Genomic DNA, 60948 nt, shown 5'->3' with positions numbered 1-60948 from the left:
TCCTGAAATGACTGAGGAATATTTACTTTTAATATTCAATATTGAAGGGTTTTGCAGGGAAACATACTGCAGGTTCAGGAAAATGAGCTGCCTTTCACAGTAAGTGCTTGTAGAAGAAGCAAGGTCTACACTCAGTCCCATACTCACAGTACTCAGTGTCCTTCCTGGACATGGTACACAATATTTGATATTAGGGACAAAGAAAGGCTGAAAAAGCACTTCAGTAACTGATATAACTCCTGTATTCATGAAACTAAACCTAGTATCTTCTTAACTCATGAGTGCTCATAAAGAGATTTTAATCTGCTTAAAAAAAGCTGAATAAAGATTTTTTTTTTCCTTGATGAAGTTTTAATAACAACTCTGAATATCTTAACTTCCCACCCATCATTAACAAAAATGCATTCAGTAAACAACAGAAACACAAACTTTCTATTTTTTTAAGCATTTGTTAATTCATACGCTTTGAGCTTAGCCTTACTGAATTTAGACTTTGGCATGATTCACAAATACCTCTCACTCTTTCAAAGAACTTTATTTTAAAAATAATTTTAATTCATTAGACTGTACTTTATAATAGTTACCAATAGGACGGACCTGAACTCAAGCATCAGACATTTGTTGCACTTTCAAGTTTTGTAACAACATAACTTTTCAAAATAAAAATGTACATTTAGATTCACAGGTTAATTTGTTGAAATTTAATAACATTTAAAATCACTGGAATATGAACTGAAAGGGATATATGTGAGGTACACAAATACTGAAAAAGGTCATAACCCCAAAACCCACGTGGAAATGGAATGCAGCCAATTAGTCAGACTGTGGTTTGGGAATTTCACATTTACCAGGGTTAGCACCTTAGTGAACTCAACCACTGAATGTGAGTGCATGAAGTGTGACCACTCAACAGGTACTGTACCATTCCATGAGGAGAGTGTGTCTTCTTGAGCATTTTGTGCTGTATTTCTGAAATCTGGTAATATCTGAGACTTTTCTAAAATGTGTAAATAAACAATGGCTACAGTTAAAGTCTAAACAAAGAAATACTTCCTACTTTCTGTCAGTTGAGATTTTTTAAAGCAATCATTCATAAGGATTGCATCAACATCAGTTAGCAGAGGAAGATCAAACTTTATTGAAACTGCTTGCATACAAAATATATTGCACTATAACCAAACAAATGTCAACATAAAATCCAATCTGTTGTAGCTAATATGTACAGAGAATATTGCCCAAGAGCAGTTACATTACAAGGTCAGTCTACCTTGGTTAATTATCTACAGTATTTTAAACCAAACAGCTTACAGATGATGTGTGCAAGGTACCAATTTCTGTTTTCAAATACTATACATTCCCAAAATAAATAACTAGAAATCAACATTAATGTTTGGCAATACTTTTTAAGACATTTTTATATTTGTTAAATCATGTGCAGTTCGTTGCCAGTTTTAGTATGCTCACCTGTATGCAAGGAAAAAAAAGAATGAAGAAAGCAAAGAAACAAAACTCACAAAATACATCAGAGGCAAGGTCAAGTTTGTACAATTCTGTACATAAACAGTGGCTCTCCTTCTGGAGTAATCTGAACAAAAATGGACTAAAATGAAGGTCCTTATGCAGTTGTGCCCAGTAAGTTTAACGTGTGATCAGAAACGAAAGAAAGCACAGCTCCTCCCACCACTTCCCACCCTTCCCTGGTGTACAGCTGTACTTTGCATCAAATTCTGTGACACCTTCATATTGGCTGGTAATTAGGACCCTGCAGCTCAAAATATGAAGAACTTTTATTTTACCTTCAGTATTTCAACTACTGTATCTGTAGTTGCCAGGGCATAACATGTGGTGACTTTCTTCTTACCTCTCCTGAAATAGCCCCCAAATTAAAATAAGCAATTCAAAAATTTTGGGAGGATGAAAACCATCAATGCTTTAGGCTGGTCATCTGGTCAAACAGCAGGCACCCATTACTAGCCTGTGAACATGTTACACTTGTTCCCTCAGTAACAATGAGTTTTTTAGTTTTCCACAATGGAAAGATTTTTTTTTTAGTTTTTTTTTTTTAAAAAAAAAGCTTCTGTACTGCCTACAAAGAAAAAAATTACACCCCTTTTTCAATAACACTATTTGCCAAATCTTCAGTGCAAAATAAATTTCCTATTCTTATAACTGCCTAACTGAATGTTTATGTAAGGAAAAAATTATGGAAAGCATGCACTTGTCTATAAAGTACTAACGTCTGACAAGGATTGCTACATATATTTTACATTTAGTGTTACCAACTCATCTTCCCTGATTTCTGCATCCAAATATAATATTCCTACCTGCCAAGATATAAAAAAGGCACAGATCATACAACTTTTTTGCTAATGAAAATGACAATTGTTACATCACACAGATTTCAGGGTCCACCAAAATATTGAAAAAGGTGGACCAGAATGTGAACTGACACAGGACATAAAACGACATAGCATTTCATGAAGAACTGGTAAGTTAGATTGAAAACAGAAGCCAATTTGATTACTGCAAACACTATTTATTCTGAAAATTGAAATTGAGCAGTGAATTTGACCCGATGTGTTAAAATGGTACAACTGAACAGAAAGTTTACCAATGCACAGCTCAGTATTTTTAAAACAAACAAAAAAAGAATCTTTCATCTTTTGAACTGCAATATGTACTTGGAAGCGATTTTCAGAAGTTCAGGTATTTTTATGCAAATATTTGAATAACTTCTTATTCTGAAAACAACTGCATACTGTTGATGTTAAAAAAGGCTAACAGAGAACATATGTTCATTTCATGCCCTGCGCCATCTTGCCTACTATTTTGTCTTTGGCCTAACAAGTTTCTCTAACATGGAATAGGAATTACTGAAACAGTATAGGAAGTATGACTTCAGAGTTATGCAGTTTAGGGGACTCCGTTGACCAGCGGCTGCTGAGCGTCCGCGCTGTCCGTCTTCTCCTTCTTGGGGTTCCGCTCCTTGCCCGTGCGCAGCCGGCTGCCTTCGCTCGAGGTATTCTGTAAGGTTTTAGTGTGGACACTCCTTTCATTATTGCAGTCAATTCTGATCTGGAACAATTCACAGTTATACAAAGCATTCTCCTCCTTTCCTCCACCCCTGGGTGCTCTCGGAGCAGCAAACAGTGCCAGCCCCTCATGGCTTTGTTAAATATACGCAGCTGCAGGGGAGGGTGAAAATTGTTTTCTGTTCAAAAATGGCACATACCTGTGAGCCAAAAAATCCTCTGCCATCTACCTAGCCTTTGCAGCTAAGAGAAAAATTTCCAATTTGTGCACAAAAGAGTTGAATTAGTATCAGACGGAGCTCTGAAACATTATTTCAACTTCTAGTAATTCGACTTCCTACTCTTTTATATGCAAAAAGCCCTCAAATGACATAGTGTCATTTCATGGCAGCATCTCTGAATCTCAGAATCTACTCAGACATTTTTTGAATCTGAAAAAATAAGATCAGTTTAATACACCCAAAAAACTTCGGCAGCCTTTTTAAGAGGTCATAAAAAATTTCAAGAGAGCGTGTTGAAAGCATATTTTTATGCTTGCAAAGGAGGCAAATGCTTATTCCTTTATAAGTAACATGATTTTTGCAACTTGCTCAGCCAGATTTGAACAACATGCAAGTACTTATTTCTTGTAACATGTCACTGGAGCAACAGATAAAGCTCCCCATGATTTAAGTGCCTTCTATATTTTTTTCAGCACCACATTTCCTCTCTGCCTACTACAAACTTGGTAAGGTAATTACTAATTAATTATAAAACTCACATGGCCATTATTTATTTTTTGTTTTGCCAAGTTAATTACTTGCATTTCACATGCCTATTAATTACAGCAAGGACAGTTTCCATGTAGGGAAACTTAACATATATACATAAGGTATCAGCTCGATAACTTCATGAAACAAAGCATTTGAAAAAATGTAGAAATATCTTTATAAAAAGCTTAAAAATATTTAAGGTTACAAGATATTTCAAACCCCTTACTTGAAAAGTTTCTTGATGTGAATTTTAAACTTACTTTCTACACTGAATAGCCTTCAATTACAAAGGTTTCATTTAGTAGTGAAGGTAGTTTCTGAAGTTTAAATCTTTCTTACTCTGAGGATTCTGGCTACAACACATTCTCTTTATATAGTGTTAAGGATTTTCTTCCCTCAGGTACATAGAAGATAGACAACAACACACAACACAGCAAGAAATAAAAGCTAAAACCAAAGCACTAGTAAGAACAGAGACTGAAATCAAGCTGGTTAGTACATCCTTGGGACTTGTAATCAGTTTTTCACCAGACAGAGCTCAACAGCATTACAAAATTGCATCTTTACACAGCTTGACATATTTAGAGTCCTGAGCATCTGTGTCATTCTGTAACACAACTTGTGTAGATGTGATTAGGGAGTCAAAGAATATGGAATCACAAGGCTATAGTGTCATTCACAACTCACAACAGAAGACTCTACTGTTACTATAGGACACAAGGCAATTTGAAGAGCACAGAGTTCCCACATGAGAAGAGTTACCTCAAGAGACCCATCCGCTGTCCTCCCTTTCGCCTCTCTTGAGTTACGCTGACGGTTGTCTGTTCGCGACTGTTCCTCATTGCCTGGAAGGACAATTAATCCACCAAGTTGTTTAACAAAGACATCATCTTCTGCCACTTAAATTTTACACAAGCACAGTAGCCAATTCAGAATTTTCTGGCTCATGAACAAGTATTATTACTAACATTTAACAACAGCTCAAACTGTGGGCCAGGAATCACTACAGAAATGTTCTCAGGTGATAAGGCAGACAAAACCTCAGTGTTTTAAACCACCACAGTTTAAAAAAGACAAACTAGTGACTGGAAAAAGAACACTTCTCAAAATGATTAACCATAGAAGAGATGTACACAATCAGCAGTGTTTAATACCTTCACATTTTTCAATGGCTTATAAGCTTCCTAAATTATACATTACCGTCTTATTATGCAGCACCCATATTTTGAAAACAACATTTCAAGAAATAAGCAGAGCTGCAGAATAAGGTATTTTAACCAATAAACATAATATGTTCTTGGATATATATTTAACTTGTTAAAGTTCTCCCATCTTACTTTTGCCTGGTCCCTTCCACTGAACACATAAATTACAATGTTATCCTGTTCCATGAAAATCAAATACAAGAAGATGTGAATATGGACAGCTGAGTATGTAATACAGGTTTTATAAGATTTTTCTGTATCTACTGACAAACTAGAATTTGATTCCTTGATGTCCATGTGTGATGGACAAACCTGAGCCAAGAGGCATTTTAGGAACACAAATGATAGCCAAAACTCCCCCAGAAATAAAGCAGGTCAAAAAGAATTATACCCCTCTGCTCAATGCTCAACACATCCGAAACAAAATACTCCATTTGAAAGACTGACAAAGGGAAGTCAGGAGAGGCCACGAGGTGGGGAGTTGGAGCAGATGAGAACAAGAGCAGCCGGCAGAAGTGAGTTTGCTTTAGGACTCCCCCACTGACAGCCCTTTCAAAGGGAGCCTGGTTTACCTTTGAATCCTCCGCGGCCCCGCCCGCCCTGGCCTCGGGCGCCGCCGCCGCGCCTCCGCCCGTCCCCCCTGCGCAGGTAATTGTCCCGCTCCTCCTCTGCCGGGGCCGCCGACCAATCGCTCAGCTCGTCTCTGTGATCAGACTCTGTTTCAGAAGCATTTGATGCTTCAGAATTAGTTCCTATCAAGAGGATGAAAAAAATCCAAACACGCCAGTGTAGCTTAGCATGAAATTACTATAGTAGAGTGCAAAATGTATATATTTAAATTTTTTCTTTCTTTTTTTTTGTTAATAGACAGTTTTGGGAGGTTTTGGCTCTGTAACATACACAATACAGAAAGGTACATAATATATATTACTTCTTCAAAACTCAAGACAGACTAATAAAAATTAGTTGTGTGTTTAAGGCTAAATAATTAAGTGTGTCACATGCTTAAAATTGGTGTTATCAGTATATCAATAGATTACTGAACATACTACAAAATGTAATAAAAGTCTAATAAAACATAAGTTTAATAGACTAGACTCCTTTGTATTTCTACAACTGAAAGTTGTGAATATAACCTGTCCTGTCTCACCACTGCAATTCATCTATGAAAAGAAAAAAATTCCATCATGAAACAGCCTGTAAACAGACTACAAAAGCAGAGAACAAAATCAAAATTGTAGAAATGTATCAAATCAAATAAATGGCCATTGCAATTTTTCCAATTAACAGATGACCTTTATTGACAAAACTGGTTCTTTCCCCATTTTTTCTTCTCATAACCCATATTATTAGCAAGGTAAGTTCACATCTTCTAAAAATAGTAAACATCACAAAACCATTAATTTTGTATTATGCAGAATGTAGGCTAAGATTTTCTTACAAAGCTCACACTACAGGCCTTTCAGTCAGGACAAACTACCAGCTGACCTACATTATGGATACTGAAGTAATAGATTGCTCTGAAGAAGCACAATCTGGAAAACTATTCATTAATGAATTATCTGAGGTTTTAAAGAGTAACACACTATTTTGGTGACTAAGGTCTTCTATTAAAAACATAAAAGTTCAATTCAATATGAAGAAAATAGCTTTCCTGTAAATTGAGCTACACAGTATTTTCACCTATAAATATTTATATTATGATAGACTCACACAGGCTTAAATGAAAACTGAGACTTCATTGTCAGGAATTGTTCAAAATATAGATAAAATAACAATCCTTGCCCTAAGGAGTTAGAGAATAACTAGATATTCTCCATAATGTAGAAGACAGAAGCATGCTGTAAGAAGCAGGAACTGCATGGAAATCACTGTAAACTACAGGAAAGCACTACACTTGGAAGTACTTTCTTACAGCATAAAGCTCTGTATCATCTTCAAATATTAACACTCAGTATTAACTGCACTTTAAACAGCTCTCAGTCCAGTCTTTTCCAAGCAGTCACAAGAGCAGGAGGCCTCCCTGAGCAGTGCAGGTGTCCCTGGAGGCACCTACCTGAAGCGTAGCCTGGCCCACGCCGGCTGTGGCCGCGGTTCCGGTAGGGGCGGCTGCCGCGGCCGAGGCCGGGCCCGTCGTCGGTCATGTACCCTTTGTCCTTGTCTGGGCGGTTCGAGGGGGGCCTGGAAGTGGCTCCGATCTGTCGCAGTTGCTCATCAATTTGCAATCTTTCCAAACGCAGCTGGTCCACTTCCTGTGCAAACACAGGCCCAACAAGTCATGTACCACCACTGTGTAACCATCTGCATGTGCACACAGGCAGGTCAGAAAGAAAAGCCACTGAAATATTCCAGCTGATCATCTGTTTAATACTCAAACAGCAACTCAGCTTTGAGAATAACTCATCTAACAGAAAGACTTTCAAATGTTCAAATCCATGTGCTACCAACACAATTCTTCCTGTGCCACAGTTGCCAAGTTTAGGTTTTTATCAAGAAAAAGCACTCAGATCAGAACACAAGCTCTTTACACTGCTGCACATAACAACTAAAAGTTATTAAACAACTCTAATGTAACAGTATTGTTCCATAAAAAGACACTCTGCTGTTAAACCCTACACAATGATAATGAACAGTATGAGAAAGCATAAAAGCATAGAGAGAAAAGTGCTGTAACAGGCACAGAGGCATCAGCACACAGCACCCTCACCATGTACAATTAGGTAAAAGAGATACAGCAGCACATATTCATGAAGTACCTTTGCCAGTTTCAGATATTACCTAGCTCACATCAGAGTGGCAATCCCCTTTTTCTTTAATTAGGGATAAATCTATTGACAGAAGTTTCATTCTGACCCTACATCCTCTGCAGGTCACCTAGTCCAGCCAGGACTTTGCTAAGATGCTCTGGTACTCAGGAATGCACTCCATCAGTGACTTGGTGTATAGCATCTCTCCCCCTTAAGATGTTCTCTAACTCAGTCTTCCTTTAGCAAGACTAAGACTTCTTGCTCCAGACTGTCCCACTGGTATCAGGGGCTGATGTTCCTCAGGACAAATCTTATAAATAAAAAAACCAAAACTGAAGATGACATTCAGTACCTCATCCTTCCTGTTTGTGAGCAAGTTTCCTCCTCCATCCAGCAGCAGGCCTGTATTTTCTCTGGCATTCATTTTGCTGCCAGTATCTCTGCAGAAGCTCTTACTGCTCCCCTTCACAACCCTTGCCATATTCAACTCCTGATGGACTTCAGCTTTCCAAACTCATCCCTGCCCACACAAACTGTGGTTTTATACTCCATCTGATTCACCTGTCTTTACTTTACTCCTTGTATCCTCATTTCTTCTACACTAACTTAGCCACAGGTTTCTTGTTGATCCCTGCAGGCCTACTGTTACTTTTGTGTGACCACCTGCATATCAAGATGGACTATTCTTGAGCTCAGGGAAGGTGATGCTTTTAAGAGCCAGCTCTTCCAGACCTTATTTCCTTCCGGGAATGTATCCTATGGGATTCTTCCAAGCAGATCCCTGAACAGGCCAAAGTCCACCTTCCTGCAGTCTGGGGCTGTGAATCCTGGTCTAAGTCTTTCCTCTCAAGATCCTGAAAATTCACTACAGTCATTCCAGCCAAGTCTACTTCTTTTTACAAAGAAATCCATGACTCTGAGCTGATACAGTACATTTGATGTTGATGCACTATTATGTATCTTTTACAAAAAGTTTCCTTAATAATCTTTGCCTGGAGGCATAAAAACATGAAAATCTTAGAGGAACAGGTCTGTCCCACTTCTTGTCAGTGAATTGGAGGACATTATTCTGAATCATAAGGCAACAGGCCACTAAGAAAACAACATTTTGTGAGTTTATGTTTAATGGGATGAGAAGGCCAAGATAAAACCTTAGAGATAAGAATCTATCCAGTAGTTATCACAGACTGATGAACACTTACTTGTGACCTTTGGTTCAGGAAGGTTTAAGAGCACTAAGACAAAGTGACAATGAACTGACCAATTTAAAACAAAGTTGCTGAGGCATTAAACACTTCCCACTACCATGTCAGTGCCCATTCAAGTACTGACTCACATGCAAGTATGTACTTTAGGCAGCCAAAGAAGTTTAAACCAGAAATATCTTTTCCAATCATAGCAAGCATGCAAGAAATGAACTTGATTTTTAGTATTAGTTTTGATCTGGTTCTTCTCTGCCTCTGCCTTGTGACAGCTGCAGAGCTGCTGTACCTCTGCTCCAGAACACTGACAAAAGCAGGGTTAAAAGGTAAAGTGACTGACTCGGTAAGAAAACAAAAGTTGTTTCTTCTCCTGACTTTTGATTATCTGTATTGAAAAGTTGAACAATGTATAGAAATTTTAGCATTCTAAAAGATTCACCGATGGCTACTGCACTGACTGGACATAAATCATGAATGAGCTGAAGGCTTCAAAACAGATGCAAGACTTTATTTAATTAAATGAACTCAAAGCTGTCACTACTGTTACATCTGGCCTTGCCATTGAAGATTGGGCACCTGGCCACAACCACCACAGGCAAAAGGAACTATAAGCAACAAAATGGGATATTTTTTGCTTCCTATACAACACACCACTTATCACAGACTACTGGGGAAGTTATGGAGCCAAGAGGCAAACACAACATGTGAAGCTGAGTTGCCTACAAAAGATACTCAGGTATGAAATGTCAATTCATTACAGAAAAAGTAGTTTAGCATTTCTGCATTACAACAAAGGCCCACTCCATACAAGATTCTGCATGGAAGGCTGTTTGCTCTGCAGTTGCATGAAGGACTGACTACTCTCTCATATATAAAGCTGGCAGCACATTTTGGCAGATTTTTTAATTTTCTTACTTTTCTATAATTTGCATCTTGAAAAAAGTTGTCATCCCATCCTTCAGACAAATTATTTTAAAAACTTTTCATTTTCAGATAGAGAACCTGTTATAATACTAATTGTTCAGCAATCTCAGGACCTGAACAGTTTATCATCATCACACTGTTACCATCCTAAGTATTGATAGAAAAAAAAAGTGGTAAAGCAGCATCATTATCCTCACCTTCAAATAATTAAGATGATAATCCAGAAGAACAGTTGCATTAGTGATGCTATCCTTGGTTCCTACAAACACAAATGGTACCATGCCCTAAAACACAGAAACAATAGGCTTTGATTATTGATAATATTGAATTCTGAATTGGGTATTGAATTCAAACTACTGTAAAACCTGAAAACAATTCTTACACCATGAACAGGCAAAAATGAAAAAGTGAGACAACAGTATATTTTAATTCTGATATTGACTACACCATGTACTCCAATTCCCTTTATGCAAAGAGCTTTTTTCAATAGGCAGATTTAGGTCATTTGCATCACAATGTAAATATTTATTTTTCTGAACAAGTGAAAAAGAGTCAATTTACAACACTTTATGTTTTCCCCTTCAAACTAATACCACCTTTGCTGACTGCATCCATTCTCTCACACCAGCTCCTTTTGGTCTACCTTTGATCTTTTTTAAAAGGAAATAAAATTAACATTCTGTCACAAAACAAAACCTGATCCTTCTTGAAGATCTGTATAGCTGTAAAAAAAAAAAAAAGCCAAAAAATATTCAAGGAAGAGTTAGTACTTCAGGTGATGATGTCTAACTTACAGTTCTTCTACCCTTCAAGCACGTGAAGTGATTCAATAAATACATGGAAAATATAAATCTGGAAATTCTGAAGTCTGAAATTATGATGCTGGGAGACAAAACACCTAAAGATTAACTTAGGCAGCCAAAGCAGGTGAAAAAAACCCACCTATCTAAAAGGTTCCATTGAGTGTGGAAAACAAAGTAAACCTTAGCAGCAGAAAGACAATTTCTACACCAAAACTTCTAACAGTCAGCCAGGCCCCTGCAGCATTTCAGAGGTGTGAGTGCAGCCCACCCAGGCCCAAGGAGTGAACCTGACTGTTCCAGCAGCTGCAGCACCTGGGCAGGAGAAGCTTCACTGTGGACTGCAGAGGTAAAGCTGAGCATCTCCAACACTCAGCTGCTGAAGCCCATGCCACTGCACACCAGAGCCTGGCACACCGGCTGATTATCTCAAAGACTGTTCTGCTATCTCATCATGACCTCTAAAGAAGCCTTTAATTTTCACTGTACACACATCCTTTACAGAACTGCATTCCAAAGGAAGGCTGGCTGCAGAAGTGAAATGATTTGAGACACTAATGTCTTAAAAATTAAAAGCACACTATGCTGAGATTGCCCAGGAGTGGCCAGTCTATAATTGGTCTCCCCTTTTAAGGTTGCGTTTGGTTTTCTTCCCCCATCCCTTTCTTTTACAGGCAAAACCCTTATATAAGACCTTACACATCTATATTAAGTAACCAGGAAAAAATAATATATACACAGTCCTATAGTCCTAAGGAACCTCAACATTAACACTGACTTTCATGAGCATTAAAAATTCTTTAGCCACAGGCATTGTTGACTGAAATGTTTTATTATCTGGGGTATTTTAAGTTTCATAAATATTTTATAGAACCTGATAAAGAGCAGTGAAATTTCTACTAAACTGGCATTAACTAGCTCACAGTATCAATTATTAAATGATGACAAGACAAATGATTTAAGAGGGCATTTAAGGAAACTGCTTCTGCTGCTTCTGGCAGTGGATTCAAGGTATAACAATGCCAGCTATTAAGAATACGAGCTGGTAACCATGTCAAGCAATTTCAGCCATACAAAAGCAGAAAAGTGCTTATTTATTGAACCTTATTTTTGCCTTCAAAGCAAAAGTACCTATGTTCAACTTGGTTGCAGTGGGGGAAACTGAGCAGACCTTACGTGCATACTAAATTCAGAGATAAAAGTAATACATATTACTGTAACAAACAGTACCTATCTCATTTAAAATATGAAAAGCCTGAAGATAGCCTGTTATAAAATAATGGGATGTATAAAACTGCACTTGAAACTAATGGGCAGTATTCTAACATCTCAGTCACATAAAAAGAACCAAGTGCTGTATTAAAATTTAATTGAACTACTGTTCTACTAGAAGAAGAAGGGCTGCAATATCCAAATTTACATATGGAGAGATTATTTGGATTTTATAGTTGAAATAAAGCTGCATTCAATTTACAAGCACCAACTCTTATCTATTAAAGTCTGATCTCAGGTTTCTGTATTGCACCTGGCATGACACAACTAACACACGAAGCAGTGCAAGCAATGCCAGGGGTTAGAAATGTCATTAACAGGTAAAACAGAAGTATGGATGCAGAGCTTGACAGGTAAAAAAGATCTTTCAAGATAATCCTTAAAAGCTGCATTTTGGACAGAAAAATGTAAGCAAATCAGCTTTTTCAAGTAAGAATTAAAAAAAAAAAGCCAGACATACTCCCTGCAGCCATGAGTACTGGCTCTTTTACCCTTCTGTGATTCTCTAGCCTGCAGCAATAGCAGCACCCTCTTGCTTATTAAACTAATTCCATTTTATGCTGCAGGAATTCTTCTTTAGAAATTAAATACGACAGACCAGTGAAACCTTTAAGTCTAAATATTGACCGTTTACCTTTTCAGACAGATGTAAAACTAGTAGAATAGTAAAGAAAACCTTTAGATAATTGCTTAGCCATTCTGTACAGAAAGATGGAAATTGGATTGTGGATTTCCACTAAGTCCTACAGTGATAGAACAGCAGAGGAAATAACTACTCAAGCAAGAACATAAGAAACCACATTTCATAGCTTATCCAAAGTGCAAAGGTTCTCAGCTGGTACGTATTTGGATTTTGAGGTAAATGAAAGGCAGTTCAGTTTTCTTTAAGCACATTTCACACCTGAAACTACAGGGAGTCTTTTTGCACTGAGATGTCAAGACCTTCATGCTGTAAGATTTTTTGCATACCACAACCTTGCCCCTCAATGCAGCCCCACACAGAAGTGCCTCAAATGACAACTATTGAGACTTCCTTCAGGTTCTTTACAAGGCTGACAGCCTTCCTGTGCAAACCTGGGCTTTCACAGTGTTCATGCTTGGTTTTTCTATAGGTTATAATTTACAAGCTCTTGTGAACCTAGGTAGTATTTTTAAAACAGAGATTTAATATAAAGCACAAATATTTCATTTCCACAGAAGAAATTGCTAATGAAAAATTAAACCAGGTAAAAACCTAAGAAATCAAACTCCAAGAAGATCAATGAATGAAACCAGCAAGTTCATATATATGGATTTATAGCCTAACAGATGCTGGGAAATGTCATTGCTTCCAACAGGAACAACATGAAATCTCTAAGAAGGTGCACCACCAATAAATTTCACAAAGCATTTTTCTAAAACAGAGAAGCCAAATTTATATAAAAATGTCCCTCAGCATTAATAGAAAAGATAGAATACGTCAGAAAACGCATTAATCAACACTTCATCTTACCACTACAAAGATACAAGGAAGAATTTATTTTATCACTGGGTAGAATATAACCCATTAACAAAAAGAAAAATTACATTAACTGAACACATACCTCTTCTTGTGGAATATTTTTATCATTTTCAGCCTCAATTCTCACTCTTACAACGCCGGATTTATCCACTATCTCCTGAATCAGTTTTCCATTTTTTCCTATTACTTTTCCTACAGAAAGAACATACAGAACATTCAACCTGAGAGTATTGCTGTACTCTAATTAGACAAGCCTATTTAAGTACCAGGGCAAGAACTTGATCCTCTACAACAAAGATTTAGCTAACAAGCCACAAACCAAAATGTCCACATAAGCTTGTGGTGTAAACTTATAAAACACATTGATCACAGAAATACTCAGTACCTTGAATGTTTATTTGGCTTTGCTTTGGTAGGTTTAAAATAACTTCAGAAAATTACAAACATTTCTGTTTGCATTTAAAATATCCAATCAAAACAAACAGAAATCATTTTACAGTGCCTGAACATTTGCTGCAACTACTTCTTGTGTAAGCAAAACTTAGCCCATTTACAAAACCTTAGTTGATCAAATACTACCAAAGATGCTGTTTGAGGCAGATGTAAAATTCTCTAAAACTGAGGCTTTCAGACATTTTTGCCAGTAGTTTATAACTCACTAAAAAGTCCAAGATAAAAATGGAAATAAATTATACTCCAATGCCAGTAATGCAGACATGTATCTTCTGAAGCAGACATTCTACTGTGAGACAAGGAAAATGAAAATTTAGTTCTCTCCCATCTCAGCAAAACAACATGCTGCAAACTGGCAGGAAAACTAAGCTGCTTGGGATGTGATGAGGGAGGACACATCCTTCAATCACAGCTTTCAAGAAAAGCTTTAAAGAACGATGTCAAAGATGTTTTCTGGAACAAAAAAAAAAGTATTTTTATTTAACAAACTGCTGGAAATCTTAAAACATGATCTTTTTCATTGGCACATCACTAAATTAGAGGTAAAAAACCCCAAGTGCATAACAGCTACTGTTTGACTGATACAATTAATCCATGAAGAATTCAAACATCACTTTTAGTCACAACAGACTCCTATTGCTCTCCTATCATTCAAAGCTAAATAAAGTTTCATTTTTGTGTCTCAACTTTTCTGACATGAGTATTTGCAGAAATTATGACAAAATATGCCCAGTAAGTTCCTCCTCAATGACAAAGGCTGTTTTGAGTGTCAAAAACTACTTCTGAGTATTTATCTGAGTACTTTATTTCATTATATATTACTGGCAAATGGAACAGCACCTTACTAATAAATGTAAAAAAGCCTCGGTAATGATTTAAAAAATAAATCACTCAAAACCTTCCCAACTTACATCAGTTACTCCAATCAAAGCTTTTGTGAGGATTTGGCAACACACACAAATATTTTCAAATAAAAATGTCCATACAGTCTTTAAAAAGTAAGTAACATCTTGGGTGGGTTTTTTCTTTTTTTTTTGCATTTTTTCAGTTTGAATTTTTAAAAATATAATTAAATAGAAAAAGGTGGTTCTTTGCATTTTCTTTAGATGAAAAAGTATCAGTGTGTATATATATATCTATCTAAAAAAGCCTTCTGCATTTTTAAAGCAAATTACTAGGAATTTTAAAAGCCAAATTATTAAACATAGCTTATTTCAGACATAACATAGGGTTCAGCCAAAGTTATATTCTAAGAATCCATGTCAAGAATTAAGAGTAGAAATGAAAACCTGCCAAAAAATATAATTGCTAAGTTCTAAAGAGAAACAGACTTTAAGACCTCATATTAAAATAATGATGGCAGCTTATCATTTTCACTTATCACCAGTAAAAACAGGGGGGAATAAGGAAGGGAAAACTGCTTTTAATCAATTCCAGAGCTGAGCTGCCACATTCCTTAGTACTTGTCCTGCTGCAGAATTTCACACTGCTTCAACACCAGCTTTCATACACTCCCTGACAACCTATTAAAGCATTTGCTTTCAGGGCTATGTTTTACCATAAAGTGTTTTCTCTGCTCTTTTCTAATCTACTGAATGAAATAATGTATTTTTATTTTGCTTTGTAGCATCAAAAGCTCATTAGAAGACTTCTCCACATATACAAGGGCTGCATGTGTTTTTAAGGACCTTTTTAATTGTTTAGCAATGGAAGTAATTTAAATTTTCTTCATCACTGATATCTAGTTCAACTCACAGTGCTCCTTCTAAACATCTCTAAAAGGACAAGGGAAAAAAGACAAATATAAGTCAAAGAAATTATTCAAAATATACTAGGAAAATTTGAGACTGTAGATTCATCTCTTCTATAGCTGAACTACTCTCTGGATTTGCTTGGGGGAAGTAAATAATTCTCCAGCTCAATCCAGAAATTATTCTACCTTGTACTTTAACATCAGCACGTTGCTTCCAGTTCAGTGCAGCTCCCAGAAGGCATTTTCCCTTACTTTCACAGAAGCAGCCTCCAGAAATGACTTACCTACTAAATTCCTTGGGACTTGTATGACATCTTCAGCAAATTCAAGGTAACTTCTTGCCTTTTTCACCGCATCTTGATCCTACAATAGAAAGGAGTGTAAGAAACAAGACATTTCCCCAAGGTTTTTGTTTGCTTCTTTCTTTCAGGTATTTTCTGAAATGATAAAGAAGGGAACTCACCTCTCCATAAATATGGAATGTACAAGTATCTTCATCAAGATCAATGGCAGTCACTCCAGGGACTTTCCTGGCTTGCTGAATATTAGCACCATGAGTGCCAATGGCCAAACCCATTAGGTCTTCACGTACTACAAACTGTTCATGGAACCGGGATGCAAGTTGCCTAGAACTCTGAAGAAAAATCTAATGTCAGCTCATTTTGATTGTCTCTCCAGCACACTGGAGAGAGAAATCAACATAAATTTCAAGCCTATTTTTCAATCAGCTTAGCCTACTTTTTATTTACTCAATCCGTTTACTGCAGTTATTTTAGCTTCAAAAGCACCAAGGAGTCTCCTTCAGAAATGTTTCAAATATTAACATAAGGCTGGCCTCTAGCTGTGTTGACACCTCAATTTTCAATTACCCTTTAATAGCTACAGCTATCAGGTGTTACAAGGTAAGAAAGCACTCATAAGATAGTGAAACAGTAACTGTGGTGATTATTAAAGCAAACCTTACAATCTGAGAAAAAAACTGCACCAATTTCAACAGGTGGGTTAAACTGTAATAACTCAACAACTGACACAATTATATAGAAAACAGAGCAGCTGTGGAGATCTACTGCACTTTAAAAAAAAATGAAGAATCTGTGCCTATGCATGACAACACAAAAACTGTTTGAATCCAGAGAACAAATATGTTCAGATTTCATTCAGGAATCACACATCTACCCAGACAGAAGGGTCATACTGAGCATTCACAAGCGTGAGCGTAACAGAACACAGGAAAGGAACAATTGTTTAATGCATTGTGGGAAGATAGAGAATTTCCAACTGTGATTATCTATTAAGGAAGGAGTGTTTTGCAAGGAAGAAACAAGATAAAAGCAAAGATATACAATCCTGTCCATGTTTCTGCATTGAATTGAAGCTGTAACTACTGTCAGGACATACATAAGCACACTTCAAATTAGCAGTTTAATGTCAGCAAAATGAGACCCTACAGATGTTGAGCAAACATCAAGGAATTGCCCACAACAAGCCCTATACTGTTCCAGCTGAACTGGTACTGCTTTCTGAACTGCTCCTGCTTAAAGCTGTTGGTAAATATCCTGTGCTAAATCACAGTTTCAAAGAACTGGTTACAGTAGATAATGGTGGAAGTATCCAAGTGGTATGAAATACTTCAGATACTCTGAGGGCACGGTCAAGTCCTTCAGTAGCTACATTACAGACAATTTGGAAAGCAAAAGTTAATTCTTAATTGCTCACATTTCCACTTCTAACAGATAATCCAAATGCTTATTCACTAGCTGACATCTTTCATAGACAACCAAATAAGAGGAGAGAACCAGATGACCAAGACAATGATCCATTGTTAACTATCTATGACATGTGGAAAAGATGAAGCTACATCATCACTGAGGACCTTGGCTTTGACAGTCAAACCAGAGTTTTACTGCCTGCAATAAAATATCATCAGCTTTTCTGCAAATTATTATTAAGTGTGTTCTATTTAAACATCAGAAATTCTGTATTCTACTTCCCTATACATTAAGAAGAAACATCCATGCAAATAATACATTAATACCTACACAGCAGCCAGAACTGAGTTCTACTTAGATACTGTAAAATACAAACCAGAACACAAAACACTTGTCAATTCAGGCTTTTTAGCATGTGAAAGACACCCAAAACAGCTAAATCACACCCACTGGGAAAGAATGTAAACAAAAAAAAAAATATGTTATTTTACTTGATGCTCTAAAAGCCATGTTTGAGAAGTAGAGCCATGAAAGTCAAGAAGATAATATGCAAAAAAAAAAGGTACAACAAATGGGAAGAAAAAAACTCCACTGAACAAAAGAAGCTGGTCTAGTGATAATGACTCAGGAAACAAAATAGGTAAAACTGCTAGAAGAAAAGAAGGGGCAGACTTTGAAAGTTCAAATGACTATGAGACACATAAAAAGGTTTACTTGATGAAAACAGTGAGCTGCCATTAATAATGCAGTAAAGCCCAAAGTGTTCACTAAATATTTTTCCTGCAGATGGACATGTGCAGTCTGTTGGTATGTTAGTGTCTCAACAATAATCATGGGTATGATTTTTATTATCTGAAGCTCTTCTTTCAACTTTGGATGAAACTGATTTTATATTTACTCTAACTACAAGAAACACAAATGCCAAAATGAAAAATACCAGCCAACTTCTGTCACACAAATTTTAACTGTATATATTTATCTCACAACCTTTATTTAAGTACTTAGGTAGAAAGTCAAGTTCAACAATGGTTTTCTAGTGAGAACCAAATCAAGTTTGAGACTTTCACAGCAGCAAAAAGACTCAGTGTTACAATGACAAGAAGAATCCAAGATTAGTTTGGGAAAGGAATCAATGACAACAGTTGTTGGTGCATGCATCTGTGGGGGCATGTAAAGAGAATTAGCTCTAAAGAGGCTGTTGTTCTTCCCACCTCCAAAATAATACTTTGCACTTCAAGAGGTAAACTGCCCACACAACTGTCAGTTCTACAGGATAAAGAAGAATGATTACTGAAGAGCTGCAATGGGGTGCTGAGTAAGGAACACCGATGAGGAAAAACTGGTCCATCCTTCATCTTGAGAAAAATCAAAACCCAAACAAACTTGGATTTCAGCTCTCAAACACAGAAATCAAGATATGAAAGAGGGAACAACAGAAGTGAGAACCTCTTGTAACAGTGAGTATACCCACTGGATACACGAGGCCTGAGCATGACACCCCACTTCAAACAGATGTAACCCCTGGGAAGGGGGAATGAAACCTGGCTCTGCAGAAACACTGCTGGTATACACCTGCGTCAAACTGAGTTACAGGAGTTTAAGTGGTACCTCTGGTTCTTGACAGCAAATCTAAAAAGTTTTCATAAATATTGCCATTTTTTCTAATTTGTAGATAGGAGAAAAACCATGAAGAAATGTTAATTCTAGTGTATAAAAACCCCCTTATTTCCTTGCCTACTCTTTTTCTTATTTTTTTTCTTTTATCCATGGACAAGTATGACTCAAGCTTCTTGCCAGTCAACACCCACTCACCAGTCACAGGAGTATCAGAAGCTGTATCTGCTGTAAGATTATTTCCTAACATTTTATCTATAGACAAACCTATCCCTTCATACATTCTACCAGCATGAGTTTTCACCCCTTTCATCTCATTTTCACTGTATTATTTTGCTAGATCCAGTTCTAGTCCTATCAGGATCATAGCATAGTCACTCCCATCTATTTTTAAAGCTACCAAATACGTGGTATTATTTGTGCAATGACGGCTATTTTATGCTTCAAAATATGAAAGAAATACATCTGTATGTGTGTCTACATAGCTGTGTTCAATCCCCCACAAAATCCTGCTGATAAAAATGGGTCTCTGAAAAAACAGGCCCTATAACTGTAAACATCTCTGTTGGATGACACATCCACCTGCCTTTTTCACCACCTAGGTTATTATCAATACATCATTACTTTCACCCCAATGCAAGTTCCACCAGCTAAGGAACACACCAGGGATTTTTTTATTATCTGTTTCACTCAAATTACTTCAGGGCAAACAACCAACATACCTCCAGCTGTTTGCTGGCCTCTTCATTCCTCAGGATCAGGGATAACTTGGTGCGCAGGCTCCGGAAGTGCATATCAATCAGCATGTTGGCCCGCTTCGTGGTCACATCGTTGATTGACTGCATGGTTAATAAACACAACAGAGCCTTACACATGCACTCTTGAAACAAACCACTGCCAACGGTACAGTAAAACATTTGTACTTACCAAAATAATAAGCTGGTGGTTTTCAGAATCATATGTTACAGAAAAAGCTCCAACTGCCTTTTTGAAGTCCTTATGTGCAGATTCTTTGGCACACCTAGGAATAAAAATATAACAAAGTTAAAAATAGTAACCACTGCATTTATGGTTAACAGCCAAAAAGAGTAATTCCTTAATACAAAGAATGTAAATAAAGATTTCCAAGCTCTTCCTTTCAAAGCAGGTGTTATTTTATTCTGTTATAATTTATTTTACTCATTTTCCTTTCATTTGTTTTCACATAAGTAGGATTAGAAATATTTCAGAAATTTTCTGTATGTAAATCTGTGGAATGGCAAGTTAAACAAAACTACATTAAAAACTATAATCACTATGATCAGCAAGTTCAAGATTTCAAACACATCATGAACCATTAAAATGTGTGATTTCATTTTAACCCCTGCAGCATTCTAAGGACCATATGCTCATCTCATGCTGTGCTTGGCTTCTCCAGGTTTCCTGTGTCCACTTGTGTATGCTGTAATACTAACTTCAGGAAGTTTTAGTCTAACCTGAATTTATAACTCATTCCACACTGAGGCAATAACATAACATCTCAAGGAAAGCAGAAAGTGACCTGAAGGTAAACAAGGGGAGTAGGTATTAATCTGACTTTTAGAGCTGTAACTATATGACAACAACAGGTCCATGGCCTAGCAGAAAGCTGGCTGGCTTTGTATCATACTCTGGGAGGTTTCATTATTATTCAACTATTCCCAGAGCCATTACCAAATAATAAAAGTTGACCAAGAATGGATTCCAGTTAACCTGTGCACAGAGTGAAAAAATCTTAATCTGTATCACACATAAACCTTAAAGTTTTGAAGAAAGTGTTTCTTTCTCCAGGAATAAACCACAATTCAAAAAATCATGAAGTATGACCACATCAATATTTGTATTTTTTACACTTTTACATTTCAATAAGTTAATTTAGAGTGGTAAAAAGCATTTTTATTCCTCTTGTCTCAGGCTTAAGAAGTTACCCACATTCTGAAACAAGTTATAAAGAAACGCTTGTACTTACATTTGCCTTAAATCTTCAGGAACTGCCAGTTTGATTTTATGAAAAGTATCTTTTGTTGCGGGTTTATTGGGGTTCACAGATCTCAAACGCTCAATTGTGACAATTTCGTTGTATGTAGCATCACAGGCTGCATATTCTATTACGTAGAACTGATATAAAAATAATAAAATCATCCAAGCCACATATTTTATGACATGAGTGAGCATTACACTATTAAGGAAAAGGTACTTTGGTTAACTGTAAAAGTCAAATTTGACTTCTCAGGTTGAGGTTAATGGTAATTGCAACTGTCCTAATCAAGAAACTTTTAAAAAATGAACAGAGATTAGTTCAAACCATAGTGTACATCAATATATAAAGAGAAAAGAAAGAAAAAAGTATAAGTCAATATAAAATATATATATGTATATATGCATACTCCTACCTCACCCTTTATCATTCTCACTTTAGCCAACCACCAACAGCAGGGTTCTTTTTCATTTGCCCTGGAATAAACCTGAACAAAATACATACATTATATCCTTAAAAGACATCACAAAAGCTGACACTAATATGATCAGGAACTCCATAGGAACAAAATCCAGCAAAACATCTTAGTACATAAAGTCTCTGAGCACAACACAGAAAGCACATAACAGCAAGACTGTATAGACAAATAATAATAAATAATACAGTGCCCAATCTACTGGCATTAGCTGCCTCAGTCTTGCATGCAGTCAAAAGAGAGATAATTCAGATTTTTACATCTGTTAACATTTAATCAACAGTATTTCTAGTTGTGTGTAGGTCTGATGAAGTCCTACCAGAGGGTGAGAGGGAAGTCACACATCTACACTTCTTTAGCACATATATGCTATCAGCCACACCCACATTAAAGTTTTCCCATTTTCTTATCTTTCAAATTAAAAACCTACAGAGCATGCAAGCAGAATGCAAATCTTGCAAGTCCTCTTTCTTTAAATTAATTATAATTATATAATATAAAAATAAATATATAATAAAAATAAATGTTCAAATTTCATAAAATAAGGATGTTTTAGAAATATGCTGTTTAAAATCAATCTCTTTGCATATACACATAAGTATTTACATATACACATATATTTTTATGTTTTTATATATACACACATATAATGCAAATTATCTGATTCAGCTTGAAGCTTTGGTGATAGAGACATTATAACCTTACAGCTTAATAACTACAGTTCATCACCTATTTCTGAATTAATCCAGTCCTAAAAAGGACTGATTTGTAATCAATGCAACACTGATCATGTTTGTAAATCAGCATATTTGTAACTCAGCATGGAGGTCGTGGCACATGGAATTTTACATGGCCTGTTGTGGTACATGGAATTTGCATGGTTTATTACTGTCAAACTGGGTTTGGAGATGTGCCTGACACTGTGCTTTCTGCAGTACTTGGAATCAAAGGAGGTGACATCACCTAACATGGAAGCAAACCTTCCAGTGGCTTGGCTGACATTTTTCACAGCAAGTTCTCTCACTTCTCAAGACAAGAGCTGTTAATGGAGCATACACACCTCTACTTCATCACTTTCATTTATGTCTTTATTATAGCCTGCAGGTGGTGGGAACCTCACATCATGGAATGGGATTTGTCTCTCTGGTTGCCAGCTGCAAACAAAAATCACAGTGAATGGTCTAAATATTTTCATCTTCTTTGTAAACAAAATCAAACATTTTTAATCCATTAATTTTACAGGTTCAAATTCAGTGGAGCTTTTGTGCATATATGTATTAAAGGTAATGTGATCCAATGTATACATAGTAAGAAAAAACACATCCAAATGACCATTAAGCATCTTAAATGAAACCCTGATGCCTCCTGCAGTCTTTTGAATCTTCTAGAAGAAGATTCTTCCTCCATTTACAGGTATGGTTTTTAACCCCCAACATTAGAAACACTGATTAAAAAACATTCCATAACACATTTGGACACTTCCTTCAAAACAAGCCTGTATCTTCTTTTTCTTTGGTTCTACTACAGGTTATGAAAATTTGATCAGGATCCAGTCTGAATACCATTTTAATTTTCAGTTTCTTTAATGGAGACGGGATAATTTTAGGTTTTAGATCAGAAAATTGGTATTCATCATTTATCTATAGAACAAATTTTGTAATAATGGAATCTTCTAAAACCAAGGCAAGACATTCACATGAGAAAGAGTCAGTAATGGTACAACTGCTGACTTACTCAAACATGGGTTGTCATCACGCAAATTCAGTAAGAACATGATTATCTTCCCAGCAAAACACATGTTACTATGGCTTTGCACTTGAAAGTATTTAAACCATTAAAAGCATATATATAGAAATATCACAAAATAGTAGATATGTAAATATATATTATAAATATAATTTTAAAACATGCCAGCAGCAAGTTTAGTGTATCTAATATACACTCCTCTGCACTAAGCCATATTTAGGTCAATCAAATGCAAGGTTGATACTCTGTCATTTACAGGTACAACACCAGCAATACACTTACTTGTTTTCAAATGAAACTGTTATTGAATCTTCATGCACATCCTTTACAAATGCCTGTGGAGGAAACAAAGTATAATTATAGTATGCTTATGGACACTTTTAAAAGTAATTATAAACCTGTAAAACACCTCCTTTTCACAAATATTGATGAATCTCACAATGAAAGTATGTTTTAAAGTCAGCCTTTTTAATTTTGCAACAGATTTCTATAAAGCACAGACTGAAAGCTGATAACCTCCTTGGGTTCATGATTGCCAGCACACTGATACACAAACAGAATGCCTCAGCTATGAAGACATTGTTTCTACTGTTTAGCAGCAACAGGAATGATTAGTAGGAAATGACAAGATAGTTCAAGAGTTTTAAACAGTTGATTTTATAATCACATTTAATGTATAGACAGGCATAGAAATTAAACATCAGTATTCCTCAAAAACCAAATGAAACCAAAGCCCACAAAACCTCCAAGTGCTCTTCTTTCTTTACCTCAAAGTACATTTGAAAGTTGCACTAGCAAAACTCATCTATATCAATTTCAGCAGGATCTTCCCCATATTTACTTCATCACACTAAGTCTGTAGAGCACCAACTTTAGATAAATGCCCTGGGGCCTGCCTTCCCTTTTTTCCTGGTGGATGGACAGCAGTTGTGCTCTCCATGCCACAGAGGGCTCCTCCTGCCTTAAGCACTCAACTGATTGAATTGGATTTGTCAATATTTAAAGCCCCAAATGCTTCCCCCATTCCCCATCTACAGAACAGCAAGACCAGCGTACTCAAAGAACTTTGGGATTTACCAATGAAAATATTTTTCTTAGCCTGAAACAATGGAGGTCACAGGTTAACCAGGGATGCAAAGATCATCATGGTGGCAGTTTTATTCTTTATTTTTAAAGAACCTATATGAACTTCTGAAACAAGTTGCTGAAGTGCTGAGTATACCACTAACATTAGTCCACACATAGTATCATTGCAAGGTAGGTAAATAAAAGCCCATAAGCAAGAAAGAATAGAAAAGTTTTTTCTACTAATGGAGATCCACTTTAGTGGATAAAAAATTTCTCAGTAAATTGAAAATAATTTAGCGGCAGCTACCACTTATAGAAGTGGTAGAAGAATTAGTTAATGAAGTATGGAACATTTTATTATATTCTCCATTTTATTATTCCTGCCCTTGCAAGTTTCCAAGACAAGATCTCATCTCTTACAAGAAGGTAAGAGTTTCTCTTACATGGAACCTAAATGATTTTTAAAAAAATTATTTTGCTATTTTTGCTTTACAAAATATGCCAAAATATTTCCTGGGTTGCAGCAGTATCTTAGTATCAAAGAAGAGCAACACCTGACCTGACCCGATACAGAGCTCCAAGAACTGGCTAAAATGCAGTGGTAATGCATGTGAATGTCATCACCCAGAGTCATTCACTACAAGGAAGAAACCATCCAGGTTGAGAACTGAAACATAACCAATGCCACTGTGAATAGAAGTCGAAGGAAAGCCACAGTGACAACAGCAAAAAATTATTTTACACCTTACTTGTCTCTCAATACTCTTAAGAACAAGACTTTATTATTGCCAGCAAGCCAAGGAGACTTAAAAAAGTCTCCAAATGTATTAGCATAATTATGAATTTCAAAATTCCATATTCCTTCCAAGGGGATTACAAGCACAGCTGATGTTTTTCAATGACATGGTATAAAGAAGACTTAAGACCACATCTCAAGATCATGTTCATAGGAGCACAGAAAAGGTATTTACATGAAGAGGCAACAGAGCTCTCAGCTGATTATTATTGATACATTTAGCTCATGTTTCATATTGTGGTATATTCTGTAGATTCCAGAACTGGAGATGCATTTCAACAATACAGTGGCAGTCCTGATTCATTTCACATTACACAGATCACCTTCAAATGCTTCACCACGTGTCTTCCAATGGTAGTACTGTACCACTTATTCTTACAGATGCAGCTGAAATGGATGCCTTTAACTCCTGAAAACCACTATGATCACTACCAGACACTAGGCATGGCTCCTTTGTGCCACAGACTGGACAAGGATTAATAGTAGTGCTCGAGTATGTAAAAGCAGAGATTATTTTACAAAGCAAATTCAACAGAATTGATACCAGCAACACTTAATAGCCTTCAGGAGAACAGGTAAGAGTAACACAACTCATGCCCTGAGAAACAACCTGTTCATACCTAATTTTCTCATATTTATAAAATGTCAAAAAAATCACCTTTCCTTGTATGAAAGATACTTTGGGAGAAGTCATCACCTCTGTGGTGATGAAAACACCAAAAGGTGTCCTCATCAGCACTCTGAAAAAGTGACAGAAAATGGCAGAAAAATTCACAAGCACAGCAGCAAAGAGCAAGACTACATCTCACATCCAGAGAGAAATGGAAGAAAGCTCCTGACATCCAACACACCTTGAGCACAATCCTAGGGGCTACAGCAATATACCTCATTAGGGGTGATAATGCTAACACTTACCATTAATAAGTAAACCAGGATGTGCAACAAATAAATCTAAGTTAAGCTGAAGACTAGCCTGGACCTTCAAAGAGTTTGGCAACTGTATTATCTGGAAACAGTAAAACTTGAGAGACACAGCTGGCTGAAAGAGGAATGAACTACACTGTCCTGTTTGAGCTCTCCTTAAACAGCTCTTGCACATGGCTTTGGTCACAATCCAGAAACCAGAGGAAACCTGAACCAGGAGCACTGGTTAAACTGCAGACCTAACACAGGTAGCATCAATACAGACACTGCCAGGGAAAAATCACAATCTGAAGTTCTTTAGCTTACACCAAGTTCAGAATAGTCAACCACAGAAACAGATGAATACCTGGTTTTCACTTCAGTCTGGCCAAAACCACTGATGTCATAACTCTGTGGTTTGTCTTTTAATTAATAGTCTTGCAAGATTACAAGAGTTCATTGGAATAAATTTATAATTAATTACAAAGTGAACAATGCCTTGCCAAATACCTAATTTCAAGTATGCAATATATGAAACACATCTGCACACCTCTCTCTGTGATCTTTATGCTTAAAACCAGCAGGCAAAATATTTTAATGATTATTAATACAGTCCTTAATATTTGGTTGTCTAATCCTGTCTATCCAGAGAAAGGGGGTTTTCCTTATTTTTCAGTTTCTTGTGACACACAAAAATGTCAGATACTTATCACATCAGTTTACCACTGTCTGGACCACAGCATCATGTCAATTTTCCTCCAATATGAATATTTAAACAGATCTGCAGGACAAAAATGTATCTGGACTCTTCAGCGTTGTATATTTCAACCTGTACACTTTCAAGTACAAACAGAAAAGGTCTGAAACATTTCTAAGTTTTCCTTTAAAAAGCTAATATTTAAGCAGCAATGCCTTTGGGAAACCAAAATTAATACTTATCCAAACTGTTTGGAAGTCTTGTTTTTGTAATACTTGTGAAATTACACACAATGCTAAAAAGAAATGAAGCCTTCAAGACCATAAGCCAAATTCACAGACACAGGACAAGCCAGCCCCAGATGTCAGTAAAGGCAGAGAAGAGGCTCTGATCTCACATGAGTATCAGGAGAAATACAATAACCATTCATCAGCCTTTTTAGATAAAGAGTGTAAGTAGGCATGGAAATTCAAACATAACAGTGCAGATATATGAGCTTAAAATACACCCCCATGAAGGGACAGAACAGTGGCTCTGATGAATTTGGACACAAAGATGAAATGCCTTAAACACAAAGTGAAACTGGACAGAAGCAAAATGAGGTAACAGGACAGTGAAAGACTGAAGCAGCTGACATACCATTATTGCTAACCGCAGAAATACCAAGAAAGAGTACACAAAAATTGTGAACAGAAGCACATTTTGTAATGGCAAAGGTTGATTCTTCTTCTCTAACGTGGAAAAAAAAATCAAATGTGGTAAGTTTTCTACACCAAATTTGGTTCTGAGTCACATAAACTATTTCATTTCTCTCCATGCTTCAGATATAATTAAGCAAAAAAGTTTAAAGCATGGCATTTCTCAAACACATAAGCATTCACATTCTAAGAATGGCTATATGCTGAATATATGGTTTAAGTTTTACAAATTATTTGTTAAAAAAATAAGAATTATTGGAAACATCAGCATGTTTTTATTTTTATGCTAAATGGAATGATGGACACTTCAAAGGAAAAAATAAAGGCTTCAGCTGCCATGAAATTTTGCTGTTTTAAAGTCTGCTCACATCATCAGATGTGAGCATTGTCAACCATTTTAATAAAGGAGGATAATTAACTGTAAGAAGGGAAAGTAGGGAAAATATGCTTTTTAACATAAAGAAGGCTATGTTGATAACAAACGTGCATCTACTGTTAGTGTAACCATTCTGTAACATTTCATACCTGTTGGAAGGAGAATGTCAAAAGGGAACTCGGTGTATAATCAAGTCTGAGAAAGGCTGGACATACAAAGGAACAGAATAGGGAGAAGAAAAATAGTCACAGAAATGGTCAGCAGACGAAGGAAAAGCGTACAGGCGGTCATCCTCAGAGGGACTGAGCAGACAGGCTCATGAATGTACAAAGAGACTGGAGATACTGGCTGAGGTGTCTGGATGGAACAGTGAAAGAGAAAAACGGATACAGAGGGCCACAGGAACAGCTGCTAATAGTGAGACCTGGAGTAATAAAGTAGTAAGAAAGATGAATTATTTTATCAGCTGTAGCTTCAATGAAGTTATCTATAAAACCAAGCAAACAACAGCAAGGTGCTGAAACTACTGGGATAAAAAGTGGAAGATTTTCACAAGGTTATAGAGCAAGAAGTGGCAAAAATTGGGTTACAGACAACACAGAGATATTAACAACAAACACCGTCACAAAACTGCCTGCCTCATAAACAGGATGCTTTCCATCTTTAGCAAAGGACACAAGAGAGAATCACTCCCAAACTCAAAAAGAAAAATCAATCCCATGTTGGAAAGGCATCCAGCATGTCCCCGTTTAGAGAGAAACACCTAAAGCTAATCCCAAAAAGATTAGGCAAAAGCTGTCTATTAGTCCTCTGTGAATAAGAACTTCAAAACCCAACTTACTACTCCTATACAAGAAAAGATCAGAGAAGATATGTCCTCATACTGCACACCTTCAAGATTCAGTTACCTGGCTGTGAGCTGCAAAAGGCAGTTTCCTCCCCTTGGATTCACAGTCCTGGTGGTCGTTGGACCAGTCTTCATAAAATAAGTTTTATTTTATTAACATTATGTTTTATTAACATTTTCTTTCCAAGGATTCTGGGCCCAACCACACAGCAAGTCATGACTAAGCATCTCTAGGTACCAGACTGTCAATTATCCCTGAATCATGCCCACTTACTGCACTGTGCTTTCCATGGAATCATTCATCTTAGGCAAGGAGGAAAAAAAAATCATCAAAGTACACAGTATGCACTAAGCAGTACTTGAATTCCATTCAGAAAGAACTAGCCTGCACTACAGCAGTCACATCAACACACTCCAGTATTCCAGTGCACCTGACCAGAATGAAATTTGAATTCAAATCTTACAGCTGGCTACGAAGGCATCCTCAAACCATCTCCTGTGCTTTGTGTGGGACATGAATCCTCTGGCTATATCTCAAAGCACTGGTTTGTTACTTTCAGGAGGGTTTAGGTGGGCAGTTTTGTACTGTTAAGATGCAGATGCTGGTGGGTACACTCAAAAATGTTCAGGTCCTCAGAGAGACCTACAAGGAGGATATGAAAAGCTGAAGCCACAACTGGGTGCCTACTTGAGCTACTTCATCACATCCTGACTGTAGCAGCCTCATACTCCTCCCTCTTCCATGTCTTAGCAATAGGAGAGGTGTATTTTTCCGAAAAATTTACATATTCTTGTTAATTCAGAATTATTCAAAGCCAAATAAATCTTCACCTGTTATCAGTAAAACACGAGATTGAATAAAAGAATTGTTTTGCTTTTGGTTTGTTTGAAACATTGCTGCTGTAAATCACTTCTCAGGAGGCTGCCTAAAGAAACTTCTAAAATGAAAAAATAAAATCATCCTGCAATTAAGTTCACACTTGACATCACTGCACACTTCTTGCTATGCTGGGTCAACATTCATTTTTTACAAATGAATTGCCAATCTCTAAGATGGGCACAAAACTCACAAGAAAAAAATTAGATCTATTACTTTGTAACAGAGTGATAGTCAGACATCATGATGAAAGAAAAATCTGTAATTACAATTCAAGTAATTCAAATTTGGAGAAACCAGAGGAAAATTGCTGGTTTATAGTGAACATTATTGCATGAGAGTGTAAAACAACTCCTACTTTTTTATTCTTAAAAAAAAAAAAAATGCTGCATTTATTTTAAGTGTGATGCTCCATCTCAAGAGGCAATTCAGGTGAAGACAGATAAATCCATATGCCCATTTTTACCTTTAGACAATTTAACCAAAGCTGTTTGGTTAGTGATAAAGAGGAAACTAAAAAAATCCTGTCAAAATTTCTAAAAGTTAAAAGACAAACATAATCATACTGCTTGGGGCAATGTCTGGTGAGAACTTGGGTACACTAAATCATGAATAAGCTTCCATGAACATATGCTCAAATTAAGCTTTCACCTACACACAAGGGGTACAGGGCCCCATGGTGTCAAACCTGAACATAAACAATAAAAGTTTCAGAAGCTTTCAATTCTCCCAGGTTTATTCAATATTTGGCACTAAAGAATGTACCATGTCATTATTGCCATCATCTCCTTCACATCATTGTGTAACTACTATAATTTGATGAAAGCCTCATTAAAAGTTCTAATGTGCAATGCATTTACTCTTTCTGCTTCTTTCTGACCAAATACTCTACCTTTAAAAACCTAAAACTGATTTTTAAAAGTGCTAGATTATTTAGCTCCAAGAAGGAACATACAGATCTAGAACTTTGACTACAGCACTGTGAGCTCACAGGATGCCTTTTTACCACTCATTTGTATCTCATGCCTTTTTTTTTTTTTGAAAAAAAAAAATTCAGATTAGGACACTAGCACACATATTTTAAAAATAAGCTCTTAAATATTATATAAAGAGGTCTTTTTTTCTTAGAAAACCTCAGAGGTGTTGGAACTACATCATTTGGATATCTACCTGGCTTACCACAGGAACACGTGAGTGTGAAACTCTACCCGGTCCTTCAATGCTAACATAAATATTGGATGTCGCACTATAACTAGGCCCAATATTTAAAGTCCTAGGATCATTTAAACCATGGGAAACTTGCAGGAACTAATCCATGGCTGTTCCTGGTACGTTGATAACAGGTCAATGAGAGTAGGCCCAAACCAACCATATCCGAATTTTATTTTCTGTAAAACTACGAATTATACCCTATTAATAAGCTGATTAATACAACCCAACTCATGCAAAGCCACACAATACTACACGGTATTAATAAAACATATTCAGCGCTCATATGTTCAAGGCTCAGGGCTGGCTTTATTAAGCACAAGAGCTTGGAAACAAACATGCAATGCCACTAAATAATTTCAATAAGAAGAGGTCGATTTGGTACCTATATGTATTCAGGGCCTCAGCACAGATAGATTTGGCCAAGCAATGCTGTCTTTAATATCACTAGGCAGCTTCCCCTGCCATGGCATTAGGAGCAGGAATCCACCACAGCATTTCATCAGGAATGTGCATTAACGAGGGCCCCCCTCCTCCCCGCCTTGCAGGCCGTGCTCATGCAGTGCAGCTCTCCTGGAAACCCGGACGGCGAGAGAGACTTTCCTTAAGTAGCGACAAAAGCTGAGGATTTAGCAATTAATGCCCCATCCCAGGGCTGATCCTCGCTCAGCGCCGGGACGAGGCGGCCCCGGGCGCCCCTTCCCACAAAGGGGGAAGGCCCGAGGCCTCCCCGCTCTCGCTCCTCATCGGGCCTCGAGTCCGCTCAGCGCCGGCGGCCCCCGGCTCGCTCTCCGCGGCCACCGCGAGGGACCCGCCGCGGCCTCCACCCCTGCCTGCTTCTCCCTCCTCCTTCCTGCCCCAGGGCCTCCGCTCTCCCTCAGCGCGGGGAGGAGGAGCCGCCGCCGCCTCCTCCTCCTCCCGTTGCCGTGCCCGCTCCCTCCCCTGGGGCCCGGCCCGGCCGCGAGCACCCGGTACCTTGTAGAAGGCCCCGTTGGAGCCCCGCACCTCCACCACCAGCTCCTCCATGTTGTGCGCGGTGCGGGAGACCCGGGCCCGGCGCCGCCTCCCTTCCCTTTCTCTGTGCCGGCGCAGGCGGGGGAGGAGCGGTGTGTGTGTGCGGGGCGGGGGCGCTCGGTTCACGCCGAGCCCGGGGGTGTGGCCACCCTGGGCGGGAGCGGGGGGCAGCGCCGGGGGCTCAACTCGGCGCCGCCGCTCCGGGCCCGGGGCCGCCGGAAATGAAACCGAAACGGCGGCGGGCGGCGCGCGGGGGGCGCGCGCAGGGCGCCCGGTTCGCACGCGAGCGCTCGGAGCCTGCGTCACGTGACCGCGGGAGGGGCGGGGCGGGAGCGGGCCCGGGGCCGGCGCGCGCCGCTCGCTCGCCCACCCGCCGCCGCCGCCTCTGTAACGGCCCCGCGCGCGCGCAGCCGCAGTGGCGCGGGGCGCGCGCGAACCCGGCAGTTGCGGGGCCGAGGTCCCGCCTCTCTCCCCCCCCCGACCTCGCCCGTCGCGCGCCGGAGTGACCGCCCTTGCGGCCAATCGGGTCGCGCGGTGCCGCGCCGCGTGCCTGAGTGACCGGCACTGCCGGCCAATCAGATCGCGCGGCCTGAGCGGCGCTGGTCGCGGCTCGCGGCACCCTCAGCCAGGCCCGTATGGCGGGGGGCGTGTGTCCGTGTGGGGCCGCGGCCCCGTGTCCGTGTGCCCGGCTCGGCCCGGGCCGCGCTCAGGCGGGGGCGGTGCGGGCGGTGCTGAGGCCTGAAACGGCGCCGAGTAACGGCCCCGGGGGGAGCGATGGCCTTGCGGGGCCCTGGGCGAGGCGAAGGGAATGACGGTCCGAGCAGCGCGGGGGCTGCTGGGATGGAGGGGGACATGGCGGTCGGGCCCGTGGGGTTCGGGCCCGTGGGGTTCGGGCTCGGTCCCTGAGGGGCTGCCCTGTGGGGGGAGAAAGCTCAGCCGTGCAATGGGCTCTGCCTGCTTGTCCATGGGCAGGAGTTAAGAATAAATGTAAATTGAGTACACACCTTGAGTTCTTTGTGCAGTTTTGGGCACCACGGTATAAGAAAGAGCTAAAGCTCCTGTCCAAAAGAGGCCACGAGCATGGTGAAGGCCCTTGGAGGGAAGCCGTGTGAGGAGCAGCTGAGGGCACTTAGTCTGCTCAGCCTGGAGGAGACTGCAGGGAGACCCCATGGCAGTCTGCAGCTTCCTCCTGAGAGACAGACACAGAGGGCATGGCCTGAGGCTGCATCAGGGCAGGTCCGGGTTGGATATAGGAACAGGTTCTGCACCCAGAGGATGGTCGAGCACAGAACAGGCTCTGCAGGGCAGTGGTCACAGCCCTAAGGCTGCCAGAGCTCAAGAAGTGTTTGTACAACGCTCAGACACAGGGTGGGGTTCTTGGGGCTGTCCTGTGCAGGGCCAGGAGTTTGATGATCCTTGCGAGTCCCTTCCAACTGAGGGCATTCTGTGATTCTGAGAATCGTGACTCTGCAGCAGGAATGCTCCTGCTCCTGCAGGGATGTTTCTGCTGAAGACCTGAACAGCTCCCAAGGGTCTGGCACCAGATGAGTTGAGCTGAAGGGATGATTCCTCTGCCTTGCCCTGTAGCAGTTCCTTTGTTCAACACACAAGTTCTCTGTGTAACACATAATATTATTTTAGGACTGTAGATTCCATAATGTTGGAAAAGATCTCCAATATCATCGACTGCAGCCTTCAGCTGCAGTCGATGGACATTTCAACGTGACATTGCATATACAGTCCACTGTAGAACCTGGTGGTGAATAAAGAGCTCCACTAAGATGAAACATCTACAACTTAGAGTGCACTGGCACAAAAGCTTCTTGTTCAGCCTTACATTAGCCCTGCACAAACATTAACATCTTCATGTTTTCTAACATAACTGGAAATAATCAGAGAAGGAAAAAAATACCAACTGTTGCCCCTTTATACTCAAAAATCACAATGTATTACTATGGTTATGATTTCTCTGTGTGTGATGCTCTCCCTACATGAGTCGTGGTGAAATTCTACAGCCATTGCACTCATTAGACAAGCAGTCACAGGACTGACCTGCTTGGGGATGGCAGAGGGTCCAAGAGGAACTGAAGGAAAAAACAAATTAAAGATGAGAAACAGAGGAGGAGCAATGACAAGTTTTTTTGTATGGATAAAACCCCACCAGACAGATTAGATCTTACAGAGTCTCCATGAAAGAATTTAGATACAATGGATCACTGTTGTGACTTGTTCATATTTGCATATTTTATTTTTAAATTTTTTTTATTTTTAACTGGAAACCATATAAATGGTTCAACTCAACATTTCAACAGTCACCAGGAGTGATGATGCCCAGCTCTGAAAGTTAGATGAAGTTTTGTTGTTTTTCTTTTTTTCCCATTCATTGTTTGTCATAATTATTCTCTTTTTAATCAAATAGGTTGCTGTCATGAAGGCAGATTATCTCTGAGCAGTCAGAATATAAAGGTGTCTAATTTAGCTCTTCCAGTGATGATTTCACTACTCTCCCCAACATAAAAGCTGCTGTACTGTATAATCTTCTATAATGCTGAGCTTAAATTTTCCTTGCCATTGCTTAACTTTAACATTCATTATTTTGACCTGACTAGTGATGTTCTAATCCTTGTCTACTTAATGAGAGCATGTACACATCTCCAGAGCACACTCCCTAGTTTACCTGCTCATTTACTCTTAAACTTTCCTCTTGCTTTTCCAATTACTTACTGTTTTTCCTATTTTGCTTTGATTTGTACTTTGAACTATCTTCAGACTGAACTGTCTGTGCCTTCTGCAATGTGTTCACAAATTAAGTAACTAGTTCTTAGATAGACTTCCAGTAAAGTAGATCTTTTCCAATGTGTCTTTATTCCAAATGTGGTGACACTATAAAATACATCTCAGTAATTCAATTACAGTCTTTTACTATTAGAGGTAAAATGTTATTTAATTGAAATATTAGACTTCACTGATTGATAATCATAGAATCACAGAAGGTTTAGCGTTGGAAGGGACCATGAAAGATCATCTAGTTCCAACCCTGATGTGTGCAGTGCTTTTATAATTCAACCAAAATTCCCCACCCCTCCACCTCCTTGAATTCTTTCATATTTCCCAGTCTCTACTGACCTGTTCCAAGTTCTGGGTCTGGTCCTGAGGATAGAATAGAAACCCAGTGCTTCTGTTTCTTACTCAGATCTGCACAGCTTGGTGCTTGCAGGCTGACCTGCTGACTGATTTGTGCCCCTCGTGATTTGAAATACCTCTTTTCATCATCCAAATAATTAAAAGGCAAAGTAAAACAACTTTGACTTTTATTCACTAATTGATTCACTCAAATGCCTTCTTAAGTATTTATAGAGAATGTAAGAAAAAGGTCCATTCCCATCTCCTCAGGAAAGTTGAAGGACAGAATGTGCAGGTGATATCAGAGGATTTGATCCTTGGTCATTGCTACCAAGTTAACTAATACTTTTTTTCTGAGGATTTGTATCTTAGATGTTCCAGTTTTTCATGGACCTTCACCAGGAAATGCCAGCCTTGACTACATACTTTGAAGGAATTAAGGATTTAAAATGTGGCCATTGGTGCCAACCTTTCAGAACAGCAGCAACCATCAGAGCCTTCCCCAACACCCTGCTCAGTGAAAGACTCTTCCTGTAGACACTGGCTGAGAGTGACAGGAACTACTGAGTATTATCCTCACCTGGAGAGAGTTACCTAAAGGGATGGCCAGGGACTACAGATAAGAGTTACTCATGAAACATTCTTTTAAGAAGATGATAATCCAATTAACTATAAGAGTCTCTTAATGAAATTTTTTACAGTCTTCCTTACTTACCTATTTCGGGCTTCAGTCTTGACAAGATTCATAGAGATTTTGACTTAACTTTTCAAATTTCTACCTGCTGGTTTTCCTTCCCATGTGTGTATTACTTCCCATTATAGTAGAGGAAATGTATTTGAATATCTGTATAGAGGCTTTGCCCCAGAGGTCCCGGTTGTCCTTGATGGGCTGCAGCTGCCATGTCCTTAATTGGGCTGCAGCTGTGACCAATGGAGATAACTGGGATAAAAGGGGCTGGGTTAGCCAGTTAGGGAGAGCCTTGGGGGAGCCCTGACCTGGGAGAGAACAGCATGCAGAAGAAGGAGTCAGTGAAGAGCTGCAGCCATGAGAACACACCAAAGAGGTATGGACTTTAGAAGTCTGAGGATGTCATTATGAGACTCTAGAGAAATAGAACAACAACATCCCATGGCAGCCTCTCCTGGCTGACTCCTTGTCCCCTCCATTATGATCTGTGGCATGCCATACAGGTGATACTTAGACCTCCATGTTGCCATTTAAGAGTGGTAGTCACAATATATGTATCTTATTTCTGATGTGATACTGAGACAAAGGGATTTTGAATTCATATGGGGTACATAGGATTCTGAGTTGTTTCAATGAGACTAAACAATTCAGACTGTTGTCTTGTCAGTTTAAAGCTGCAGCCAAAAGTGTCAGGGGGCAGAAGACTATTACACTCTGGTAAAGATGGTCTGATGTTCTTTTCTTGCTAATTTGCATGATATCCTCAATAAAGGCTTTTCTATAACCTCATTGAAATGGTGATGTTATAATAACCAGATCAGCACTTGGAAGAAGCAGTTACAGTTAATAAAGGTACAAAGTGATACACAGAAGTGACAGATATCCCAATCAGGGTGTAGAGCAGTGGGTATTCCCAGAGCTTGTGAAGACAAGTTGAACTAAACTAGGGAGGATTTGAAATGTTACTGTGTATGGACAAGAAATCAGATTATGTGATGCCTCTTCGTTCAGTTCTTTGAATAGCTAATGTGAGCTTTCTCTGGGAATGCTAATAAAATACTCTGTGAGGTAGTGCTCATGTGGAGAGGCAAAAAAGCAGAACAATCACAAAAAGACAAACCTCAATATTGCAAAACGATTAAAACAAAAAATCCTTGATTACATATATTAGGATGGTGGGTAATCTTTAACCTTGTAAAAATATATTAGTGAGAAGAGCCAACTAGTCTATTGATTTTCTGTCTTAATTATTTAAGCTGCCCTTCAATGAAACTTGACTGTTTCTCTGTTTCTTTTATAAGTCATTAGTTCACGTCTGCCTCTGAATATGTAGTTTTCTGTAGAGTAGCCAGGGAGTAGAGAGCCATCCAAGGTTCATTTTTACCACAGATTCTACTTTAGTGTAGATATATGTTTCCATGAGTGGTTTTCAGTTTCTCTGGTGTACTGTGTCTTCCTGACCTCAATATGGAAACAAGGCTGAGGGATTTAAGACTACTTTGTGCCTGCAGTACAGAAGCCTCCCAGTTTCACAGAGAAGAGTCAAAGAAATAAACACTGGAATCTGAACTTCAGGAGGTTATTAAAATTTTTAGCTTACACAGGTAGAATTTTCTAAAAATATGTGGTTTTGAAATACTACCTATTAAACTATCAAGCTCTAGCTCAGTTTGCTTATTCCAAAAACAACATTGTCATTCAACTCACCTGTGAAATAATTGTGTTAATGGGTAATCTCTTTCTTATTTGCTTCATGTTATGTTATTTGTTGGAATAACAGGTCTCATTTAAAATTAATAGTAATTTCTGCATTCTTCCAGAACTATGGCTGTATATCATGTTGGTCCACAACTCTCAGTAGCAGATTTCCTTTTTTTGCATGTCAGTGAATTTAAAAGTGTACTATGTAGCATTTTGCTGCTTAATTATTCAGTTTGGCTCCCACTCATGAGTTTCCACCCACTTCTCTCGTAACCCCACAAATGCATTTATCATTATATTAAACCTGCACGCTATTTCCTCTGTAGAAGCATATTGGTATTGTAAACAGTCCTTTTGACAGACAACACTCACGTTCATATGGAAAACTCATGTCAGTTTACTCAGCTAATTTTTTTTTAATCGCTAACCAAATAACATAAGATGAAAGTGAAAAGATTCTTTGAATTATGTGCATCTTGAAAATGAATTAGTTTAAACAGAAAAAACCCCTCAGAAGACTTGGCATACAACTGGTTAGAATGCAACACAAGAGAAATGTTCTGTTGTTTTCCCATAGTTGGACACATCCAAACCACCCCCATGCACAGGCTCTGTGTGCAGTGTGTGCTGGGTCACACAGCAGCCCTGAGTTCAGGTCAGGGGGTTCTGGACATTTCTAGAATACTCATCTGAGTGTATAACACACATTGAACATACAGCCTTTGAGTAAGAGCTTTTTTCTCTGAGAACTAAAACCTTAATATTCTATAGTATATAGGCACTGGTGCTGTGATTAGAAAAGCAAAGATTTTGGTGCATTAGGAGTTGGTCTACATGGGGTGGTTTTCCATCATAGAATTATGAATTATATCCAAAAGTTACTGGCATCAAAATGGCCCTGATTTCTCTTGACTGTGTGGAGAGGGAGGCAAGTGCAGCCCTCCATTGCAGTGGCTGTAAGCAGAGCCTTGGGTAGCAATGCAGATGGAGACAGCTGTGCTGTGGTCAGCACACTTGGATGGACTCCACGAGGGTCTTCTCTGAGTTTTCAGCCAGCCCCTGTGCATGTGTTAAAGGGCAGCACTCATCAGTGTGCTGGGTTTGTATGGTCAGGTGTTGGTGGTGAGTGACAGGTGAGATTAGGGCATTACAGGTGTGGCAGGTGAGAAGCTGCCAGAAGCTTCCCCCTTGTCTGACAAAGGCAATGAGAGCTGGCCCCAGGATGGACCTGCCACTGGTGCAAGGGCAAGCCCATCAGGAATGATGATAATGCTTCTGTGGTAACATATATCAGAAGGGAAAAAAATACTGAGTGGGGGTAATTGTGGCCAGAGAAGAGAGAATGTGTGAGAGGAGCAGCCCTGCAGACAGGGAGGGCAGTGCAGAAGGAGGGGCAGGAGGTGCTCAGGGTGCCGGAGCTGAGGTTCCCCTGCGGCCCCTGGTGCTGCCATGGAGAGGCAGCTGTGCCCTGCAGCACAGGGGGGTCCTGGCAGCAGGGATCCAGCTGCAGCCTGGGGAGGAGCCCCCGCCAGAGCAGGAGTGCTCCTCTTCCCAAAGGAGGCTGTGACCCCGTGGGAAGGCTCTGCTGGAGCAGGCTCATGGCAGGGATCTGGCCCCACGGAGAGAGAAGCCCATGCTGGAGCACGTTTGCCAGCAGGACTTGTGACCCCACAGGGGACCCACTCTGGGGCAGCCTGTGCCTGGAGCACTGCGCCCTGTGGGAGGGACTCACTTTGGAGAAGTTCTTGGGGCGCTGTCTCCCATAGGAAGGAACCATGCTGGAGCAGGGAAAGTTCTCCTGATGGCAGACCAGCAGCAGAAACTTTAACTGATGAACTGACCCTAAACCCCATTCCCTGTTCCTTGGCATCTTTGGGGGCAGGAGGTAGAGAATTGGGAATAAAGCCCATGAAGGAAAGACAGGTGGGGGGGAATGTGTTTTTAGGATTTTTTTTTAAATTTTCATTTTCCTGGTCTGATTTTGAATTGTAATACATTCAACTAATTTCCCTAAGCTGAGTCTGGCCAATCCGCAACAATATCAAAGATGGAACTTGTGAGATTAGAGAGTCTACATTTCTAGTCAATCTAAACTAGAAAAATTTCAGTCAATGGAGTGACATTTCTAGATTGCTCACCTGATTCTATAACAGAGAGCATGGGCATGTTTTTCTAGCACCCATTGTAAATCCATTGGGTGACCATCAGGACTTTGTATTGCTGTGTGCAGGAACAGGAGGCTTCAGTCTGAAGCTGATACAGAGATTTATGAAGGCTGATGACTGCCTCTCTTGAATCTACTGCACTTTTAGCTGAAATTAATCTGAAAACACCACATGACTCTTTCCAATCTGTAGCAGAATTCCCAGTGATGTTGAGGAGCAGTAAGTCTGTATTTCAAAGGCTATATCTGCCAGTACATTTATATGGCCTTAATGTTATTTGTATTGACCCTGGTGAGGACTGCTATGGAGCTACTATATAAAATGTCATTCTCCTGACAGACTGTGATATTTAACTTCCTATTAGAAGCATATAACTTAAATGATTTGTGTTTTCCCACTAAGTTGTTATAGAAAACAATGCTGTAATCTTATGCTGTGGCAACAGATGAAGTGTGTGTGAAAAAAAAAAAGAAAAAACTAAGCAAAAGGAAAAAATTACCCTGCAATAGCAGTCTTTTAGTTATGCTTTTTTGTTGTAGTTGGTTTTGTTTGTTTTTGGTTGGGTATTTTTTGTGTTTGGTTGTTTTTTTTTTTTTTTTTACTGACATAGCCGACATTTTTGTCCCAGTAGGTATTTTATTCTTTACTAGTTCGGAACACAGTCTTTGTCATACCATTAATAGATTTATATCCTGCTCACAGCTGTGCTTTCACTTTTTATTTTCCCGGTGTCTTTCAGCCATCGCTTCATACGAGCCGCGCCGTTTGCGCGGGGCGAGGCTGCAGTACCGGGCTGCAGCCACACGAGGGCGCCCCAGGACCGGCCGTGCGGCGCGCTCGGTGCCGGTGCCCGGTGCCGGTGCCCGGTGCCGGTGCCCGTGCCCGGTGCTGGTGGCGGTGCCCGGTGCCGGTTCGGGCCGCGGGCACGCCCCGGTTCGTGATGCTATCCCTGCATTCACATAGCTGTGGGGACAGCACACCGCCCCAGCTCCCTAAATGCTGCCTCCGGACCCCCTCGGGACTCACAGTGTCTCACAGAACCCAGGAGAAATGCTTGAACGAAATTACACACGAAGAGCCTGTAAGAGCTTTTATTTTTGTTTTTGTTAATGGCAAATTTAGACTATTATAAAGGAATTTTTTATTATGGTGAATGTATTTTAATTTTGAGAGCTGTCTTAAATAACATGACCTAGAGTGTTCTTCCATTTTTGCAGGCTCTCAGGAGACTGTCAAGCACTTGGCAGTGCATGTGTCAAATCCTGAAGTTCCCTTATGAACCCTTTAACTGGACTAAACCTATTTTACTTTAATGGTCCTGTTCCTTTTGGCTTAGAGATCTCTTTCATTTTCAGCCTTTCGAAGAAAATCTTATGTACTGAAAGTGGAGAGTGAGGTTTTGCTCTCTTGGGTTGTAATGAAAAGTCAACTAAATTTTCTCATTCAACAGTAAAAACTTTGATGCTGCACTCTTTACACTCTGAAAGGCTCCACTTCAATAATGTACCAGTTAACCAAAGCAAATGAGATTTTCAGCAAAACCATCACAACATTACAAGGAAAGTTGCCAAAGTAGAGTTTTGTCATAACTCATTTGTCTCCCCACTTTATACATCTGCTTTTGTTAATATTATTGTCAAAACATCTAGTCCTGTACTAGATTTTATATTAACAATTTACACCTTTACAAAAGATTTGGCAGAACTCCAGTGTTTTGATGTCAGTTGTGATTATTGATTTGCATTTTGAAGAGGTGTGATTCACTCAATGCATCAGCTTTCCTTTTGTACATGTAACATTTTTCAGAAGAGATTTCAGACAGAGAAGGAAAACAAGACTGGTATATTTATTTTATGAGTGCTTTCTGAATTTCTTGGAATAAGAAAAATTGCTGAGCCTGGGAGCTAGTGAAAGAAAATTTTAACTTTGGAAGGAAAACTTCAGATTTCAGTGAGTGAAAGGCAGGGCTCCTCTTGCAGAGGTGTTTTCCTCTGCACCAGCTGCAGGGGCTGTTTTCATGTTGGCTGCCTGGGAGTGTGGGCAGCTTGGCATCCCCTGGGCTGAAAAACAAAACCTTGGGTTGGTGACATGCAAAAAGACACCACTAGGAAGCACAGGTAGGTTTCTCACTCTAGAGTCACCACTACACCTCTCCACCAGCACTGGAGTCCTGTGTCAAGGTTGTTTTGGTGCAGGCTCTGCTGAGCAGAGGTGCCCCAGAGCTTTCCTATGTTCCAGTGAGGTCAAGGTTCCTCCTGCCATCCCCTGCTTCAGTCTGCAGCATCTAAGCTGCCCAGCTAAGAGCAGAGTTGCACTGCATGACCTTCAGACATGCCTCCCACTATAAATTATTCTGTGATTCTGTAATGGTGCAGTAATTCTGCATTTCAGGCATGTTCAGATATTCATGCTATTTGATGGAACAAGAAGTGATGTCCATGTCCGGTTTTCATTAAATATTAAAATGCCACATCTGTGGTTAAAATAAAGCTTAAGAGGCACTATTTTTGTTCTTTATTGACTCTTTCAGTGCCTTGTTAGAACTCATTGGCTGAGTACATTGCAGCAGGTGTCTGAGTTGGAAACTATACCAAAGAAAGATTGGAGTGTGGACACAGGTTCTGCCACACAGGATTTATAGGGGTGTCAGGTGTTGCTGAAAAGTAGCTGATGAACGTGGAAGGATAAAATAACAAAAGACACAGTTAACCAACTGCTGAGAAAAGCATCTCTGAACAGAAGAAAAACGTCTCTGAAATGGCTGTCTAACATTTCCCAGGAAGAGACAAATGTTATCAGTCAGAATCACAACACACCCATTGTTCTTAGATGACATTATGATGAGAGGCATCCTACTCCCTGAAGGAATTTGTCTTGATGAAATAGTGTGGCACTTTCATGTAAAACAGCTTCCAAGTGGTATAAACACAAACTGTGTTTGTACCAAAATTCATAAGAACAAGAAACTTCCTATAGTAAACTGTAAAGTCTATCAAAGACTTTAGTTATGTCACTCATAAAAGGGAAGAAAATGAAGGTAGTCAAAGCTTTTGGCCCACTGGAAACTCATTATGTCTTTATAACAGCCTGAGGAAGAATATCAGGACTCTAGTTCTTGAAGAGAGGAAATTAAACAATATTGCTCATCAGGTAGTTTCTCAACTATTTGTCATTGATTGGACAAAGAATAAATAAATTTCAGCCCCTGGGCTAAAGCATTAGGGAATTTGACTGTTACCAAGATGATAGTGAGAGTTTTACAGGCAAGACAGAAAGAACTCTGGATGATGCAATTGAGAGGAGGATGAAAGGCCAAAGAGAAGAGATCACTGAAAGGGATGAAAATCTGATTCTGTAAATGAAAAATGTATGCAGTGGTGGTCAAGCAGCTGTATAAGCCAACAGTTTGTTGGTGGTGAAGCTGTATGGAGTGAAAAAATCAAGATACTCACTGAAAAGAGCAGTGGCAGAGAGTCTGTTTCCCCACTCTCCCTTCCCCATGTCCTGCAAGTGCTGGGCAGGACAGCAGGAAAAGCCACCACGTGTGGTCCTGTTGGGGACAGCAGCATGGGCAGCCCATGGCACAGCATCTCTCTGACTCATCCCTCAGGCCTGTCTCAATTAAGCACTCCAGTAAGACAAATAACTGATTCCTAGTAAAGAACAGCTTTGTTTGTTACCTTAGTAGGAGCAGAGTAGACCCAGCAATGTTCTGTGTGTGAAAGAGATCTGTCAAACATCAGCACTGCTTGGGTATGTAGAAATTAGCCATTGCTGATGGGTTTTGCTATAGCTATTGCTTTGATTTTAACTTTGACAGCTTCCCAGCATGAAAAGGAGTTATTAATAAGTCATTCAGAGATTCTGTTTAATGAAAAAAGGGGATTGAGAGGCTGTTCGTGCCCCTGTGGTTGACAAATTGTGCATCAGAACCTATCAAGAATTATCCGAGGAGAAAAGTGAGGACCTATATTTAGATAAAAATACACAGGGCATTAGGAAGACAGAAAAGGAACCACAAGTGAGGTGTCTCTTTTAAGACTATTTTCAGTCTAAATTAAGTGAACAGTGATCAGATAACATCATTGGTCCTTCTACCAGTGAGGGACATTTCCAGCTCTCTCAGAGCCTGCAGCATATGCTGTGCAAAACATTCAGCCCTCCCAACAACTACACATCTTCTCTGGTTTCTGCAGACAGGAAGACAAATCCCAGTGATTTTGATAAAAGTTAGAAAAACATTGAGAAAAAAAAAGGTAGAAAAACCCTCAAACTTTACCACATAAAATAAGAGAACATAGGCTGTTAGGGTTTGGGGGGGATATTTTGTTTTCAGGTTATGAATCTATGTAGATGGAAGAAAATCAGGATGTTCTTCAGTAGCTATTTGTAGGGAAATACCTATGTTAATAAAAATCTGAGCTCCCTGAAAACTTTACTCTGCTTGGTCTATGTCAAATTAATCACCATTAAGAACTTATCCAAACTGATTAAATTTACAACAGTGTGTCTGTCAAAACATGGAGCCTTGGTTCCTAACCTGTATTCTTGGTAAATGGGTGCTTATCAGATGACAGTCTTAATAAAAGAATAATAGGTACTCATTTTTAACTGTCCAGCTACTACACAGATGACTAAAAATACAATTTAAAGCATTTGCATTACAGTTGTTTTCTATCACCTAGAACTGATTGCTTGACCAGCTATTCTTGTGCAAAGAGAAAAAGAAAAAAAAAGCTTTTTCAGCTAGAAAACAGGATTAAATTTTCTTTTTGGTCAGTACTATAAAACAGAACAGCTTACATTCGTTTCCATTTTCCCTTATCACACCATAGTTTCAGATACTCCATAGTGTAAAAACATTGGGTTTCCTATCTCAGTGTGAAAGCCTGTCATTAACAAGTGATTATTCAATTTATTGCTTCTTTTTTTCCCCTAAACTACAGCACGAGCCTTCTAATCTTTCAGTCATATAAAACAGAATAATTATAATTTCTTTAGAAGCATTGCTGAAGGTATCTTGTCCTGTTTGATATGCTAGGGGTGATTGACGCTTGGAGGTTTGGGGATGTTTATAGAAGTTGGATTTATTTATGGATTTTTGGTCACTTTCCACTGTGGCCTTTGATAATACAGGCTAAACACAGGAAGGTTTTATCCCTGCTAGGACTAAAAATGTAAAACAGAATTTTTCTTTTTATTAGAGTTTGTCTCCTAAGCCAGAGGCTACAGTAATAACAATAAGTGAGATAATTTTGTAAGCATTATCTGTAGGAAATGTAATAAAATAGCTACAAGAGGAAATGTGTTTGGAATTATCTTGTTGAAAATATTGTTCAATATGTTAGAGATTAGAAACAATAACATCATGTTTCCTGTGGTAAAAATGTGCTAATAAGAATGGTTATATTAATAGCATTGTTGCAGGCAGCCTGTATTGTTGGAGTTTGACATCCACTAAAAAAATTGGCTTTTTTAGACTACTTATATTTAGATTTTAACATAGAAGAAGAAATAATCAAGATCTCTTCCCTTTTATCCTAAGTTTTCATTGCAGCTGGTTTTGAGAGCCATAAAGTTTGAGATTTCACTTTGCAGACTGCATCTGTAGCTGAGATCCTTTTGTTTTCAAGGCAGTGTTGGTTGCTCTGTTTGATCCCACCCAAAGGCTCCAGGCTGCTGCCACTCCTCTGGAGCACACAGGAGGCTGGGTGGGAGTGGGTGGTGGTCCTCTGCTGTGCTGCTGGCACCAAAATAATTCATTGCATCAGATACCAACTTGGTTTTCTGAGTGCATGGTTGAGGTTGTGGCTTGTAAAAGAGAAAGATGAGCTCAGGATAAAACAACAAGCCCTGCTTGGGGGAGAGAATGTAAAAGCCAAAGAAATAAAATAATTGGAAGAATTAAGAAATAGAAATAGTGGACTGCATCTAGAATAGTATATGAAGTACTCAGCAAATAGTTCAGGTTTCACATACTGACCTCCTAGATCTCTTTGTCAAATTTCTGCTGCTTTCTTTGGTCTATCATTCCATATTTCCTTTCCTATTAGATTTTCTATTTTCTATTTCAGACTTCTTTCAAACTTATTTGCAAAAAGGCAATATATGCCTTTATTCTTTGTTTTGTGGCTTCTGGCAATCAGCTTCTCAGACATTTCCTCCAGTTTCCTCTTCCTACATGTGCTGCCTCAGAGAGAGCCTGGAGTGGGAGCTCACTTGGCTGCCATAGTAGAGTTAGAGTGTGTTTGTCCTTGCTCCAAACCATTGACAATAGGAGTAGGCAAAATGATTTTAGAGAAAGGGTATAGAGAGTATGCAATGTAAGCTAAAGGATTTCTGCATTTATTAAATTTATGCCATAGCTTGGAAAGGAGTTATGAGTAAGTCTGTTAAGTTATATTAAATAGAAAGTGAAAAAAAGGAACTGCTAAAGGAGGCAGATAATAGAAAACCTTTTTATCACTTTTCACAGTTGTAGAACTTAATGTCTTTCAGACAGCAAGGCATTCAGAGACTTTGAGGCTGAATATGGTACTTGTGGAAATGGTTGGGTAAAAGAAGGATATTTCATCAGAAAAGACAAATGGAAAGGAATGAAAACTGCAAACCACCTTAATGTTTTCCACACAGTGTTCACTAAGGCAGTATTCTTCTGTGTTTTCTGGACAGAAGGACAGAGGTAGACACTGGTAGGTTTGTGTCTCTGTTCTGAAATGAAGTTTGTAATGAATAATGAGAACAAGCTTGGAGTGTGTAGAGCCAAAATTTTAAGGTGCTCTCAACACCTTAGGCTCCAGTTTCAGGTAGTTATTGGCAGTGTCACAATGATCACAGTACAGGCACATTAATTTGAGCAGTGCAAGACCTATTTGACCATAATAGAGAAATTCTATGGGTAAAGTACCTACTGGAAAGTGAGGGCTGGAACTCACCTCCTGTTTCTGTTTCCCATGTAGCTCCAAGTCCTACATTTCTCCTGTATTAAAAATGCAGGACTTCCTATTTGTGTGGAATCAAACTCAGAACTCCTCAGCTCATGTGTGGTAGGTATGAAAACAGATGCAGTGTAAGCATTCTAATCCACTAGATCAAAACCCCCTGAGTTTGCTTAAACTATATTTGAAGCTGCTCCTGGTTTAAACACACAGGCTGACATCCAGTACTGCAGGTGCAGGGAGTGGTACAAGAAAGCAGGTAGCAAGACTGACAGCAAAACTGGTCTTGTTGCTAAATGGTGCTGTAGACTTAAAGCCAATGAGTGGCACAGCAAATTAAGAAGTCTGTTAGATATTCTGTGAAGACCCAAATTTAAAAATAACTTGTCTGAGCATCAGCTTGTTTCTTAGGCTGAGTGACATGTTTTGAAATTTCCTCTGTACACAGAAAATGGAAAAAGCTGACTAAAGAGTTCCTATTGACCTATAATGCTGAGATGTTTCAGGCACTAAATGGCTTGCTTATGTGCAAATCCAAAATATCTTCTACTGCATGAGTTGTTGAGCTTATCCTAGAAGGCAGAAAGTAGCAATGTGTTCAGAAGTATGAAGTTTAAAAAGGTCCCAGGGATTGAGTGCCATGCCATGTGTAACAAATGTGCAGTTCCTTTTTCCAGGGCAGGAGGGGCATTGTGGACTTCAGGGTGATCCAAGCCCCAGATGTTTACCCAGCCTTTATGTGCATGGTTTTATGCATACAAATTGCATATCATCCTGAATTTCCTGCTGGGTTTTAGTTTCCTCCCAGGAAAGAGAGCTAAGGCTATTAATTTTAAATAGTGTGCATTGCTCCTTCTGATTATTCACTGAAGGGCTAGGTAATTATTGGAAAAGAACCCATTTCTAATTCCCTTCCTAATACGAGCAGACTTTGGTATTCAGACACCTCCAGAATTCAAAAAGACTCTGTTTAGTAGGATTAATCCATATATTTGTTACAACATTTATTTACATGAATTGCAGTCTTCTCCTAACATGACTACGCACAGATATGTGTGAAAAGTGCCCCAGAAATCACTGCACTGGTTCACCTTTTATTGCACACTTCTCTCTACCTTGCTTGCAGAGCCACTATTACTCACAGGCAAGGGATTTTTGTCCAAGCATGTGCCAGAAGCAAGCAGCAGTTTCCTGCTAGGCTCTTTATGCTTCCACTCCCAATTTTGACATCTCTCAGTTCAAAATTGTGCCTTGTGGGGGTGCTGTGCCACCTAAAATAAATTGCATTGCATTACACTCTGAAAGGCCTCTATAGATCAGAATAATATAGTGACACATATCTGAAGACATTTCCTTTCCTTCCTCCCAACCACCCTTCAGCATATTCTGTTCTTTTATTTCCCACAGGATTCTAAGAACAACTCTACAACTGAGTTTCTCTTCTGCCAAAGAAATCTTCATAAAAAATAGATTTTTTTTTTTCAAATAAAGTAGTACCTTTCTACATGTAGATGAAAAACTTCCCCAGGTGAAAAAAGGAGAAATGTATACTTCAAGGAATGGACTTTTCTAAATTATACCAAAGTAAATAGTTTTAACAGATTTCAGAGAATTTATTAAAGATTTCCATCTGCTTCTGTGATTAGCATCCAGCTCTACAAGACAGGAACCCAAAGCTAGCTTTGATGCTACCTATTTAGGACATTATTTGAAGTATTTTCCCATCTTTTTCCAAGTCATCTACAGTCTTCTTCTGCTCAAGTGATAATTCATAAGGAGTAAGTGACATTGACAATTCCTAGGACACTTTTACTTCTTAAAGGCACCAAGAAGAATATGTGCAACTTATAGATTTTCCTCCATTTTAAGGAAAAGATGCAAGTCTGCTATGGGCTTTAAAAAAAAGCAGATACTTCAATGACAGTATTTATCTGTTTTTAATGTATGTGCCAGTCAAGAGTGTGCTCATGCTCAGAGCTGGAGTGCTCTATTGATTTGGGAACTGTATTTTTTGTCTTCAAGAAATCTGCAATAAAGTCTTTGTCTATTCTTTCACTTGAATCCTTCTAGTTTTCTTAAAATCTTACCATTTGAGGCTGAACTTTCAATGCCAGGGTGAATTAATTTGAAGTCTCAGCAAAGTAATTTAGATGCTTTGGAATGGCAGAACAGAGAGCAGGTTTTGTATTTAGAGGAAAATGAGGTTGTATAAGACCTTGTACAACTGTAACTCATTTTTTTGTTCTTTGCTGCTAACCTCAGACTTGCAGAAAAAATATTCTAGGATTTGTATGTAGTTAGTAATTGCTTTTTGAACTTAGGAAGAGAAATCTATGTTTCATTCAAAGGGCTTCTGAAGATTTTAAACAGAAAATACTATCTTCCTGCTTCTGTCACGTCACAAGGGCTTCCTTTACATTCTCTCTCAGCAGCCTGAAAGAGAAAAGCTGCTGGTTTCAGGTCGTTACTGTGAAATGCAAAGAATTTACTCAAAGCAATGAAGCAATGTCCTGAAGAAATTCCTCAACTTCACTGAGAAAAACATGCAAATAGAAAGAATATGTTTTGCAATAAGAACTGCCATTTAGAAAAAAATAGGAGTGGAGCAATTTATATTTTTCAAAAATATAATTTTTAAAATCTAGTATTAACATAAACTGAAAAATGTTGGTCCGTTCTCCAGGCAGAATTATTTCCTGAATTTAACTGGAATTCATAAGTAATTTTGATCCCTCAAACCCCAGTGGCACAGGACCACGAGGTATTTCAGGCAGGAAGGGATCTCAGGAACTCCTTTAATCCAACCTCTTGCTGAAAGTGGGGTCAGAGCACACTGCTCAGAGCAAACCAAAACCAGGCAAACCTGAGATCTCCTTCCTCAGTATCAACAGATTTCCTGTGTATAACTAAATGAATCTGAATCTGCCTGCTACCACTGGATTTTGTATCTAAATTCTGGCATATCTCAGCTAAAGAGCATCTGTAGCTGGGGAGTTGTGTCAAGGAGCAATTCTGAGGCAACCCCCAGCATTTATCCAACCTGTTTATTTAATGCCAGCTGTGCCCAACCCTTCAGGTGCCCTTTGTGCTGTGGGCTCCTCACTGCACACCAGGCTGGGCCAGAGACTGGGTTAGACAGAGAATCCACTGCTGCTGGTGCTGGATGTGCAGCTATCAGCACATGCTGAAAAGTTGTTACTTTCATAACCACCCAACTTTACCGAGACATTTTACACATGTGAGTAATTTACTGAGAAGTTTTACACTTGTGAGTACACGTTCCCTTCATTTTTAATGGCAACAGACATTCAGACTAAAAATAAGGAATCATCTGCCCCAGCACAGTGGGAGTGCAGTGGCTGTGTGGCCATGAGGAAGAGTTCAGTGGAAACCAGCACCCATTACAGGGTGGGAACCAAGCAGGCACGAAGGAGCAGGCAGTGGGCTCTGAGGTGCTTCACCTGGAGCTGGTGAGTGGCAGCACAGCAGGTACAGCCCCACTCTGAGCCTCCCACGGCTGCTGCTGTGGGCAGGGCAGCTCTGGGAGCAGAAACCTGGGAACCAGAGCAATACAAATTAGTGCTCTTCTCCCAGTAGCTCAGGGGCAAATTGAGCAGCCAAACAAAGCTTCAACATGCAGGCTGAAAAGCAGATTTTGTTTAGGGAGGTATTACCTGTACTCTCTAAAACTCATTTCTCCTTCTCAGACTTTAAATTTTCTGGATTTTGAGTGCTTGTTGTAAGTCTTTTTAATGTACTTTAATGAGAGGAAATTATTTCCTTACTTTCTTAGATTGTCCAGGAATTAAATGTCCTGCAAGACCTGTTTTTTTTTTTCTCTTTTCCCCCCTGGACAATGTGTGCTACCTTTATTATCTCACAGCAAATTTGTTAAAAAGACATTATTAAGAGAAACACCAGTGGAATGGTAAAAAGCTGGGAAAAAGGAACAAAATTATTCCTGTAAGACAGACTTCAATCTTTTAGGAATCAATTTTTCTACCTTGAAATTCAGTTTCTCAGTCTGCTACAGCACTTTGCTCTGCCAAAACTTGGCAGTACCTGGAAGCCCAGGTGCCTGTGTTTGCTTAGCTGCAGCTGGCAACACCTCCACAAGTGCTTGCCCCACAGGCATTTTACTTTGAGAAGAGATAATGAGCATCACCTCTGATCCTTCCTTTTCTTTTTTGTTATGTGAAAGAGCTGGTGATGGGCACATTCCAGAAAATCACTGTATGGGATTGCCCCTCATTAATGGAGCAGGTTCCATTTATGTAGAATATGAATGAATATAAAGTGAAAACCATTGTTGCATAAGGATTCCAAAAATGGTTGTGGAAGTAGAAAAAAGATACCCTGAAAGCAGAGTGAATGTAAATGAATGTTATTAGGTTTACATCTCTCAAAAAAGCAGAAGAGTGAACATAGGTGTAAACAGTCACACACCAAACCACAGAAGCACTGATGAATTCCTGTGGAAGGGGATGTGGATTTTAACCTGAGAAAAATCTAAAACCTTTAAGAGAAACACTGCTATAAATTAAAGATGCTTCTTTTTTTTTCCTAGAAATGAAAAATCTCCCTTTGCTCCATTGCAAGTTCATCAGTTCTGCAATAGAGTTGATAAAATCTGAGGAAAACATATCAGTATTTCTTTGTGTCTCAAACAGCAATGTTCACAAGCCTCTCAAATCCAGTTATGAATAAAACAATGCCTTGTGCTTCTTCCAAACATTGGTATAACCAGAAAAGACTCTGCATTTAGTGTTTTTAAAACAGCCCATAGAAAATACAGATCACTGAAAGCCCTCAGATGCTTATCTTTGTTTGCAAAAGCTCAACATGGGAATTTCATTATTTACTTCTTTACTTCTTTCATTCCTTATCTTCTTTTTCTTAATCCACTCTCTCTTTCATTGGAAAATAATATCATTTTTTTTTTTTTTTGTGGAGTACCTGCAGAGAATGAGAAATATTTTGCACTTTAGTGATCCAACCACTGCCCCTCTTCAGAGGCAGGTTTTGTTAACAGAAACCCCACAACTTCTCCCAGCTGCCCTGTGTGCCACTGAGCAGCCTCTCCTTTGCCTGTGGAAGTTTGGTTTGGGGATGAGCTGTTCAGCGCGTGCTTGTTAGGAGCAGAGTGTTAATTGTACTAAGATAATTACTGCATTCAATACTTCTCCTTCAGCAGTGCTGGATGCAGACCTGGGCCCCCTGAGCCCTTAGGTGTCATGGGGGAGGCAGAGGAAGGATGTCTCTGGATATTTCTGCCTCCCTGTGTGGCCAGCCTGTTTCTGGAGCACTCAGAAGAGACTTCAGAGTGAATTTTGTTAGTGTGATTCCCCAGGTTTCTAAAGGATTGTGGCACTCCTACAAAAATGGGCAAGGTTAGCTGAGATTCCTCGGAGGGCAAGGCAGAGCTCCATGGCCCTGGAGAGAGCTCAGTCAGCACAGATGAACTGATCAGCCAGTGCAAACTCAGAACCACAGAGGGGCAGTGCTGGGCATCACTGCTGCTACTCATTACCTGACCAACTGAAGCCAGATAATTGCCTGAATGAGTTCTTAAACCGTGAATTCTGCTTTTAAGCAGTTTAAAGCAAACAACCTGGTGTAGCCTTTTATGGCAGTAAACCTTTGAAAGTTTCCAAACACAGGTAAGGAGCTGTTAAATCAGAAATGGCAGACACACGTTCTTTCACACAATAACCATTCCTCAGGGCTTCCTAAAAGATGGACTAATATATTTGTTAACTTTCCCCATGACCACAGGCTCATATTCCTGGGATGTGTAGATGTATCAAAGTTGGAATACTCTCAGATCAAGAGGTTTGACTTGTTTAGCTCTGTTGAAGGTCACCACTTCAGCAAAAGGACAAAGTAGAAAAGCAGGAGAGATCCTGTAAGTAGCAGCTATTCATATGGAAGGTGTCTCAGACTGAGATGTTATTTTTGGCCAAAGAAACAAAGTTCAATACAGCACTTACATGATAAGTGCCCTATGTTATATCAAGCATTCATGATTTATGAGTGGTTTCATAGGTAAAAAGATCAGGCTTCATTTCTTTCTCTCCTGCCAATGCATTGTTGAGCTCCAGTACTGCAAACACATCCTAGACTTTACAACCCCAAGCAGTCTCAGAAGATTGGTTTTTGAAACTATTCTCTTTTGCTCAGCATACATCAGCTGCACTTGGTCAGGTCAGACAAGGCTTGCCTTCCTACAAGTGCTGTGTGTCTGTGTCAGGCAGGCTTCTCTCTGGGACTAAAGCACATTTCCCTGTCCCACCCTTGTGCACTGGCTCAGTTCCTGTGCACATTACAGTGTTTCCATCAGTGAGGGGCACTGAGCTCGTGATACTCCATCTCTCATTCCAGCAGCAAGTTGTTTCCCTGTAAATAAGTAAATACCAGAGCACATAAATGGTCTGTAAGGAGGAAGCAAAGAAAGATTAAAATTCAGATCAACTTGAAAGAGTTTTGGATGAAAATATTGTCAGATCAATAAAGTTTTGGGATTTGTATTTTGTTTTAAAAACGTTGATTCATACATGAATGTTTAAGGAAGTGTTAAATCTCTCAAAATAAGGGTCTGTCAAGTCAAACAGTTAATTTAATTTAACCAAAACCTTCTTCTTTATGCCCCAGGTCAGTTATTTGCATAGATCTGATTTCTTTATTTACATAGATTTGTATTCTTACAGCTCCAGATTCTGTGTTATCTCAATTATATACATTATATAAATAAAAACCCCTGGAGTTTATCTGTGTCTTGTCTGGCTTTATTTAACCAGCAATTTAGGGATGGCTCAGTATTAAGATATAATCAAGCTAACAGCCCCTGCTCATGCAAATAGTTCCTAATCTCTGGAGAAGAACTTGCTGACATGAAATCTGCATTTCTGTGTTTATATATTTAGTCTTCATAGGGAAAATCTTTTGCAGTGAAGCAGATGGTAGGAGATACTGTGGAATTTACCATTGAACAAAGTGCATGAACATTTTATCATCAAAACTTTGGAGAGAAAATAGCTTTTAATAGGGTGGAAAGTTTTATGAAAAAACCCCCAATGTCTGGGGTAGAGGCTGACAAGACAGAACAATTTTTCCCTTGTCTTTGGCAATAAATTTTTTGTGGGTTTTTTTGACTGCTGAAGGCACAAGATAATTTGTTTTCTAGTAACTTGATAAAAACCCCCAAACATACTGGGAAGAGTTCAAATAACTGGGGAAAAAAAAGATGAAAAAAAAGAGGCAAACCTAATTTGTTTTCAGAGCAAAAATCCATCCAGGCTTTTCTAAATCAGTGCAACCCTGTGTATGAGGCTGTCCTTCCTTGGGAGAGCAGCTCAGTCCATGGGACAGCTCTGAGGGTGCAGTGTGCTCTCATCTGTTCCTGGGCTTTGCTCTGAGAGGTGCTTGGCAAATGCCCCACGTGGACCCTGTTACAGCAGCATCAAAGCCCTGTTGTGGAGCTGGCTGTGACTAATCAAAGCAAACTGCAGGATGGACATAATAGGCTCCCCTTGGCTTGTCCTACCTCATAACTGTCTGCCATCTCTCATCCCCATCAAAGCTGCTGTGACTGAGCTTCTTACCCTGGCACAAATAAGGAATAATCCAGGCGAGAGCTGTCACAGGCCTGGGTGGCTGCAGCCAGCTCTCTGCAGGACAGCACAGGGCAGATTTACCAGGCACTGATTCATGTGTTTTCTTTTCTTACAATTAGTTCACCACCCTAAAGAAGGAGATAAGAAGCTGATGATGTTGGATGTCCTTATTGTCCCCAAACCAGGGCTTCAGCTGCACCCCCAGCTTGTGCTCCAAGCTGAAAAAAGCTGGGATTTTGTACCTAAACTGGTGCAGAAGGTACAATATCCATCCCTCCTAAATGGAGGTCAAAAGTTAACCATGAATTATCATGGGAAGAAAAGCTAAACATCAGTCTTTTACTGACATGGAACAGGAGCTGATTTTGATATGCTTAATCTGTTCTTTAATAGGAATATTTGATCAGTTTGGTGTCACAGCTTTGTGTTGCATTCCATCAGCATTAATAACCAGAGCTGGACCATAAGAAGCCCAAGCAGGCCAGTTCTCACTGTTCTTTGGTGCACAGTTAGTGCCAGGGAAGTGATGAGACATGGTCCTACCAAAGAAGGGGGATGTAGGAAAAGGAGAAATGGCATAAATGAATCTTAGTCAGCATTTCTGGAGTTCTCAGGTTGCTTCACAAATCCTATTTAATTAAGCCTCCTAGCACAGCAGTGAGGTACTTATTAGAACTATGTGAATACCTCATTTTGCTTTGGTGACTTAAATGAAAAATTAGCAGTAATTTTCAGAACAGTGAACTGGCCCAAAATGAAATTCATTCCTTCAGACTAACCAGAACAATTTTTTTTTGACTTACATGAAAAAAATCTTGGTGTCCAGTACTTGCAATAAAAGGAAACAAGACAGAGGTTTAAAAAATAAGTTTTCTAACTAGATGTGGTTACAGCATTTCAGCAGACATGGGCATGTTACTGCTTAACCTGTGATCCACACTGAGACAGTTCACAAACATGGATTAAATCAGAAGGATATTGACAGTAATTGAGAATGGGTGAAAAGGCATGTTATGTCTTTCTATAAGTTCATTAAAAAGCTACATTTTACGAGCCCTTTAAAGGAAACCAACAATGGAAGTTTCTCTAATTCCCTTTTTATGGTGCTTCTAGCAGCACCACTAATTAATTTGCACAGAAGGTGTTGTGCACCTCAATTCCTTGTGGTGGTAGATTTGTGCAGGCAAAGAAGGAAGAGAATGGGAAGCTCCCGTCTGTTGGAAACGTCAGGATCAGCCAATGCAAGAGTGCTCAGCAGGGTGAAACCAGCTGGGAGTTGTGCTGGTTCTGCTGGTGACAATGCCTGCAGGATCCAAGCAGCATCTCCAAGTCTCCTCCTACCTGGGACTGAATCCTTTCTCCTGTGCAGCAGCCCATGACCTGCAGAGAAATGTGAATTCTGTCATTCTGCACCCCTCCTCGTAGATATGGCCCAGAACACAAGCTTGGAAAAACACAAACCCCTTAGTGTTAGTGATAAAAGCTTCTTGTCCCACTGAAGGAAGACATGCCAAGAAGTTGCAACATAACATAATTCATGGGTAGCAAAACTTTTCAACATTAATGCAAAATGTTCTGACATGCCAAAACAATTAGAGCAGCTCAGCTGCTGAAGGTGGACTGGCAGAACAGACTCCTCTTGGATGGTGTTTATGCATTTAAAGAAAAGCACAGCTTTGTGAAGAGATGACATGAGATGTTAAGTTTGACCCAGTATTTGTCATTGTACTTTAAAATTATTAGAGGACCAACAAGAAACCTTTGTAAAAGGTAGTTATATCATGCACACTTAATAATGCACAGTGAACCATTAAATTTACAAAGCTACTTTAAACAGCATCAAGGAACCATTCCTAAAATACAAGAGAATAAGAATTGCATGTAAAAAAAGCACTATGATGATATTATAGTAAATGACTAGGATTTAAGGGTTTTTTAAAGTTACATTTTAATATTCTTGGCCATGTTATGACTAATGTAAAGCTTGCATGAAAATATAATATTTTTAAACACAGCATGAAGGAGGTGCTGGGGGAGTGAAGAAACAGAATGTTGATGCTGGTCTGAACATCCCATTTAACTTTGCAACTTTCAGTAGCTCTTTTAGAAATAAGAAGATTTTATTATTGGTCAAAATACTCTGTGTGTGGGTATATGTGTGTGAGTAGTCATAAACTCTCAGTGTGTGATGCAGAATTTCTTCATTTGAAATTGCTAAAGCAGAATGCTTCAATGGAAGTGTGTGAACTCCACTCGAAGCCAGAAAGAACACAGCATTTTACATTGTCATTTTATCCATGTTCCCTAGCTTCAAGTTTGAAACCAGCCTTCTTGTTCCCCTCAATCTACACTCAGAGCTGTATTCACACTGCTCTCCTCAGCCAAGAAATGAACCTCACACAGCACACATGGGACTGCTGGGTTCACTGGCCAGGTATGAACTGCTGCCAGCAGGTCTAAGAGATGGGAAAAGAGGCAGGAGAGGGAAAGAGCACAGTGACACAGGCTATTAGCATTTTCTTTTACATGACCCATGTCCTCACATTCCAGTTAAGCAGAGCAGGAGCTTGCTGCTCTGAGGTTTGCCCTCAGCAGCTAATTTTGCACCATGGCACTATGGCACAGGGTGTTTGCTGTGTGTGCTGCGTGCAGGAGTGACAGGGGTAGGATGGTGGGGATGGATGGAGACCAGAGATCTCTGCAGCCAGGTCATGGAACTTGGGGCTTATTGCAAAGGGCCTGGGTGCAGGGGCCTTGTTTGGAGCTGCCAGCCACAGCTCAGAGCAGGACTGAGAGAGGAGAGAGAGGTAAAGGGAGTGGGAAAGAGAGAGAAGACAGGAGTGTGGTAAAGAGGATGAGAGAGTAAAAGAGATAAAGAGTAAAAGAGGATAAGAGAGCGAGGTTGCCATTACAATACAGTAAATCTTCTGTTGTGTTGAATATTCTAATTCTCACTAACCAATCTAGTAGAAGATACAAATCCTATAGCGTTTACTTACAGCCTGTAAGAATCATTACATTACCATACTGTGTTACATTTTAAACCCTAAAAACTCCTCTTTGGACCCCTTCTGCCAAGCTAGTGGGGTCTGCTCTGAGCCTTGGGCCTGTCTGCAAGCAGAGGGTGTTGTTCCATCAAAAGGGGATCACCTTCAGCTGGCCATACCATTGTTTTCCAGTTGTTCAGTAACTCAGGTATCTCAAAGCTTGCTTTCATTTCAATCAATGAATCATTTAATCTCGCTAATAGTTTCCATATCCTCAAAATCTTTTGCCAGGCAATCATATTTATAAAGCTTTCCTGTTTCACCTTCCCCACCAGCTGAGTCTGCCCTGGTGAGCCCTGCAGAGGTGGCAGAGGTGCCAGGGCTGGCTGTGAGTTGTGCTGCCAGAGCTGCACTCACAGCTCTCTGCATTCAGGGCACGTGCCTGTGTTATGCCTCCCTCCTGCCAGGGCACTTTGGTTTCCGTGAGTAAAGCAGTACATTCAGCTATCAAAGGGAAAGGGTGAAGGCAGAGAAAAGGCCAGGAAGTTCCCATGTTTAATGAAGCTTTCATTCAGTACATACAGCTTCTCACGTAAACCCAGAATGTGCAGAGATCCCATGGAATTCAGACCAGGCAGTGTGTGGGCCAAATCCTTGAACAGGAAAGTAGGCAAAGAGTGCAAAAGGCTTATTTAGTTATCAAATTCAGCCCTTGTTATTTTGGGCAATGCTATTCTCTAACCCAATCCATAAAATGATGTACAATTCATGACAATTTTGTTGTGAAAAAGAGAATGAGGGTAAATGAACCTGTTCTAATTTTCTATATGACCTTAGCACTTGGCATGAAGGATGAAAAAGAAGATGATGAGCACCATTCTTCTTTCCTCCACCATAAAGTTGCATGAAGTTGGATGTAATTGCTCATCAGTGCAGACTTCTAAAAGCATGAAGGATAATGATGGTCACTATGAAATAGTGAATTACTTATCTTGGTTCTTCATTTATCCCATATGTTGGCTAGAAGAATGTAAGAGACATCTATCTTCTGAACCTCACTGGGCTTTGAACTGTGAAGAAGCTTTGGTTCCATAAAACTGAAATGCCAGTGTTCTGTATTTTTCCTTAAATCCAAGTTGGACAAGCAGAAGTTTTGTCCCTTTGCAGTATAAGAGTCAGTGAGAACTCAGAGTCACGATATTATTTATGCACTCTGTGTGTTCTCTGAGGACACAGCTGTGAGATGGTACCTAGATTACAGAAATTGTAATTCTGGTATTATTCACTCTGTGCTGGATCATGGAACAGAAGCTCCTGCCACGAGTGGGTGATCTGATTCAAAGTGAGGGGGCTGTGGGCCAGTGCTGTGCTTCTTGCTGTCTCATCATGGCACTGAAAATGAGCTGGTTCCCATGCCTGGGGCTGGGTAGAGCCATGGAATATCCCATGTCCAGGACAAGGACAGAGCACATTGCCAGAAGAGACACAGGCAAAGGCAGAATTGCAGCTCTGTGTTTGTGCCAGTGCAGGCAGCCTGGTGAGAGCCAAGAGGCAGCATCACAGCTCCAGTATCTGACAGGGCTGCCAGAATGAGGAGCCTGTGCTGATCTGCCTCATCTAGCTGGCACAGAAGCCACTGTTTCCATGACTTCATTGTCATGGGTGGGCACTGAGGGGGAGGAGAGGATGCTCAAATGTGCCTGTCCAGGCTGCAGCAAGTGCTCTGTGCTGCACAGACACATCTACAGCTACTCTCACCCTTAGCAGAGGCTCACTATGACACCCACTCCTCCTAACTTTTAATTCCTGAAACTAGGTTTTACACAGGATTTGATCAGCCCACACAAGGTTTTGCTGGTCCCCTTCTTAAGGAGCATTTTGCTTATACTGAATATATATATAGGAAAGTTATTGACCTTGTTATTACTAATGTAAAACACTTTCCAAACCAAAATTGGTCTTTATAAATATTCAACAGGAGATTTGCTTAAGATTGAAAGTTTTACTTTTACATATGACATATGTAGGTGTTTTTACTTCATGTTTTATAACAGCACAAACAGAGCACTGCATGTACTGCATGTTCTGTATGAGTATGTAAGTAGTGCAGCAAGCTCTGAGCAGGAGCCAAATGCCATGCAGAGATGAGATGTGATGTACATTTATCAGAACCAGGAGAGAAAAAGCAAATTTCAGCATGTTGGACAAACTGTACTTGACTAAAATGTGAGCTTTTCTATCCCACACTATCATAGCTCCTTAATAACCTGCTGCAATAAAAGCTAATAATGAGGCACATTATGATTAAATTAGCTCTGCTGAACAAATGAAAATGTGGAATTGCAATGAATTCCAAAGAGTAAATTGAGGTGTGCATTTTGGCAGTTGACACCCCACCCCTTGGACTGTGAGTGGGTACTTGATCATCAGATCTGGGAAGCAGGCTGGCCTCATGCCACTGCTCAGAACTGCAGTGGCTGGGCAAGAGTGTGATTAAAACAAGGCCATCACAGAACCTCAGAAAATTAGTGTGCCAGGGTGTTTCATCCTATAGCCTGAAGGCTTAGATTAACAACCTGTGTTGAAGTGACAGACTTTGGATCTTCAAAGGCTGTGGAATCCTCCCCATAGGAGGCTCCAGAGCTCCACTGTTTTTATCAGTCTGATAAAATCAACCTGCTTAGACTGTGGGTGAGATTGAATTTATATCCAGAAATGAACTGATTCGATCTGTAACATTTAAAATGAATAATGAAAGTATCTTCTTGGTTGACAAGAAAAGCAGTGGGTTTTGTTTCTCAAAAATGCTGATCATTAGCTTCATCCTTCTCTAAGGTGTGCCAGCTTTGTGACAAGAGATCCACAAGAATGCCTAATTACTTGCAGATGATTTTGTGGCTGTTGTTTCAAGCATATGTCAATGAAATACAAGGTCTGTTTTATAATACCAAGGCACTAATCCTACTCTCTTTGCTAATTAAATGGAATTATACAAGTCAAAAAGTAAGCAATATTTGGCTGCTGTAAGAAGATTGTTCTTTTTACCTGCATAGAAAATCCCATATTCTTATTACACAGGACCTATATTCTACTTTCCTTTCAGCTACAGTATTGGACTGACTTCTGTTGTAAAACTGTTCTCTGCCTGTGTGAGGAGTGCTTTCCCAGGTTGGTGGAAGGTCTCACCTCTGGTTACTGACCCAATATCTTGGACATTCTGGGTGAAGTAGAACCAAAGGAAATTGATGTAAGAGCTGAACATGCTGTCCTTTGACAAGCTTTGTCCATGCTGTTGTGAACACCTGTAGTGGGATAGACTATAAGAGAATAAAGATAGTGTAGAAAGTAATCTTACCCCTAAGGACCTGGAGCTGGGCCAATGTCGTGGTTTGACAGGAAGTTAGTTTTTCTGGGATATGCTGTGGTCACCAATAGCTGTTCAGATTTTAATATTGGCACCTGGTGTGGTCACTGGGGACATTGGACACGCCTCTGAGAACACAGGGGTTAAAAGCAAAGCACGCCATGGGAAGTTCTCTTGGGTTTTGGCAGGGAAAGAGTTCGGATCTCTCCCCCGTCCAGCTGCTGCTGCTGGGCGGGGTAGGGGAGCCATGCGGGTGAGGTAGGCCGGGGCTTGGACAGAGAGGGGAGGTGAAGAGGCCCCGGCATGGAAGGGTGGGAGAAGCACCAGGAGGCACCGGGCAGCCCCCCAGCAGAGAGAGAGAGAGAGAGTACAGCCTGTGCCTGTGACTGCTACCTTGGAACTCGATAACATGGGCCGGCAGCACGCCTGAGAAGGAGAAGAAGGGGTTGGGGGGATGCAGCGAGAAGGTGCCCGGCCGCTGTGGGAGTCTCTGGGCGGTCAGAGGCCGAGCTTTTTTGGACAATGAAAGCTTTGCAGAACATTAACCTTTCCTAGAAGAGAGATAGAGATGAAATGGAAGAAGGAAATGTGCAAGTGTGAAGGTCTGGGCAAGTGAAAGATGTCGGAAGAGTAGAGAAGACTCTTAGGTGGGAAGAGATGATGGAGTAGTTTTAACTGGACTCTTCTTGTTATAGCCATGGAC

General features: G+C 39.8%; 1 protein-coding gene across 2 annotated transcripts; it reads right to left on the bottom strand.

Annotated features, from left to right (window-relative positions):
- Window positions 1-1114: 1114 nt before the first annotated feature.
- On the bottom strand, window positions 1115-31830 carry FMR1 (fragile X messenger ribonucleoprotein 1). 2 transcript variants are annotated; one of them, XM_066559331.1, is made up of 15 exons: window positions 31628-31830; window positions 23464-23516; window positions 22496-22589; window positions 21376-21447; window positions 20952-21100; window positions 19892-19985; window positions 19687-19803; window positions 16105-16275; window positions 15926-16004; window positions 13518-13627; window positions 10060-10146; window positions 7046-7241; window positions 5562-5705; window positions 4547-4629; window positions 1115-3024 (listed from the first exon to the last, which is right to left on the bottom strand). In XM_066559331.1, exons 1-15 carry the CDS (start codon window positions 31676-31678, stop codon window positions 2914-2916), a joined length of 1611 nt encoding a protein of 536 aa, XP_066415428.1. In that variant the 5' UTR covers window positions 31679-31830; the 3' UTR covers window positions 1115-2913. The 2 variants fall into 2 exon arrangements, with proteins under 2 accessions (XP_066415428.1, XP_066415427.1); XM_066559330.1 differs by having other exon boundaries at window positions 5562-5741; window positions 31628-31828.
- Between the last annotated feature and the right edge of the window lie 29118 nt (window positions 31831-60948).

Source organism: Molothrus aeneus, chromosome 14, assembly GCF_037042795.1.
Source record: "Molothrus aeneus isolate 106 chromosome 14, BPBGC_Maene_1.0, whole genome shotgun sequence".
Lineage (NCBI taxonomy): Eukaryota > Metazoa > Chordata > Aves > Passeriformes > Icteridae > Molothrus > Molothrus aeneus.
Note: the sequence above shows the minus strand (reverse complement) of the source record. Positions and strands in the feature narration are given on the sequence as shown.

Excerpts from the sequence above, each read along its gene's own strand:
- FMR1 (XM_066559330.1), bottom strand. The coding sequence starts at position 31,678 with ATGGAGGAGCTGGTGGTGGAGGTGCGGGGCTCCAACGGGGCCTTCTAC. Across the intron at positions 22,590-23,463 it reads ACAGTTTCATTTGAAAACAA|CTGGCAACCAGAGAGACAAA; the intron begins GTAAGTGTATTG and ends TTTTGTTTGCAG. Across the intron at positions 10,147-13,517 it reads AAAATATTCCACAAGAAGAG|GGCATGGTACCATTTGTGTT; the intron begins GTATGTGTTCAG and ends TCTGTGTTTTAG.